Source organism: Lolium rigidum, chromosome 1, assembly GCF_022539505.1.
Source record: "Lolium rigidum isolate FL_2022 chromosome 1, APGP_CSIRO_Lrig_0.1, whole genome shotgun sequence".
NCBI lineage: Eukaryota > Viridiplantae > Streptophyta > Magnoliopsida > Poales > Poaceae > Lolium > Lolium rigidum.
Genome location: NC_061508.1, coordinates 332,720,610 through 332,792,698, shown reverse-complemented (window position 1 = coordinate 332,792,698; position 72,089 = coordinate 332,720,610). Strand labels below are relative to the sequence as shown.

The following is a 72,089-nucleotide window of genomic DNA, read 5'->3' as shown; positions in this document are numbered from 1 at the left end:
GATTGTAACAAACTATGCCCTATGACTCTGTATTTGTTTTATGAACTAGGATGCTTTCATTATGCTATGCTATTACCTATAACTTTCTATTTGTTTTATGTGCAAAAATGAAAATTTGGCCTAAAATTGCCCACCCGCGGACCAAACCGGGTCGCTGTTAGGTGCTGCCCACCCGCGAATGGGCATGGACCTCCGGCCATCCGCGAACCACCCGCAAACGAACCGAAACAAACAACTTTGGTGTTCAAAATGCGGGGCCTCAGACCGCGGGCCACTATAAACAGACCAAATGGTACATTTTTTGTGTCGAAAATGCGGGTTTTGGAAATACTCCAACTTTTGGTGAGTTATTTGAAAACCCCATGAGTTTTAAAGAAACATATGTAAAATGAGTTTTACCCTAGGATTGTCCATTCGCTCTAGCTTGGAGCCATCTTGGTTGCTTGGTGGGAGGAATTTTGTTGCTTCCGCTGAGGACAACCACATTGGCTAGCAAAGTACAGTGCAGTGCAGGAGTAGTAGTGGCTATGGTCACAGCTAAGTAGCTAGGGCACTCCGTAGCTGTTGAACTCTAGCTCCAACGAATTGACATGCATGAAGTAGCCAAGTCGAAGCTTATCACAGGCCCATCAGCCTTTCTCTTCGAAAAGGCTGTCGCCATGAGAGAGCTGCATGCATTGCCTGTCGTCACCCCCATCCCCAAGCATCATCCGGTTTGCCTGTTGCCACTCCCGCTCTCGTGTCGCTGTCCCTCCCATCTTCTCCCGGCATTTTCGTGTTTACTCCATTTCCATTTTTGCACAGTGCCCTTCTGCCTTTCTAAACTCTCTAACAGCACACGTCTCCGTCTGGCGACGGTTCAATCTGCTTGCAAGTCTGACACGATAGCATCCAAATCAATGGATGGATGCAAGGATATAATAGTTTATGCTTGTCAACTTGTCATGTGTAAGTAGAGAGGAGTAGCAATGACTCATCAGAGCTCAAGCCAACGTAAGCCATAAACTTAATATTTAAGTATCATTCAAGTGGAATGGTTCCACAATTTACTCGGGACCCTCTGATGTAACCGCATGTCATCTGAGATTTTCTTATGCCCAAGTAAATGGGAGTGATGTTTTGGCACATGGGAGCATATGCTCCCTTTATTTTGAAATACATGTTAGACACATTTTAAAATGTTAAAAAAATTGAAACAAAAATTTCGCACATACATCTTCATGTGTTATGCGCTCACAAAGTCGTTTCATGAAAAATCGACATGCCATGTGGCGTGTGTAAAAAAGACAAAATTCGGTGGTGAAACAAAGACTTGTTACAAGATAAATTTTCTCTTTTTCGCTTAGACTACAAAAAATATCATTTTTTCGTGAAACTTGACGAATACACATATATTATGGAGATGTACATGTAAATTTTTTTGTCAAAATTTTTTAACATTTGAAATATGTTTTTATGGTAGAGGGATCATACGCACCCGGGAGCCGAATTGAGTTTCTGCAAATTTAAGCCCGTCTAAAAACGGTTTGGGGGGTTTGGCTGATCTTCGCTAGTTCAATATTTTGCACTAGCTCTAGAGTTCGGATTAGATTTGTCAATGAGATTGAACCACGGCATCTCTGGCAGGTTTGAGCGGTCTGACACACCCTTACCCAATTCCGAAAACGCAACTTCATTTTAGTAAAAGAGCATGTCTAAGTCGATTTCACTTTCACTTTTCAGTTGAAGTATTCTATTTTTCACTAGATGGAAGTTGCACTTTCGACTGAGAAAGTCTCACCAAACTTATATGGACAGATACAAATACATACTCCGTAACAACTTTTGGGAAGGCTACACGTTGACATCACAACTTGTATATAGCACCCTCACTAATTAAGTAACCACAGAGTGAACTACCTTGTTCCACCAAGAGAATATTCATCCAATATACGGAGCCAACTCAGAAAATCTTCACCGACGTGCCCTTGGAATGGTTCTGCCATAACAAACTGTGTCCGATTTGGGGGCCGTTGGGGGCACTACGGGACAGCTGCAGTCTGCCGACGGCCGCCAGCCGTCGGCACAGGCTGTGCCGACGGTGACCGTCGGCATAGCGTTGTCGGTATAGTTTTGGTCGGAGACTGTTCAATCATCATCGGCATAAACTGGCCGTCGGCACAGATTGTTGTGCCGATGGTTTTACCGTCGGCATAGTATTTTAAAATTTTCATTTTTTTTTGAAAAAAATATTCAAATTATGTTTTTTGAAAAAAATTATTTTTCCCAATTTTCTTCTTATTCTTTTTTACTTGTTAATCTTTCACAATCACACTTAGTACACCTAATCTTAGGTCAAATTTCACTTGTAGTCAAACTTCCCAGCTTTCATGAAAGAAATGACACCTTGTTGTTAATACTACCATATCAATCATATTAACCCTTTGACCGTGATGCCACACCTCTATATTTTTGAATTTTAAATAATTACTTAAGTAAACAACAATGAATATATATAAATAATAATAATAGAATTTGAAAAACAATTAAATGATTTATTTTTTATCTTTTTATTTAATATGGAATAATTAATATTAGTAAATGTGAATTTGGCAAATAATATGTCTAAATTGATCAGAAAACTGAGAGGAATACAAATATGACATTCATATCATATTTTGAACCTACAAAGTTAATTTACCCAAAAATCACGAGCATTAGATCAAGTACCTCTCATTTAAATCTGACCGACTTTATCGGAAATGAGGTGGGAAACGGCCTCGGCATGGCATAGTTTGCCGAAATGAGGTCATATTTGGCACGTGTGTGGGCCCTAGGATGGGAAGCAAGACCCCGGACGCGGATTTCTAATTCGACCCACGGGCGACCGTCTTTTCATTTTTAGCGTGCCCAAACGGTATTTATTTGTGAAGCAGCTACATGGGGCGCATTTTAGTATGACGTGAAACCTCCGTGCGATGATAGTAGACCACCTACACACCACCTATCACATGACATGTGCACGCGTTAGCTTTTTGGGAACCCATGCGGCTTCCGGCGGCGTCCTGCCGAATCCGCCGGAAATTGACCGTATTTAAACTAGGGGTCAACTATCCATCGCTCCAGAAATTCCGGAAAAAATGTTTTTAGTTCTACGACGCATCATTATATGTGCTGTTTTTTGTCCGTTTAATTTGTTCGCGAATGGGTGCACCCGCACACCCGGTACGGCGATACCGCATGTCCCGGGGCTCGTTTTGACCGAATGGCAATTTGAACGAAGTCAAAAATTCCACGGAGCCACATGGCGTCATTTTATATGTCATAGTAACTATTCCGTTTGTCAATACTGGGATACGGCAATTATTTTGAAAAACCCTTCACGAAATGGGCTATACCGTCCGGAGTTCTATGGATTTTAGGAGAAATGAGGTGGGGAACGACCTCGGGATGGCATAGTTTGCCGAAACGAGGTCATATTTAGCACGTGTGTGGGCCCTAGGATGGGAAGCAAGACCCCGGGTGCGGATTTCTAATCCGACCCACGGGCGACCATCTTTTCATTTTTACTGTGCCCAAACGGTTTTTATTTATGAAGCAGCTACACGGGGCGTATTTTAGTATGACGGGAAACCTCCGTGCGATGATAGTAGACCACCTACGCACCACCTATCACATGACATGTGCACGCGTTAGTTTTTTGGAAACCCATGCGGCTTCCGGCGGTGTCCCGCCGAATCCGCTGGAAACTGACCGAATTTGAACTAGGCCTCAACTATCTGTCGCTCCAAAAATTTCGGAATTTTTTTTAGTTCTACGACGCATCATTATATGTGTTAATTTTTGTCCGTTTAGTTTGTTCGCGAATGGGTGCACCCGCACACCCGGTACGGCGATACCGCATGTCCCGGGGGCCTGTTTTGGTCATATGGCAATTTGAAAGAAGTAAAAGAATCTCACGGAGCCATGCGGCGTCATTTATATGTCATAGTAACTATTCCATTTGTCAAAACTGGGATACGATAATTATTTTGAAAAATCCTTCACAAAAAGGGCTATCACATCCGTAGTTCTATAGATTTTAGGGGAAATGAGGTGGGAAACGACCTCGGTATGGCATAGTTTGCCGAAACAATGTCATATTTAGCACGTGTTGAGCCCTAGGATGGTAAGCAAGACCCCGGGTGCGGAATTCTAATCTGACCCACATGCGACCATCTTTTCATTTTTAGCATGTCCAAACGGTTTTTATTTGTGAAGCAGCTACATTAGGCGCATTTTAGTATGACGTGAAACTTCTGTGCGACGATAGTAGACCACCTACACACCACCTATCACATGACATGTGCACGCGTTAGCTTTTTGGGAACCCATGCGGCTTCCGGCGGTGTCCCGCCGAATCCGCTAGAAACTGACTGGATTTGAACTAGGGCTCAACTATCTGACGCTCCATAAATTTCGGAAAAAATGTTTTTAGTTCTACGATAGATCATTATATCTGCTAATTTGTGTCCGTTTAGTTTGTTCGCGAATGGGTGCACCCGCACGCCCGGTACGGCGATACCGCATGTCCCGGGGGCTGTTTTGGCCAGATGGCTATTTGAACGAAGTTAAAAAATCCCACGGAGCCGCGTGGCGTCATTTTATATATCATAGTAACTATTCCGTTTGTCAAAACTGAAATATGACAATTATTTTGAAAAACCCTTCACGAAAAGGGCTATCACGTCCGGAGTTCTATGGATTTCAGAGGAAATGAGGTGGAAAACAGCCTCGACATGGCATAGTTTTCCTTTGGCACGTGTGTGAGCCCTTGGATGGTAAGCAATACACCCCGGACGCGGATTTCTAATCCGACCCACGAACGACCATTTTTTCATTTTTTGCGTGTGTGAAAGCCATGAAATCTTGAACATTATTGCTCATTTCTAAGAAGATTTGTTTATGTATTTGAAATATTCAAATTTTGATATTTTTCTACAATAGATCTTGTTTTTCTGCAAAATTTGATATATTATACTTATTTTTCTCAATTAGAATGATTTAGTTATGCTTTTCTGAAGACTGTCGTGGAGAAATAGAAAAAAGCTATGCCGACGGTATAACCGTCGGCACAAGTCTGTAGTAAAAAAAAATGTTGTGTCAACGGCCAGATTGGTCCTGTGCCGACGGTGGCCGTCGGCACCTCCAGCCTGTACCGACGGCCAATTTAATGCCGACAGTCATCCTTATCGCGGCGCTCCGGAGGCTCCTGTGCTGACGGTCCCGACATTTGGCCGTCGGCACATCGCCTGGCGGTTGGCGTACGGCAATTCTCCCGTAGTGGGGCGGCTGCCCACAGCGGGCACCCCAACCTGCTATTTCTATTCATTTTGGCCCCCTTTTGGCATTTTGACTAATTATTTTTATTGTGTTTTTTTTTGCTATTTACTATTCTTTAGCACATAAGATTCACAATAAAACATACAAAAATGTAGCAATAAAATCAAAGCATCAGACACCAAGTTTGGCAACAGAAATCTCAGCAACTCCGGCCATCATAAAACACGTCACATGTACATGGAAATCATTCTGGGATTCGTGCACGATCTTGATCAAACCAAGCCTTCGTCTTTAGGTCCATGTTGCTGGTGTTTTCATGATCTTCATTTCCTCGACCATTTGTGCACACCTTGCGATCTTTGCTTTCGTTTCCACTTTTTTTTTTGAGAAACACAGTACAAACGCAGACGCTCACATACACGCGTATACACTCACCCCTATGAACGCACACACGTACACCCTACCCCTATGAGCACCTCCGGAAGACTGAGCCGGCGGATTGGATCTTGAAATTGACGAAGTCACCACAGGCACCTCGCTGTCGACGGGAACGTCGCCTCCCACTGAATGAATATTCCGCCTTTTATGAGACACACAGATGTCAAACCTGGGGTTTGAACTCTGTGGGCTGGGGATACAACCATCCTCCTAACCACACCTTGCGATCTTTGCTTTCGTTTCCACTTTGATCCTCTCGTTTTAGTATTTCCCCCTTTAGATTTGTCCACCCTTCATCAATATTTTGCTCCATCAACTCAAATCTCTTCCGACATGAGGTTACCTCCTTCACCATTTCGGCCAACAATTTTTCCATTGAGCTAGATGATGTGCCATCTATGAGCCCGTCTTCGATTTCTTTATTCTGGTTGGTTGTTCTGAGGTCATCAAGGGCAGGTTGCCTTTTAAATCAATAGTCTCACGCTTCCTTGTTGGATTACGCCCTTCGCCAAGTCTTTTAGACGATTAAGATGTGCCGAAAGGGATGTCCACTTTTGGAAAATTTGGATCCTTTACAACAAAGCGTCTAGCTGAATTTTTTTTTCTTGAAGCTCTTGGTACATAATTGAAGCATCTTCCACCTAAGAAAGAAATGGTACATGTCAATGTATAAGAGTATGATCTTTGAGGTTACTCAAAGCTTACCGGGACAAATCAGGAGGCCTACCTGGGTGGGATATATCGTCTTGACTTATGCCCTCTGGTATACCAAAATTAAAGCAATCATTGACGGAAAATCTATTAAATATTTAGTTGTCACGTTTCAAAGTACTTACATTACAAAGTGAATCCACTTCCTACCCCTCAATTTTGCATTTGTGGCACATATTATCCAATTTAGTTTAAAAACTACTGGAATATCACATCAAAGAACATTTGAAAAGCTGGTTATACCCGATTTAAACATTTTCCATTCTATTGGATAGGGCCAATTGTTAGGTCGATGTGGCTCGACAATAATTTGTGAAGGTTTGGGTGCGCCGTCGATGATCATGTCTGGCCATCTCTTCTCCATCTGTTTCATCTATAAGCATCATCCTTATATTCTTGAATCTCGATCACCCAGCACACATTAAATAAAGATGGTGCTTACATAGAAGAATTTCCATTAAATGGGAAAATTCATGTCATAAATACAAAACTAGGGGGTACAAAGTGATTCACTCTTGTTTATGTCCATCCGAGGAGCGTAGGGGCGAGGAAAGAGTGAAGATGACAAACAATATCTCTACACTTTTTTTTTTGTCTTGCAATGGTTTAACATTAACAATATGTATGGAAAAACAGGGACATAAACCCAAAAATATACCTAATGTTTCCAGTCACATGTGGAATTATGCAAAATAAACAGAAACTATAAGGAAACGATACGTTGCAAAGCCAAAAGGGAAATGTTGCAATGCCATATTTCACCTAGTAATCAGTACCGCATGTCATAGGACATGCTACACAACAGTCAGCACCGCCGGTAGTTTATGCGTGCAAGCATACAGATGACGTGCAGGGCCTGTAGGCGCAGCTCTACGTACTAACCACAAGCTAGTCGACTGCATGTGCAGCATCATTTTGTACGCGAAATCTGAGGCTGGTACGTTCCTAGAGCATATCTGACCGATGATAGGACACCCAAAGTTGCGCCTTATAAAATTACACATCATCAAAGACTGGACTATAGGTTAATACAGTTTTGCTTTACAAGATGATGCAAAATAAAACACAGCTGCTGCAACCAAATTCACCACAACGAGCAAGCACTCTTGTCAGAGACGGCGTGCTCGCACCACCGCACAAACCTTAGTGAGAGTTCCTTAATTTGGTTCATAGGATAGTACAATTATAGAATTGGAATGTCATGCATATTAAATCTTATGGAAAGATGAAGTGTGTTTGATTGTAATAAAAGATTTTTTATGAGATATAATCTAATGTTTTTTTCTATAGAATTTGCACTACAAGATTCATGTAGGAATAGTTCTTATAGAATATGCTCCTATAAATCAAACAACTTATCTTGGAACCTTTCCTATACGATTCAAATCCTACACAGTTCATATAAAAATCCTATGAATCAAAGGGGCTCTGAAGAGGGCTTCGGCATAAGCAATGTTCCCCTCTACGAGGGCAGCCTCCGTCTTCTCCTGCAGCGCAAGCTCTTCAAGCCCTGCGTCCGCGTTGAACTCGGCATTTCTGAGGAGGCGCCCCAAAGCCATGCGTCTACGTTAAGTAGGGGCCGCGCTGGCGAGGATCTCCAGGAACCACACATCCATGACAAGCAGAGGCGACGCCGAGGAGGTGATCTAGGAGCCACACATCCTCATCGAGAAGGGGCGGCGCCGAGGGAGGTTCTCTAGGATCCACGCGTCCACGTCCAACAGGGGTGGCCGCAAGGAGGTGCTCCAGCAGCCATGTGTCCACATCGAGCAGGGGAGGTGCTCTAGAAGCCACACGTCTACATCGAGCAGGGGTGGCGCTACGGAGGTGCCCATGTGGGTGAACACGGCGGTGCTGTGCTGGGGAGTGCGGCTGGTGGCATTTGCAGTGGCCGGCGATCTCGATTTCGGCCTATTATAGTCATCATCGACGGTCGAGGCGGCCATCTGAAGCCGGTGGAAAGGAAAGCAAAGCGATTTCAGCCTGATTTGTCACTAAATGTTGAAATATTTTCCCATATGAGTGGCTCATATTAGATTTTAGATTTTGCTATAAATCTCAAAGCCCACATATGTGATAGCCCATATATGCCCAAGTTGGTGGCAACTCACAAGGAACTTGCAAGAGGTGGGAAGTTTAGTCCCACATCGTCTCGACTTGACACGTCACATCACGACACGCCGCGATCGTCGTGAGTGGATTGCGCCTCGAGCCGAGACTTTCCTTTCTTTTGCAGTTTGGGAAAACGAATAGAGTCCTAGACGGACGCGTTGCAGTTAGTCGGTTCGGGTTGCTCCCGGATCATGGGCTATCTGTAACCGACTCGAAACATGCGACGTGGGCATGGCCCATGTTGCCTAGAGTTTCCTGAGCCTATATAATCTCTTGCCTGGCTAGCGCAGAAACACATCTGATACACGAGTTAGGATTTTACCACACCGTCATCGTAGCTTACTCCATCCCACCCACCAGCGTGCACCAGCGAACAGGAGAGCAGGTCTCCGGAACCGCCTGCCTTTGCGATCCTGTACGGGAGAGGGTGAATTATGTTTTTGGGAAGCGCTCTGTCCGACTGCTCAAGCTCTTCATCACGGGTTGTCTTCCGTCCAAGTCGGGCGGTGCTGCCACCGTCGCCTTTAACACCGTCTACTTTGTCCCATCATCAACAACGTTGTCATCAACAATGTTACCGCTACAACAGCGACTGCTATACCTCCACCACCTCCACCAGAGCTGTACGTACGACATATCTCGATCTGTTTAGCGATAGATATTGTACTGTTTACTCTGCTACTATTCATATTGATTAATACATCTAGTATGTTCGACTTTCACATGTTAGTAGTTGTTGTCGCGTTCGGCGAAGAGGATAGGGGCAGCAACGGGCATGTGGCTAAAGGTTAACGTGGCGGTTGGGTTGCACATGTTGTGGGATATTTTGTACATCACCTAATGCAAAATAAATTACATCACCATATAACTATATAAGTCATCTGTTAGAGCAGTTTTTTTTTTCTTTTGCTAAAGTGAAGAAAAAGTTTACTTGTACATCATCAATATAAGTTCATCACTTGGGCCAATTTTACATGGGCCTCACGTGATGCAAAATAAATTACATTGCCACATAACTATATAAGAGCATCTCCAGTCGCGTCCCCCAAACCGTCTCTCAAAGTGATTTGGGGTGCGCCGGACAAAAAAAGTTCTCAGTCGCGTCCCCCAAAGCCGTTTTTTGTTCGGCGCGGTCCGATACAGTGTCTGGCGCCCCGAGCCCATCCCCGCCCCACAAGGGACGCTCTGGGCACGCCGGACACAACGAAAAGCGAGGCGAGGCGTGACGGGACCGACGCTCGGAAGCCTAAAACCCCGTCGCCTACCTTTGGTCAAGCGACGTTAATGGTGTCCCAGTTTTCCCAGGCGACGCAGGGACACGTCTCGTCGTGCATGCCCACGTGGCCGTCCGAGTCGGCGTTATTGCGTGCAACCACCCGCTGCCGCTGTACATTAAGAGGTCATGCGGTTCATCCTAATCTCTCGCCGCTCCCAAATCTTCTCCTTGCCGCCCCCAGATCTTGTCCCCGCCATTCCAAGAAATGTCGTCATCCTCCCGCAAGATCACCGCACCGAACGGCTTCGGCCCCGGCAGCCTCACCGTAAAGGAGGCGTGGGCGCTGTACCACGCGGGATATCCCGTCCCGCCGGACATGCGCCTGCCAAGCAGCGGCGGATGGAAGATGGCCGTGAACGGCATAGGCGTCGCACCGCCGACGACACCGGGCACGGAGCGCTGGAAGGACGCCATCAGGGTCCGGCGGGCTGCACTCGACGCCGAGGAGCGGGCCGATCTGACCTGGGCGGCCAAAAACAACGACGCCTGGTGGGGCACCTACTTCCAGGCGGAGTACGACATGGAGATGCGCAGCACCACCGGCCTCGTCGGCGGGCCAAACAGCTGGAACAGGGACGGGCGTGCCCTGTTCTGGGGCGTTCCGGGGTGCACCCTGCAAAACGTCATCGACGGCATCCACAACGGCGCTCCAAGGTTGGAGGCGCCGTCCTCACCACCACAGTCTCCCGCAGCGCAATGGCGGACGAGGAGGGCGTACGCGTCCTCCTCCAACTCTTCCTCCTTAGGATCGGCCCGATCGACGCCATCGTCGTCATACTGCTCCGCGCCCTACATCGTCCCCAATCGCGTGGTGAAGGAGGAGCCGGCGACGCCCGTCAATCCGAAACGCGGCGGCAGCGGCAGCCGACGGCAGCAAGAGAGGCGCGGCGGTGCCTGATACGTCTCCAACGTATCTATAATTTCCGATGTTCCATGCTTGTTTTATGACAATACCAACATGTTTTGTTCACACTTTATATCATTTTTATGCGTTTTCCGGAACTAACCTATTGACGAGATGCCGAAAGGCCAGTTGCTGTTTTCTCGCTGTTTTTGGTTTCGTAAATCCTAGTAAGGAAATATTTTCGGAATCGGACGAAATCAATTCCGGGGATCTTATAATTTCGCGAAGCTTCCGCAGCACCGGAGAAGGGCCGGAGAGGTGCCGGGGGGCCCACACCACACCCCGGTGCGGCCAGGGGGGGGCGCGCCCCCCTATGGTTTGGGCAGCCCGTGGCCCCTCCGACTCCGATTCTTCGCCTATATAAGCCGTCGTGACCTAAAAACATCGACAAAAAGAACCACGAGACGAAACCCATCCGAGCCGCCGCCATCGCGAAAGTCAAATTCGGGGACGAGAACTCTCTGTTCCGGCACCCTGCCGGGACGGGGAATTGCCCCCGGAGCCATCTCCTCCGCCGTCTTCACCGCCATCTTCACCGCCACCGCTGCCTCCATGATGAGGAGGGAGTAATCCATCCCCGAGGCTGAGGGCTTCGCTGTAGCTATGTGGTTCATCTCTCTCCCATGTACCTCAATACAATAATCTCATGAGCTGCTTTACATGATTGAGATTCATATGAGTTTGTATCACTACTATCTATGTGCTACTCTAGTGATGTTATTAAAGTAGTTCTATTCCTCCCGCACGTGTGTAAAGGCGACAAGTGTGTGCACCGTGTTAGTACTTGGTTTATGCTATGATCATGATCTCTTGTAGATTGCGAAGTTAACTATTGCTATGATAATATTGATGTGATCTATTCCTCCTACATATGCATGAAGGTTACGGTGTGCATGCTATGCTAGTACTTGATTTAGTCTGTTGATCTATCTTACACTAAAGGTTACTAAAACATGAGCATTATTGTGGAGCTTGTTAACTCCGGCATTGAGGGTTCGTGTAATCCTACGCAATGTGTTCATCATCCAACAAAAGTGTAGAGTATGCATTTATCTATTCTCGTTATGTGATCAATGTTGAGAGTGTCCACTAGTGAAAGTGTAATCCCTAGGCCTTGTTCCTAAATACTGCTGAGTTACTACTCGCTTGTTTACTCGTTTTTCATTGCGTTACTACTGCTGCAATACTACCACCATCAACTACACGCCGGCAAGCTATTTTCCGGCACCATTGCTACTACTTATTCATACCACCCGTATTTCACTATCTCTTCGCCGAACTAGTGCACCTATTAGGTGTGTTGGGGACACAAGAGACTTCTTGCTTTGTGGTTGCAGGGGTTGCATGAGAGGGATATCTTTGACCTCTTCCTCCCCGAGTTCGATAAACCTTGGGTGATCCACTTAAGGGAAAACTTGCTGCTGTTCTACAAACCTCTTGCTCTTGGGGGCCCAACACTGTCTACAGGAAAGGAGGGGGAACGTAGACATCAAGCTATTTTCTGGCGCCGTTGCCGGGGAGGAAAGGTAAAAGGCACTCATACTCCGGTTCCAGGTAACAATACTTTTCTGGCGCCATTGTGTTTGTGCTCGAAGCTATTTCCTTTAGATCCTGCAATTGCATCTTTTTGTTTCTTGTTTACACTAGTTAGGCATAATGGAAAACAACAAAAAATTTAGTGAGCTTTTTAATCTTTTTCCTGATTTAGAATTGTTTGGTGCAAACATTAAAAAACCAATGGAACCTCATTTGCATGCTAGTAGCGATGTTATTAGTATGAATGCAATTATCGCTAATGCTATGGAGAAGTCTAAGCTTGGGGAAGCTGGTTTTCATGATCTTTTTAGCTTCCCATTTTTAGGGGAGAAAATTTGCTCGATAATACTTTATCTCCCATATGCGATAACTCTAATGATGCTTGTGATATTTTAAATGCACCTACTGAAAGTACTCCATATAAAATACCTATGAAAATTATTGAACGTGTTATGGATAACCGCTATGAAGGGGATGGAACTGTGCATCCTGGAGATCATTTACTGTTTTTGCATGAATTATGCGGGTTATTCAAGTGTGCAGGTATCTCTATGGATGAAGTGAAGAAGAAATTATTCTCTATATCGTTGTCTGGTAAAGCGGCGCATTGGCATAAACTGCTAAAAGAGGAGCATTCTCTTGATTGGAAGGATATTGTGCCTCTATTTTATTCTAAATTCTATCCTCCAAGTGAAATTCACAAAGACCGAAACCGAATATATAATTTCTGGCCTCATAATGGAGAGAGTATTGCCCAAGCATGGGAGAGATTGAAGTCTTTAGTGCTCAAATGCCCCAATCATGAGCTTCCAGGTAATATCATCATTGATAATTTCTATGCAAGACTTTCTTTTCAAGATAAGACCTTGTCGGATGCTACTTGTTCCGGATCATTCACGCGCAACAAAGAAGAGTTTAAAAGGGACCTTCTTGATCGGATTAAGGAGAACGCTGAAGATTGGGAGAACGACAAAGGTAAAGAGCCAGGTATAAATTATGATTATGAATGCATTGAAACTTTTATGGATACCGATAAATTTCGAAATATTAGTGCTACTTATGGTCTTGACTCTCAAGTTGCTGCAAATCTTTATAAAGCCTTTGCTTCTCATTTTAAATTGCCTAAAAAGAATTTTGATAAGTATCATGAACCTTTTAAAGAGGCTTGCATGAAGAATGAAATTGTTGTTAATTATTGTAATGAGCATGCTCAAACTCCTAAGAATGTTATTTCCTATAAGCATGTTAATTTTTGTGGAATACATAGACCTTGTGGAGTTAATCAAATCAAAGATGAATATTGTATCCATCATGCTAATGAAAAAACTAGAAAGTGGTTTAGGGCTCTAGATGATCTTGGTAAAAAAGTTTGTGCCCTCTATCCTTTTATTTGTGAAGTTTGCCATGAAGTGGGTCATTTTAATTTTCAATGCTCCTCCAATGATAATTTGAACCCAATGAGTGCTGCAAATTTGTATTGTGATGATGAAATTACTCCTAATCAAGCATGATGAACTTACTTTATTTTTGGGGTGTGAAGAACTGTCGAGAAAAATCTCTTTGTTACATATGAGTGATCTTGATATTGATGATGTCCCGCATGGGTGTTTTTCTTATTGCATTGATAATAGCCATACAAATACTTACATACAAAATATTTTAGAAGATGACACCTTGCCAAAATATGATAGGACCGCTGTGTGTTTTCAACTAATTAATGAAAAGGAGGGATCCTCCCAAGTTTCTTCTATTGTTTCTGAAAGTAAATCAGGTTATGCGGACAAGCCACCCTTCGAGCCTCTTCCTCCTGAAGAAGGGAACGAGGAAAAGGAGAAGAAGAAGAAGAAGAAGGGAACGAAGAAGAAGAAGAAGAAGAAGAATAAGGGGAATAAAAAGAAAGAGGTAACAGCATATCCCCGCGTATATGAGATAACGATAGGTAACCGTAAGTATGTTGCTCCTGATGATTATTGTGATAATGAATCTAAATACGATGATCTTCCTATGCACTTTACATACATTAGCAATCATGATTTGAATGAGCACACTACTTTTGATATTACAAATCTCTGGGAAACTAATTCTGAAAATGATGATAATAATTTCCATAGTGTCAGTACTATCCATGCTTCCTCCCATAATGATATAGAAAGCTCTAAGCTTGGGGAAGAGGTGTTTGAAAATCCTTTAGCTACTGGTAATTATGTTCTTGATACATCTCCTTCTAATAACAATAATGGTGTGGACACAGATAAACCGATTGTGAAAGATAACTATTCTATTTCTTATGATGACATTGTGCCTCCGATCTCTGATGATCATTACAAAGAATGCTATGATATAGGTTCTAACTATCCTTATGAAACTTGTCATAGTCATGATTGGGTTACCAAAAACAATTCCCTTAATATGCAACTTGTTTACCATGTTCAAATTCTTGATAATAATCCTGCTCCAATTACTATTAATGAGAATAACTCTTCTTATGCCAAATTTAATGATACTTCTATGCATATGAACCATGATAAGAATGTTTTAAGTGATGGGTATATTGTGGATTTCATCAATGATGCTACTGAAAGTTATTATGAGAGAGGGAAATATGGTTATATGCATTTCAATAATATTAAGTTTCCCTCTTTATGTTGAGAATCTTGAAGTTACTCGTGTTTTATCCTCTTATGCTTGTCACTTTGTTCTTCATGAATTCATTTGTGTACAAGATTCCTCTTCATAGGAAGCATGTTAGACTTAAATGTGTTTTGAATTTGCCTCTTGAAGCTCTCTTTTGCTTCAAATACTATCTCTTGCAAATGCATCATTAAAACCGCTGAGCCCATCTTAATGGCTATAAAGAAAGAACTTCTTGGGAGATAACCCATGTGTTTATTTTGCTACAGTACTTTGTTTTATATTTGTGTCTTGGAAGTTGTTTACTACTGTAGCAACCTCTCCTTATCATGTTTTTGTGCCAAGTAAAGTCTCTATGGTAAAGTTGATGCTAGATTTGGATTGCTGCGCAGAAACAGCATTGCTGTTTGTCACGAATCTGGGTCTAATTCTCTGTAGGTAACTCAGAAAATTATGCCAATTTACGTGAGTGATCCTCAGATATGTACGCAACTTTCATTAGTTTTGAGTCTTTCCATTTGAGCAAGTCTGGTGCCATTTTAAAATTCGTCTTCACGGACTGTTCTGTTTTTGACAGATTCTGCCTTTTATTTCGCATTGCTTCTTTCGCTGTGTTGGGTGGATTTCTTTGTTCCATTACCTTCCAGTAGCTTTGAGCAATGACCAGAAGTGTTAAGAATGATTGTGTCACCTCCGAACATGTGAGTTTTTGATTATGCACTAACCCTCTAATGAGTTTGCTTAAAGTTTGGTGTGGAGGAAGTTTTCAAGGGTCAAGAGAGGAGGATGATATACTATGATCAAGAAGAGTGAAAACTCTAAGCTTGGGGATGCCCCGGTGGTTCACCCCTGCATATTTCAATAAGACTCAAGCGTCTAAGCTTGGGGATGCCCAAGGCATCCCCTTCTTCATCGACAAATTATCATGTTCCTTCTCTTGAAACTATATTTTTATTCGGCCACATCTTATGTACTTTACTTGGAGCGTCTGTGTGCTTTTGTTTTTGTTTTTGTTTTTGTTTGAATAAATGCTTGTGTGGGAGAGAGACACGCTCCGCTGGTTCATATGAACACATGTGTTCTTAGCTTTATCTTTTAGTGTTCATGGCGAAGGTTAAAACTCGCTTCGTTCATTTTTATATGGTTGGAATTGGAAAATGCTACGTGTAGTAATTGGTATGATGTCTTGAATAACTTGATACTTGGCAATTGTTGTGCTCTTATTTAAGCTCTTGCATCATATACCTTGCACCTATTAGTGAAGAAATACATAGAGCTTGTTAAAATTTGGTTTGCATGAGTGGTTTCTCTAGAGTCTAGATATTTTCTAGTAAGATGTTTGAACAACAAGGAAGACAATGTATAGTTTTATGATGCTTGTAATATGTCTTTTATGTGAGTTTTGCTGTACTAGTTCGTGCTTGTGTTTGCTTCAAACAACCTTGCTGGCCTAAACCTTGTATCGAGAGGGAATACTTCTCATGCATCCAAATCTTGAGCCAATCACTATGCCATTTGCGTCCACCATACCTACCTACTACATGGTATTTATCCGCCATTCCAAAGTAAATTGCTTGAGTGCTACCTTTAAAATTCCATCATTCACCTTTGCAATATATAGCTCATGGGACAAATAGCTTAAAAACTATTGTGGTATTGAATATGTACTTATGCACTTTATCTCTTATTAAGTTGCTTGTTGAGCGATAACCATGTTTCGGGGACGCCATCAACTATTCTTTGTTGGATATCATGTGAGTTGCTATGCATGTCCGTCTTGTCCGAAGTAAGAGAGATCTACCACCTTTATGGTTGGAGCATGCATATTGTTAGAGAAGAACTTTGGGCCGCTAACTAAAGCCATGATTCATGGTGGAAGTTTCAGCTTTGGACACATATCCTCAATCTCATATGAGAATAATAATTGTTGCCACATGCTTATGCATTAAAGAGGAGTCCATTATCTGTTGTCCATGTTGTCCCGGTATGGATGTCTAAGTTGAGAATAATCAAAAGCGAGAAATCCAAAATGCGAGCTTTCTCCTTAGACCTTTGTACAGGCGGCATGGAGGTACCCCATTGTGACACTTGGTTAAAACATGTGCCACTAGTAGGAAAACCCTTATAGGCGAAGCTTAGTTCTGTGGCGCACCGTTTTTGGTGCGCCACAGAAACTTATTTTGTGGCGCACGAAGCTCGGTGCGCCACAGAAATAGCTTAATTTTGTGGCGCACCGCTAAACCGTGCGCCACAAAAACTTGGTGGGCCCCACACCCTGTCACCCCCAATCATTGGTTTTACAATTTCTATGGCGCACAAACCTAGGTGCGCCACGGAAATTACTTCTTACGTGGCGCACGGCGACGGTGCGCCACAAAACTAAGGTATTCGTGGCGCACCGTATTCCGTGCGCCACGTAAATAGTTATTCCGTGGCGCACTCGCGGTCGGTGCGCCACGTAAATAAGCTATTCCGTGGCGCACCGTGGTTGGTGCGCCACAGAATTAGCGAACCAGATCTACAAAAGTGAGCAACCTCCCACCTACCACACTACACAAGCCATTCTTCTTCCTCCATCTAGCTCGTCCCCCCTTCTCTCTCATACCATTTTGACTCCACTTTTCACTTGCTTGGGTATTTATTACACTTACTTTGGTTGATACTTAATTGGAGTTGAGGAGAAGGCTCTCCATACTCTCTCCTCCTCTCGAAGTCATCGATCGCGGTCTCGTCTCGGTATCGAATCTAGAAGGTGAGTAGTTGGAGGAGACATACATATGCTTGGAGGAGACATGCATATGCTTGTAGATCTTGTGTGGCCGTCGTGTGTATGGATGCTTGTTGCGGGTGAAGCGCTTGTGTGTGTGCCGGTGTGGTGCATGGATGTTTGCCGAAATGTTGATTCATTTCCGTTTCGGCAAGTTTTGCACTACCCATATGTCCTACTTTGAGGAGAGGTCATGCCGAATTTTTCCACTCCATGTAATACCTTGAGGAGAGGTACGGCCCATGCATGTGTGTGCATTTGGTGCGGTTCTAATTTCCTGTTCTATGTATACCATTTGCGAGGCAAGCATGGTTCTCTCGATGAGTTCCGCTCGAATCTCTAGATACAAGATAGACGCGAAGGAGGACATGATTCGGAACAATAGGCGCCAGATAAGATGTCCGTGTCGATCATGCAAACTCGAGCGCTGGATCAACCCCGATTCCGGACAACCGGAGGAGCACTCGCCGAGGCGCGGTTTCATGCAAGACAACCAGGCGCGGCCGGCCCCATCAAATGGTGCGCATGAAGACCATGTCGAGCGAGACGACTATCATCATGAAGAAGACTATCATCATGCCGACGGGGACTATCATCATGAAGAAGAAGTCGACGGAGAAGATCATCATGAAGAAGAAGATGCCGGCGGAGAACATCATCATGATGAAGAAGAAGATTCCGGCGCGACCACGCTAATTTCGGCCTTGCGGGACTCTCATGTTCAAGATCTCGCTCCTCCAGGAGACGAGCAACGATAGAGTTGCGGCTAGAGAGAGAGCCAAGTCTGTCGCAAATGGAGAAAGACGGGATGACTCCGATCTTTCCCGGGTGTCGTCCGCAGGATACGCGCTTGCATGTAACGCTTGATTACCCGCAGATGAAGACGCGGAACAAGTGGACCGATTCCAGCTTCAACGAAGAGCTTAAAATTCTGGCACGATCGTCTCCCGGAGGGGAACACATTGCCAAGTAGTACCGAGGAGGCCAAGAAAGTCGTGTGTCCCCTTGACCTACCGCACGAAAAATACCACGCCTGCATTAATGATTGTGTGATTTATAGGTGCGAGTACAAGGACAGAACCACATGTCCGGTGTGTGGCCACGGACGGTACAAGGTTGGGAACAAGAAGGTACCTCGAAAGGTGGTATGGTACTTTCCTATCACTCCCCGTCTGCAGTGGTATTTCGTGGACCCTAAGGAAGCAAAGCTCATGCAATGGCACGAGGAAAGGCAGAAGCCCGAAGAAGATCCGGAGATGGGCTATATGCTGACACACCCTTCGGACGCCGGACGCTGGCAAACATTGGACATCGCCTTCCCTAGGTTCGGGGCGACGCAAGGAACATCAGGCTGGGTATGAGCACCGATGGACTCAATCCGTTCGGCAACTGCAGTAGCACGCATAGCACCCGGCCTGTGTTTGTATGGCCTTACAACCTACCCCCGTGGCTGTGCACCAAGCAAAGGTACATACACCTGAGTATTCTCATTCGGGGGCCGAAACAACCAGGTGTCGACATGCATTTGTATCTCGGGCTGCCGAAAGAGGAGTTAGACACGTTGTGGAAGACGCCACCCCGTACGTGGGACGCCTACACTAGAACTTATTTCGATATGAGAGCCGCGTTGATCACGACGGTCACGGACTATCCCGGTTACGCATATGTATCCGCCTGTGTGGGCCACGGATTCAACGGCCGTGTGAAGTGCATGGACGATACCCCGCATCTACAACTACCAAGGGATCCCGGGTCCTCGAAAACCGTCTACCCAGGTGCTCGAAGGTGGCTTTCGCTTGGATCACCCGTGGAGAAAACGCGGTGATCCGTTCAATGGTAAAGATGAGCCCGATGGACCCCCACGCCCGAGGAGCGGCGCAGAAATCGATGATCTTCCGAAAAATTGGAAGGAGTGCCCAGCGCGGGAAAGAAGCGACCGAAGCCGAGCCGCTGCTCGGTGTATGGAAAGCGAGGTCCTGTTTTCCACGACTTGGAGTACCGGAAGGTCCTCCACACGCCCCACAGCCTCGATGTCATGCACATTACGAAGAACGTTACCGAGAGTCCGCTTGGCACTCTTTGCAACTCGGAGAAGTCCAAGGATGGACCGAAAGCAAGATACGATCTTAAACATTTTGGCATCGGAAAGATCTTCAAGCCCCGATACCGACGATGATGATGATGATGATGATGATGATCGGACGGAAGGGACTCAACGTCTCCGTAAAAGGGCTAAGAAGAACGCGGTGCACGCTTCCGCTGCTCGCTTCACAACGAGTCCGGAGGAGCTCGAGCAGATTTTCGAGTGCCTCCTAGGAGTGAAAGTTCCTCACGGTTACTCGGGGAATATAAGCGAGATATCCGGACGTAGCGAAGAAGAGGTTCACCGGGATGAAGTCTCACGATTGCCACGTGCTAATGACGCAGATACTTCCGTTGCGATCCGAGGCATAATGGACGAGCACGTCCGTGATACGCTGTTTGGCCTATGCAACTTTTTTGACGTTATCACCAGGGAAGTCGATCGGCGTGAGGCAGCTCAAGATGCTACAGGATGAGATCGTGGTGATACTATGTGAGCTCGAGATTTACTTCCCGCCTGCATTCCGTGATATATGCGTCCATCTCCTTCTCCATGTCGTTGAAGACATCAAGCAGCTCGGCCCAACGTTCCTCCACAACATGATGCCTTTCGAAAGGCGAACGGTGTCATGAAAGGATACGTTCGCAATAGGGCCCGTCCGGACGCAAGCATGGCCAAGGGGTTTCTAACCTACGAGTGCATCTCCTTCCGCCGAATTATCTAAGCACCGAGGACGACGAGGATCATGTTGGTCTACCACCCGGGACGCACCTCGGGAGGCTCGCCGGAGTCGGTCACCGCGAGGGCTACCGCTCGGTCCATGTCGGCATTGAAAATCGACGCGACGACTTTGACGGGGCTCACCGGGTCGCGCTACAACACTTAAAACTGACCGAACCTTTCGTGCAAGAGCACAAAAGCATGGTCGAGCAGAATTACATCGATATGGGCCGGCCGAGGAAGATGGGAGACGTAACCAAAAAGCACAACTCCAGCTTCACGCGTTGGTTCAAGCAAACTCAACCTGGTTGAAGCACGGAGAAATACGCCTTCTACCGAAGATGAAAAACTCATATACACCTTATCACGGGGACCCGCGCATAACGTAAGGACCTATCGGGGGTACGACATCAACGGTTACGGATTCTACACCGAGGAAAAGGACAGAAATAGTGAAAATCAAAACTCGGGAGTAACTATGCTTGTCATACGCCGATGACGAGACTAATGTCAAGGAAAGATTTTTTGGAAGGATCGAGGAGATATGGGAGCTCAATTACTGTGGAGAGACGGTGCCAATGTTTCGTGTGAGATGGGCCAAGAAGGTCGAAAAGAAGGCCGATATTTCACAACCATGGTTATACCCGATGCAAAATCGAAGAACGCATCCGCGAAAAATGAGCCATGGGTACTCGGTAGCCAAGTTGACCAATGCTTCTTCATCACCGATCCGTCGAGGCCTAGCCGTGTTGTCGTGAGGAGGGGCAAGAGGAGCATCATAGGAATGCAAGGAGACGCCAACGAGGAAGACTTGGACAAGAACGGTGACCCGAAGATGGAGGAGGAATTCGACGAGCACTTCGACATGCCTACTACTAGTAAAGTAAGAAGGAAGACCTCCCTACCCTCTAAAGGTTGTCCATTCACGCGAAGAAATCTCAAGGTGGCCGGTATAAAGTATTCAACCGCCAACAACCGAAAGGGCAAGAAGATTGCGAAGAGACGGCGCTAGAGCTCGGAGCCGGGACGAAGAAGATCTTTTTTGGTGTATGTGTGTGTGACAAGTACATGCATGTGTGTGTGAGAGAGACAAGAACATGTGTGTGTGAGACAAGTAATTTGTAATTGAAAATCTCTAGTAATTATTATTAAATGTTGTGTTGTTTCTTGAAAATGTAACAAAAACATTTTTAAAAAGGAAAAAAGTAGGGGCAACCGAGGTTCGAACCCGGGTTACCCAAGCCTACCGATGGGCTTAACCATCGGGCTAATGCTCGTGTTTCACGATGAACACAGCATTAGCTCGGCTTGTTTACCAAGTCAGTAAATTCTGTGGCGCACCTAGTGGCGCATGCGCCATAGAATTCCTTAATTCCGTGGCGCATGTCCCGCTTGGTGCGCCACGGAGTTAGGAATTCTATGGCGCATGCACAACTAGGTGCGCCACGTAACTTACCGACTTGGTGAAATGAGCGGTTCGCTCTTCCCCCATCTCTCTCTTCCCCACTCCCCACACTAGCGGTTTCTTCCCCGACAACGAGCCAACCCTAGCGCAACCACCGCCGCCACCAAGCGCCGCCGCCGCCGAGGAGGAGGAGGAAGGGGACCGCCACGCCGCCGCCGAGCAGGGACGCCCAACCCCGAGCCGCCGCCGCAGATCAAGGAGGAGGAGGACCGCCACGCGCCGCCGCCGAGGACGTACCCCGAGCCGCCGCCGCACGTCGAGGAGGAGGAGGCCGCTGCACCTCGAGGAGGAAGAGGAGAGGCCACCGTCGTCGCTACCGTCACCATCGGTGAGCTTCCCTCTCTCCTTCCCTCCACCTTCCCCCTCCCCTCTTCCCTCCCCTCTCCCCTTCCCTCCACCTTCCCCCCTCCCGGCTAGGGTTCCTGCTAGTTAGGGTTCATTGGAGTTCATAGTCTCTGTTTGCAAATTGAAATGCTTTAGGGTTCCTGCTAGTTAGGGCGAATTCTCATGCTCATGCTCATGCTCACTAGAGATTTTAAAATGCTACTGGTTGCAAATAAAGATTTTGAAATAAAGATTCTGCAATATTGTGGTCAAATGGAACGAAACAAGGGACAAAGCAACATGATTGATCCATCTATCAAATGCCTAATGCAAATGCAAATGAAAATGCCTAATGCTACTTGCAAATGAAGTAGGTACTTGGTTGATATAGCAATAAGTAGTATTTTTTAAATGAACAACCATATTGCAATTATCAAGTGCATGATTATGCCAATACTATTTAGTGTGTTACGAGTAATTAAACCAGGTGCATGCTTGCCATAAACTGCTACTGCTTATTGGTGCTGCTGTGGGCATGCTGATGCTCATAACAATAATGAAATGAAAAAATGCTTGCTCATGCTCATGCTTGCCATAAATTGCTACTGGTTCAAATTGCTTGTGATAGCAGCTTTTGTTTTCTTTATTCATTGCTTGCTGTTTGATTTTTGGGTGAGTCTGGATGCTTGCTTTATGAGTGACTAGTAATAAGTAAATGACTTATGTTGCTCATGTTGCTCTCTGGTTAATAAAATGAAATTGCATCATGCCGCTCTCTGGTTTGAAACTAATTTTTTGGTTGAAAATGAATGCAGATAGGAAATGCAAAATGAAATGGTAAGCAATTTATATAGTTGGTTTAGTTGGTTTAGATGAAATGCAAAATGCGTAGCTAGCTAGGTTCATTTAGTTGATTTATGTTGGTTTAGATGAAATGGAAAATGCAGTAGCTTGGTTCATATATAGTTGCTGCTATATTAACTTTACTTCGCTTCCTTTTGGTCAAATGCATGCTACTTGATCCAGGGTACATAAAAAATTGGAATGCTATTTAATTATATCCGGAATAATAGCATTTTCATTTGAAGTCACATGTTGGCGGTAGCTACTTGGTTGGCTTGCTCTATAAGCTTGTATGCTTGTTTATGCTCTATAATGCTACTAGTACATGAAATGCTACTACTATTTGAATTCATTTAATGTACTCTGGTTTTTGTAGTGCTCCAGGTTGTGTAGTGCTCTAGATTTGTAGTGCTCCAGGTGGTAGTGCTCCAGGTGGTAGTGCTCCAGGTGGTAGTGCTCCGGTGGTAGTCATTGTTGTTGTACTTGCTCCAGCAGGTTTATGTTGGCTTTTGTTTGATGTATTGTAGATGGGCAAGTTTGTATGGTCGATATATGGTGGATATTTTTGCAGGGATTTCATTGAGTTGCCCATTTCTCCCGAAGCGTTGATTAACTTCCGTTTCGGTTGAGAAATGGGCACTCCTACGTAGAAAAAATAGCAAAAGTCATGCCGAATTTTCTGGTTGACTTTTGTACTAACTTGTTGCCTCTTTTTAATGAAGTGCAAATAAACATGTCGGGCAACACTTCTAAGCCCGGGAGCCGAACGATGAAGCGAGAGAGGCCAACAAGGACTTCGGGAGGGCTACGAGCAGCCCCGGAAGGCCGCCGCCGAGTCGCCCGACGATGAGGAAGAGGGCCGGGACGCCGCCTCCGAGGGAGAGGGCCGGGACACTGCCTCCGAGGGAGAGGGCCGGGGGGCCGCCGCCGACACCGGCGACGATGACGATACCCGGGACGACGCCGCCCAGACCGGTGAAGAGACGGCCGGTGAAGAGAACGCGGCCAACCGCACGGAAGGTGATAGCGGCGGCAACCCTCAGGAGGGTAAGAAGAAGAGGACGGCGAGGAGGGCAAGGAGGGATCGGAGGCCGCAAGTGCTCGCCAACGTCACCGATCATTTCACGGTAGTCTCCGAAAGTGGCCTACCCTTGGAGCCTTCGTGGGTTGCCAAAGGGTACGGCATGCAACTAGGGTGCATCGTCCGGTGAAACCGTGCCGATCCTAACTCAGGACCTCGAAGCAAGGAGAACGAGGCTATCGTCCAATCCCTCCTCCGAAGCTTCTACCAACGATACACGTTCCCGGAGCCGTTAAATAAGAAGGTGGACTCTTTAGCTCTCACGAAGATGAGCACCGCCTTGAGCAGCCTGGAAGAACCGGCTGAAGGGAAAGATCGAGGCCGGTGAAAGCTGGGAGAGGATAAGTAGCAAAGACCCGTCGCTCTCCTTAGAAGACTTTAATGCATTCAAGTCTTACTTACAGAGTGACGTTGTTAAAAATGGACCGCTCGGGGGAAGAAAATGCGGGATTTGAACTTAGGGACCCACCATTGCGGAAGCGGCGGTTACCGAGGAAAACAGCCCACTTGGGACAAGGAGGATGCCGAGATGGTACGTACGGGGAAAGAAAACCCCGGCACAAAATCCGGGATGAACAGGCTAGGAACTTTGTCCGGTCCCGCTACTACTTAGACTGGAAGACGGGGGAATTTATTACGGATCACGAAGACGTGAAGGGTTTCGAGAAGTACTGGGTAAGGATAGTTCTATATTATTTCGCTCATCTTATTAGGCAATGAAGCCAAATGGGCTAACCTTAAGTTCCTTTGTCTAAAGGATGAAGAGTTGACGAAGGCTGGCCCGTCGTCCCAGGGGTCGACGGAACAAGTACAAGGAGAGGGAGCCAGACAAGCCACCGACGTCGGCTGGCCGTGTGTCCGGCTTTGGCACAAGTATGAAGCTATCCGAGTACTACGGATCGGATGCCAAGACGAGAAAGTTGGAGAGGAGGTCATCGGCTAAGGATAAATCCGAGGTTCAGGAGCTGAAGAAGAAGGTGGAGTCACTAGAGAAGCTGGTGGCCGAAAAGCCTGTGGAGAACACGGAGATGATGAACAAGTTATTGGACGAGAAGATCCGGCGAGATCATCCCCCCTGGGTTGATTGAGGGGTTAGCTGCTTGGAATGCGGGAGGTCAAGTGGGGCCGATACATGTGCCCAGCCTTAGCGGCAGCAACTCAAGCTTCCACGTGTCGCCGACGGTGCCGCTCCACCCGACGCCGGCGTCGGGGCTCCACCAGACGCCGCCGCAGCTCCAACCGCCGCCGCAGCTCCAACCGCCGCCGCAGCTCCAAGCTGGTCGCATCGACGCCCCCAACCGCCGCCCTTGTATCGACGGTAGCCGAGATCGACGCCATCAAGGAGGTAAACTCATTAGTTACTCCTTCGCGTCATCTTCTTTAACTATATATGCCTTTCGTGACTGCCATCTCACGATGCCCAACATGGCGCCCACGACTCAGGATGAACAATGCATATTTCTGCAAACGGTGGAGCCCGGCGGCAAGTTGGTGGAAGTTGCTAGCGGCTTTGTCATGGCTTCCCGCGTTATGCACGGCGCTACATTGACGGAAGACGTGGCGAAGGTCAAGTTGGTAATGGTAGTGCCGGAGTACCGCTACGCCATCCCCCCTTTCAACCTCCGGGCGCGAGAAGAAGGCGAGGTTTTGTCCCTTGGGGATTGCACCTCATGGCTTATGAAATGGCCGAAGAACCAGATTCGTGCCGGGGGGTCTTCCGAGTTGTAAGAGAAGCACCGGCGCCACCTCCCCTATCATCCGGCCCAAGATCGCCAACGCCGACGACACCCTTAAGGAAACGGCGGTCGCCGCCCCCACTACCCCGAAGGAACCGACGGTCGCCGCCGCCACCCGGAAGGAACCGACGATCGCCGTCACCACCAGACGCCACAAACAGTTGTTGGGAGCGCTACCGCAACGACCGCCTACTAGACGCACGGTACACCAAGCGGCGGCATCGCAACCGCCACCACCTAAGGTCCAGGACATGGCGCCACTTGATGGCAATGATGTAGATGATGATGATGACATCGATGCCTACATCAACACTGGCGCCTGCAGCCAAGATATGTACATGCCTCCTATGGATGAACAAGCCTTCCGCACACACGGCGATCAACTTAGTCGTCCCCCTACCGTCACGAAGCAGCGCCTGGTCTTCACGGGTCTTTCTCAAGACACTCCTCCGGAGGCTGGCAATCCAGCTCAAGTCAAGCCTCGCTACCGTTTTCAGCCCTAACACGCTGCGTAAGACGATCATCGGGGATCCACCCAAATCAACCCCAGCAACCTCGGAAGCACCACCAGGCACCCGAAGCACCACCATCAGCACCACAAGCACCCCCGATGAGGTCAAGTGAAGAAGGGAAGGAAGAGAGGAGCCAAGAAGGGCGCATCTTCGAGCCAGCTCTGCTCCTAAGAGGATCCGGGCCGACGACATGGTACCACCTACACCGGATGGCTTGCCCCGGTGTCATGAAGCTGGTAAACCTATACCGCCTCCGGACATGGAACACCTCGCAAGTGGACAAATGCTCCCTTTGCAGCACTCTATTCATTATCAAGAGAGCGTCCTTCTTAAAGAAAAGGATCCAAATTACCCGGTGTTCTCGGTCAAGGTGCCGTCCAACCAGAACTTCGTCAATGAAGACCCTGCGGATATCTTCTTCATAGCGTTCGAGGACGTCTTCAATCTATTTCACTCGAAACGGCTCGACTATAACTTGGTCCGCCTATACGCGATTAATCTTCGAGATGAAGATCAACGAGAGAGACCCCGCCACATCGCGGTAGCGGATCCCTACTACATGCGCGATAGCCAGCTCCGGGACGGCTCAAGGACACGGACCAAGGCGGTGCGGTACCTCCGTAACTTCATGCTCATGCACAAAGAGAGCAACACCATTCTTCCGCCTGTCTTTCCCGAGTAAGTACACATCCGCTCACGGCCGTCGTAACTTATGCTTTCTTATATATTTCTTCCATTGCCGATCATTTCCAACATTCCATTTCAATTGCATGTGTTGAGCAGGGACAAATACGCACACTCATCATCCTAGATCCAAAGTGGTCACTAGCCCAGTATTTCGACTCGTCGAGTACGACGACGAAGAAAGACTACACGAGAATAAGGGGTGTTCTCGATGAGGCTATCCTTGGCTACTCCAAAAGTGGAGGCACCTTCGACAAGAATGGGCAACATATCAGGCCGGACACTAAAAAGATCGGGTTCAAGCACGTGATCAACTTCCCTTGTATCAAGCAGCCAGCTGGCAGCATTAAGGAGGCCTTCTATGTCCTCCATCACCTTAAAGGGTTTGTCGAGGATGCGGAGATGATGTCTCCGCCACCTAGTAAGCGAGACCCCATTAAAATGTCGGGGAAATCGGTGATGATGATCTTAGAGAAGACTTCCATCGCATCCAAGTAAAGCTCTCGGAAATTATCTTACAAGATGTATCCAACGGATCGGGGCTCTTACACGTAGCCAGAGCGTTGCCTAAGAGGGATATCGAAGAACGCCTACATAAGCAGGGTGATGGAAGGACGTGGACGACGAAGGACTTGTACAAGCCGTTCCCGGAGCCGCTCAAGAAGACGTCTCGTTGACCGAGGCCGAGTGTGCCTAGCATTACTTTGAATCGATAGACAATTTGCACCGTGTTGTAAACTAAACTTGCTTAATTTGCTCGAAACGGTGGTCGTCGTTGTTGGACTTCAGTTACTATTGTAGTCGTTATCGTTGAACCATATTACTTATGTGATACCGATGCTATATTTCTTTTAGGTTTATTATTATTTCCTTGCTTTAATTCTTGTGAATATGTATGCATGTGAACCCTCTAACTCTTTCCATTGCGTTATATACTAATATGCCTTGTGTCCATAGAGATGACGTACTACGTCGTGTTCGAGGGGAGGGTTCCAGGAGTGTACGAGGAGTGGGAGGAGTGCAAGAAACAGGTGCACAAGTTCAGCGGCAAGCTGCTACAAAGGGTACCCGACTAGACACGAGGCGGTTGCCAAGTGGAGGGCGCACCAAGCTAACAAGAGCAAGATGAAGACCTTCCTTGTGCTCTCGCTCTTGCTCACCATCGTCGCGGCGGTACTCTATTTCATCCTAGTGTAGGCGGCGGCCGGTGTCACTTCGTTTGTATCTAGAGATGATGAGAACTTTCTTAATTTGCATGGATTATGAGTTGTATGGAGCTATATGTATAACTCGATCGGGCTCTAAGTAATGTGATGATGATGTGATGATTATATATGTCCATATTATATCTGTCTATATTATATCAGTATATAACTCTGTATACGGTGTATAAAACCAGTATAAAACCTGTATAATACACCAGGGAGCACAAAATCGAGTATACTCGTACATAGTTACGTGGCGCACCAAAAAATAATTCCGTGGCGCACCTGTTTCGTGGCGCACCTACACCACATGCGCCACGGAACTACTTATTTCGTGGCGCACCTGGCCCGGTGCGCCACGAGACCTTATTTCGTGGCGCACGACCAGGTGCGCCACAGAAAGCTTATTTTTGTGGCGACGTTTCTGTGGCGCACCTCCCATGCGCCACAGAAGCCATTTTTGGTGCGCCACTGATGAGGCTTTTCCTACTAGTGTGCATTGCAAAGATCCGGTAGTCCAAGCTAATTAGGACAAGGTGCGGGCACTATTAGTATACTATGCATGAGGCTTGCAACTTGTAAGATATAATTTACATGATGCATATGCTTTATTACTACCGTTGACAAAATTGTTTCATGTTTTCAAAATAAAAGCTCTAGCACAAATATAGCAATCGATGCTTTCCTCTTTGAAGGACCATTCTTTTACTTTTATTGTTGAGTCAGTTCACCTATTTCTCTTTGCCTCAAGAAGCAAACGCTTGTGTTAACTACGCATTGATTCTTACATACTTGCTTATTGCATTTGTTATATTGCTTTGCATTGACAACTATCCATGAGATATACATGTTACAAGTTGAAAGCAACCGCTGAAACTTAATCTTCTATAGTGTTGCTTCAATGTCTCTACTAAGAATTTATTGCTTCATGAGTAACTCTTATGCAAGACTTACTGATGCTTGTCTTGAAAGTACTATTCATGAAGAGTCTTTGCTATATGATTCAATTGTTTACTCATTGCATTTACATTGTTTCGAATCGCTGCATTCATCTCATAAGCTTTACAATGGGATGATTAAGATTATGTTGGTAGCATGTCACCTCAGAAATTATCTTTTATCGTTTACCTACTCGAGGACGAGTAGGAACTAAGCTTGGGGATGCTGATACGTCTCCAACGTATCTATAATTTCCGATGTTCCATGCTTGTTTTATAACAATACCAACATGTTTTGTTCACACTTTATATCATTTTTATGCGTTTTCCGGAACTAACCTATTGACGAGATGCCGAAAGGCCGATTGCTTGTTTTCTCGCTGTTTTTGGTTTCAGAAATCCTAGTAAGGAAATATTTTCGGAATCGGACGAAATCAATTCCGGGGATCTTATAATTTCGCGAAGCTTCCGGAGCACCGGAGAAGGGCCAGAGAGGTGCCAGGGGGGGCCCACACCACACCCCGGCGCGGCCAGGGGGGGCGCGCCCCCCTATGGTTTGGGCAGCCCGTGGCCCCTCCGACTCCGATTCTTCGCCTATATAAGCCGTCGTGACCTAAAAACATCGACAAAAAGAACCACGAGACGGAAACCCATCCAGAGCCGCCGCCATCGCGAAAGTCAAATTCGGGGGACATAACTCTCTGTTCCGGCACCCTGCCGGGACGGGGAATTGCCCCCGGAGCCATCTCCTCCGCCGTCTTCACCGCCATCTTCACCGCCACCGCTGCCTCCATGATGAGGAGGGAGTAATCCATCCCCGAGGCTGAGGGCTTCGCTGTAGCTATGTGGTTCATCTCTCTCCCATGTACCTCAATACAATAATCTCATGAGCTGCTTTACATGATTGAGATTCATATGAGTTTGTATCACTACTATCTATGTGCTACTCTAGTGATGTTATTAAAGTAGTTCTATTCCTCCCTGCACGTGTGTAAAGGCGACGAGTGTGTGCACCGTGTTAGTACTTGGTTTATGCTATGATCATGATCTCTTGTAGATTGCGAAGTTAACTATTGCTATGATAATATTGATGTGATCTATTCCTCCTACATATGCATGAAGGTTACGGTGTGCATGCTATGCTAGTACTTGGTTTAGTCTGTTGATCTATCTTACACTAAAGGTTACTAAAACATGAGCATTATTGTGGAACTTGTTAACTCCGGCATTGAGGGTTCGTGTAATCCTACGCAATGTGTTCATCATCCAACAAAAGTGTAGAGTATGCATTTATCTATTCTGTTATGTGATCAATGTTGAGAGTGTCCACTAGTGAAAGTGTAATCCCTAGGCCTTGTTCCTAAATACTGCTGAGTTACTACTGCTTGTTTCATTGTTTTCTTGCGTTACTACTGCTGCAATACTACCACCATCAACTACACGCCGACAAGCTATTTTCCGGCACCGTTGCTACTACTTATTCATACCACCTGTATTTCACTATCTCTTCGCCGAACTAGTGCACCTATTAGGTGTGTTGGGGACACAAGAGACTTCTTGCTTTGTGGTTGCGGGGTTGCATGAGAGGGATATCTTTGACCTCTTCCTCCCTGAGTTCGATAAACCTTGGGTGATCCACTTAAGGGAAAACTTGCTGCTGTTCTACAAACCTCTGCTCTTGGGGGCCCAACACTGTCTACAGGAAAGGAGGGGGAACGTAGACATCAGTGCCCTCCTCATCCCGAAGCCGGAGGTGAAGGAGGAGCAGGACAACGAGGACACGTCCAAGGCGGCGCTGCTGGCGGAGTACGAGCGGTAGCAGCGGCTCATCGCCAGCAGCGACGAACCCGAGGATTGCCCAGGGCTGCGAGCGGCGTACTTGGCGTCGCTGAACGACAAGGATGCCTGGAGGGGCGACCTCGAGACGGCGATCGCCATGTCGATCCGCGACACCGACAAGCTGCTTGTGGACCTCACCGACGACGGCGAGGCAGGACCAAGCGGCCTGGTGAAGGACGAACCCGTCGATGAGCCCGACGAGCGTGTCAAGCAGAAGGTCATCACCGACGACATGTACAACTTCCACCAGTACTACAACGTCTCCGGCCGCCGCAAATAATTCTAGATTATGTTTAGTTTAAATTTAGTCGAATCTCGTTCGAATCTATGTAATATATGCCAAGTTTGGATGAATTTAATCGAATCTCGCTCAAGTTTTAAATTTCCGAAATTTCGTTTAGGGGGACGCGACTGGGAAGCTACCTCCGCCAAACGCGGTACGAACAAAACACGTCCCCAAACGCTCAATCCGGTGCCGTTTGGGGAACGGTTTGGGGACGCCGAGTGGAGATGCTCTAAGTCAGCTGGTAGAGCAGGTTTTTTTTTTCTCAAGTGATGCAAAAGTTAATTTTTACATCATCGACCTCTATTACACATCATCTCTTAGAGATGTTATTATTGCCCTACTTGCAGTGCGTACAGGTCTCGCGCGTGACTTTGTAGCGAGCGAGAGTGTGATATGGATGCTTGGCTGCTTGCGCGTACGTACAGGTATCGTACATGTACCTTTTCCAGATGGACGCCAAAGCCATGATATCTTTTGCTTTGGTTCCCTTCCGTCCAGGCAAATATTTAATTTCCCGTTGCTATGCAGGGAGGGAGACAAGAAGGAGCGAACCTTTTCCTTTGGTTTACATGCAAAAGAGGGAGAATCCTGGCAAGGCTTTTTTTGGGTCACAAACACCTATAATTTGGAGCTGTACGCGAAAGCCTGCATGGCGTGTGCCATCCTGCATGCGTCCCTTGACTATGCTTTCCCTAGCTAGCTATGCGACTAGCTTCCCAGCTGTGGGATCGATCGGTCGATCAGATGGAGGATCCATAACACTATCAAGGTTCCCCTTAACAAAAGGTATCAGGATATCTCCAGTGGCTCAATTCATTTCTGACATCAAATATAATTGGTTTGTTCTGTTTACGTTGGGCCACCGGCAGGAATGTGGCTGTGTCTTCCCCCTTGTTCACTGGTGTTGAGCCATCGATCTGTTGGTAAGCATTGCGAGAGCGCAAGGTCTTGGCCAGTGTTCGAGTTCTCGAACTCTCGGTGTCACTCACGGAGTTTCTTCTATAAAAAATAACAAGGAGTGCAAATGTCTGGGTTGATCTCGTTTTCGGGTTGAGGGCAAACCCAACGGCTAGATCAATTTATTTCGTGCCAGCCTTTGACCTTTCTTTCTCTTATTTTACCCAGTTGACAAATATATGAACGAAAGAGGCCACAAAAAGTAAAAAATGTGTGCTAATACATCACCACCAATTATAAAATCACATAGTTCACACGCAATAGTACCAAATCAAAGTGCAAAAGGACCCAAGTTTCATAGGGACAAGACAAGTTAAAGATAGAGATATGTGACCGTGCATCGTATTCGTGGATATCATTTGCTTCTTCTCAAACCAAGCATGGTTTACCGCGTCCATGAGGTATAAGTCGGCGAACATGACCTGGTTCTCCTCGGCGACTGATTTTTCCTCGGCCTCAATGGTTTGGATTTTAGGAGCTCTCTCTGTAAGATCAATGAAGCAAGGACATGTGGCCACTTTCTCCCGACATCGACTCACATGCGTCTTGGCATTTGTATCATCCTTCTCGATCGCTAGCCCTTCAAAGTCTCACACTATTAATGCACTTGCGGAAGAAGCATGCTTGAGATCGGTCTTGGTGGTCTTGTGGCCCCTTGGCCGAGACGCAATGCCACCATTGGTGTTGCTTGGGCTACCCGTTTCGAGATCAATGATAAATTGCCCCCGCCATTGTCGAGACCCTTCATGTATGCCGTATAGCCTAGTTTCCACTTGCAGCAGTGTTTCATCTCCCTCCAACAATGGCACAACGTGAAGGACTTGTTTTCATGGGCTTTCCTGAAGAACTCCAAAGCTAGGGGAACCTACACATATGTAAACCGGTATATACATTTGGGTAACCCAATTACCATGCATGTGTCAGTTTCAAATGGATTAGGTCTTACCGTGTCTACAATGCCCGGGACTCTCATGGTGTGCCCAACCACATTCTCGATTGCACCGCAAGATTTATGAATTCAAGTTGGATGAACCCCCATATCTTTGAATTGACACTTGGTCGCAATTACCATGAAATTTGAAGGGAGCGAACTTTCTACGCTCATGGAAATCTTGGGTAACCTTCCTCTAATTTAAATTTAATTTTTCTGTGGTGCTGCAAATTATATTTTGGCTAATTGCCATCCAAGACCGACAAAGGCGTCGGTCCTCCTTGACAGTGTACTATGGTCCTCATTGATCGACCAAGCGATTTTTATGGCAGGCACCTCAATAGCCATCGGGCCGATTTTAGTGGCGAATTATCTATTTTCCTTTTTGAAAAAAGGGATTTCCCTAATTTGCAGTAAAAGAACCATAGGTGCCTTACAAGATACTACCTCCGTTTCAAGATATAAGGCGCACGCGTATTCCAAGATGAACTTTGATCATAAAAATTAAACAACAAAATCTTGATTATATTATACTACTCTGTTCTATTCTATAGTGTCTATAGTTTTTTGGCACGAAAATTAGCGCAATAGTATTTTTACACAAGACCCCCTAGCTAAACGATTTGAGATCAACGTAAAATTTGGGAAATCCATATCTTCCTAACTTACCATAACAAATCCCACAAATCTCTCTTGTTGATTCTCCATATATGTGCAACCAAGTTCAATTAAGGAAAGTAAAACATTGCTGTCTAATTTTAAGGAATCGTTGGGCCTTGCATTAGGAATCTCAATTAATTATTTTTAATTTTATATGGATTTTTTCTCACGCATATTGTGTGGGAGCTGAACGGGGAGGGGGTAATTGAAAAAAAAAAGGCAAGCTACAATCTTATATTCTGAAACAAATGCTAAAAATCTATAGGCACTATAGAAAGGAACGAAGAGAGTATGTAATTAGTATCGTTGGATTCGTATTGAAAAGCACTTTTTAATTATACTAATTTCATACAAATAATCCTTAACTATTTAAAGTAATTCTTGGTCAAACAAAAAGCTCGTAAAACGAGGGCGCCATATTCCTTTAAACGGATGTAGTATACAAAAGGAAGATAGAAAATAAACATCCAAGTCCGGATCCATTAGGCGCTTTGCACAATTTTCACACACGCAAAAAATAGTTCACACGATCAGGCTGCACGTTGAAGCTCTGCCTCTGCGGCTTTAACAGATGGAGCGTGTGCGAGTGGAAAATATAGCGGCAGAGTGGATGGAGAACCAGTGCTGATGTAGACCGGCGAATGATACACTGATACTACAGCCGGCTGAATCAACAGGGCAATCCCCCGCCTGCCTGCGGCACGCCATCTTCCTTCCGTATCTCCGCGCGGCGCCCCGGAGAGGAGAGGCGACGGCCACGCCCTGCTTCTCCGCGCAGTGACGCGCGTGCGCCCCATGGATCTCTCCGCGTGCCTGCCCCCCCTCCCTCCATCGAGATCGAGAGGCCGTGGTGGGAATCAAAGAAGCAGGCAATGCTAAACTTTTATTTCGAGAATCCGTCGTTTTTTTATTAAGTTTCACGGACTTGTTAGAAATTAGACGCCTGATTTTGATTTTCATATGTCTCAATAGTTTTTCTTAGCCATTGAATTTGGCTTATGATTCCAGCTCAGTTGCATGTATGTAGGTTGTAATTGAGATTTCGATTTTCCTGCTTGCAAGTAGGTTGCAACTGAGATTTCTTTAATTACAAGAGGGTTGATTTTCCTAATTTCAAGCAGGTTTGAATTTAAATTTTCCTAGTTACAACTTACAAGTGGGTTGTAACTGAAAAGAAACTACACCGTTGAGCTTGCTTCAAGATTGGTGTTGGCCTATGAGTACGTTGTAAGCTGAGGCTTAGTTAAGTTTAAGTCGCATGAGATCAAGACGTGCCCTAAGTTTAAACAAGAAAAACCCCTATCTAGTTTGTGAGGTAAATCGGACACAAAACCCTCATACATAAAGCCCTACCGGGCACCGCACCCGACAAACAAACACGCGACAAGCACACACGCGTTGTCTAAGCACCGGCCACTGAGGCTTGGTGCTAGGACACAAAGCATCAAGACCGTGTCACAACTGAAATGTAACGCCTTAAAGAAAACCTAGAAACCACGAAGGCACCCGTCGACGTACGGCCAACCCATATCGCCTAGAGAGTTGGCGAGTAGACATCGGGACATGGCGGGACCTTAGCAAACGTCTTCAAAGGGATGTAGCATCAGTGTACATTATACCCTTGCTAGACACCCAAATAACGCCTCCAATGAGGGGAAGATGTCGTAGCACCCCCACTCCTTGAACCAGAATACTGGATTTAGGGTTCTCTCGTTGCTCAGGAGGTGGCATGATTAAAGGGCCTGAAGGACTCTCTTGCGTGCCCCTTCTGCTCTCAAGACGAGGACGTGGACCATATGATCCTCGCCTGTCCATGGGCCCGTGAAGTCTGGAGGTTCTTCCACCTCGGCATTGCCAACCCTACAGCCTCCCCCTCCCCAGCTTCAACGACTTCCTCCTCCCGCGCTGTCGCAGCTAAGAAGAGACTACCGTCCTCACGGCCATTACCTAGAGCATTTGGAAGAGGATAAATGCCATGGTCTTCGGCAACGTTGATCAGCCTATGATGGCTGTCTCTAGACACTGCATCGAGGATATTTGCCTCTGGGCTTTTCGCTGTACCACTTCTACTTCTTCTTCCCTACTCACTAATTGGTGTGGACATTATGATCCCCCTTGAATCATGTTTTAGCTAGCTCCTCCTTCCTCTAAAATTTGTAACAAAACATGTTGTTCTGATCTCTCTTGGTTATAAAATATCCAGGCAGGCGTAAGCCTGCCGTCGTCCCGATCAAAAAAAGGGGGCATGAAGGATGCTTTCAAGAAGTTGACGACGCCCCGTCGTCGTTCTGCAATTGGCCAACTGATTAATTTTTTTTAGCAGATCCAATTGATTGTTTTTTTTTTGAGACTCAGATCCAATTGATTGATGAAATGTCTCAGCGAAGAGACCCGTTTATTTCCGGCCCAATGGCACAGCACCAGTCCATTCCATATGTACAGCCCGAGGCGCCGACGACGAATCAGCCCACCGATGAAGAATCAGCACTCCTCCGTCACTCACTCATAGCTCGGCCACCACGGTCTGGTCCACGAACCGGAGCAGCGCCAGCCCGGCCGCCCACACGTCGTCCTCCGCCACGTGCTCCTCCGGCGAGTGGCTCACGCCGCCGCGGCACCGCACGAACACCATCCCCACCTTGGTCAGCCGCGCCATCGCCATCGCGTCGTGCCCCGCGCCGCTCATCAGCACCGGCGTCGGCTCTGCCCTGCGCTGGCCGCCGCCGATGCTGGGCGGCGTCATCGCCGACACCGCCGATCGCGTCGCAAGCTCCAGCTGGGTCGTCAGCTCCGCGTCGCACGGCGTGGCCGGGGCCGAGTGCTGCAAATAGACATACACATAAACCAGCGCAGCACGGTTAACAACTTGGCTGCCACATAGACGGACAAGAAAGTGGTGGCCAGACGACCGTTAAAACGCTTCAGCTCGCGCACCTTGTGCTCGACGGCGCAGTCCACCAGCCTGTCGTCGCACCTCTGCATCACGATCCGCGAGAAGCTCGCCACGATCGTCTCCCGCACCACGTCGTCCATCGCGCGGATGTCCACCGTGAAATTCACCTGTCCCACACCACGCCATGCTTAAGCTATTCAGGCGATCACAACAACAGGTGGCCAAGGTGGCTCGATCATCAGTGCTACACAACGACAGGTTTAGCTTTACCTGGCCTGGTATGACGTTGCTCGCGCTGGGCCACGTCAGCAGCTCGCCGACGGTGCACACCAGCCCGGCCAGGGACTCCTCCGTGAAGCAACCGCACTCCTCGTCGTACGTCAGGAACCTGCTGGGCTCCTTGCACAGGCTCTCCAGGGTCACCACCAGCTCTGCAGCCGCAACCATCGGATCACGCCGCAGTTTCATCGGAACCGTGCCAGCATGCCCTTGAGAACCGTCTACTATCACCTAAAACAATCACCGATAAATTCTAAGCATTGCTGTAGGAACTGAGACTGGACACCTTTAGCTTATACTTTTTAGCAGAGAGGCACTGGACATACTAAAATCACACTCAAAGCAGTACGTAGGCCTGAATAATTCAGTGCTAAACAGAGCAACTTTGGTAATGCCCATACTAGTTCACTAGACTGATTCTTAATCTTGTTAAATATAGCACACGTCCTAGTGAACCAGCAAGGGCTTTATTAGTTAAATGCTTCATGTTGCCTTCTCAAGTTCTTTGCTCAAACAAGGACTGCTGACCCCAGTTGCTACTTGCTAGTTCGAATGTTTATTCAATTATTCGTTAATAGCTGGATAATTTTCATGATCTTGTGTAGTTGGTACTAGAGTACTAGTAAACTTACATCCTGATGTAGGAACTGAGACTGGACACCCTTTAGCTTATATACTTTTTAGCACAGAGGCACTGGTCATACTCAAATGCAAAATCACACTGAAAGCAGTAGGCCTCAATATTCAGTGTTAAACAGAGCAACTTTGGTCCCCGCAGAAAAAAATAGAACTACTTTGGTGATGCCCATACTCTAGTCTCCTGGATGGTTTAATAGGAATGATTCTTAATCTGATTAAACATTGTGCACGTTGACCATCGTAGCGAACTATCAAAGGCTCTACTAATTAAATACTTCACGTTGACTGCTCACATTGTTTGCTCAAAGAAGGACCATCGACCCAGTTGCTTCTTTGATTTTTTTTTCGTTAACAATCGGATAGTTTTGATGGTTTTGAAATAACTGGATTATTAAACTAGTACCCTCATTGTTTTGCAAAAGCTGGTCTTAAGATAGTGTGCAAGGCTACTTGGTCATATTTTACTTTTAGTCTAGTGTAGATGTTTACTTTTCAGGAAGCACAAATAGCAGAAAATTTGAATACACCTTCAATCGCATCTTTCCTGCAATTCCTTTTACGACACATAGGGGATAGCGGAGGGCTTGTAGGACAGGTCATCATACTAAAATCAGACTGAAAGCAATGTGTCTGAATAATTCGAATTGATGTTAAAAGGGCAACTCTGATCAGGTGATGGTCATACTCGTATCTCCTGAATGTTTCACTGGGAGTGATTCTTGATTTGATTAAACATTGCACGCGTCGTTGTGAACTAGCCAAGGATCTACTAATAAAATGCTTCATGTTGACTGCTCCTGTTCTTTTCTCAAAGAAGGACCGCTGACCCAGTTGCTTATTTGATTGTCTATAATTCAACAGTCGGTCTTGCCTGATGGTTCTCAAGTAGTCTGCATTAAAATAGCATCCTGGTAGTTTTCATGTTTTGCAAAATCTGGTCTTAAGATAGTGTGTAATGCTGGCTGGTCATATTTTAATTTTGGTCTAGTGTCAGTGTTCAGCTTAACAAAAATATAGTAGAACACTACAATGCACCTTCAATCGTGTCTGCCCTGCAATTCCTTTTACGACACCGAGGGGATAACGAAGGGCTTCAAGGACAGGCCCTTGTTCCAAGTGAACCTGCCATAGATCAACAGAAACTGTAAGCACTAACTTATTTATCTGTGCAACTACACAAAAATGGTATACAAACAGTCCTTTATACCTCCACATAACTCCCCACCGACTCCGGGCTGTACTTGACTTGACCGAGAGCAGCGGCAGTAGCCTTGAAGGAGTTCAACTTAAGAACATCCTCAACTGTAGTGCCACTGAAGAAGTTGAATGCAACATGCATCAGCAAACCAGTTACAAAAGTAGCATCGTTGGTTTATGCAAAAAGGTCAACCTCTTGTCAGATACTTGTAAAATTGATTCAGGTAGAATACCAGCTACAGCGGCGCTTCCCAGAAATGTTGTCTGAAATTTAACACCCTCCTCATCGCTGAATGCAATCACCTGAGGTAAACCAGGCAGAAAATTGAGTATGATGCCCTGTCATGGTGATACTTTCAGATGTTGATAATGCTAACAGGATTATACTCTATCCTTGACTAGAATACTCCTTGAGCTAGATTAGCTTAATTGAATCTAAGCCAGTGATAAGCCAGTGATATTAGATGAATTGGCACAAACACATGGTATGGCTCTAGTACCCTGGGAATCTTGAATATCAGGAGAGCTAGAAGCCAAGAATAAAGAAGGCTATTTCCATGTACACGTACACGATCACCTTTTAGATTAGCATGGAAAGAGACAACCGAATGGAGAAACATTATAAAACTAGATTCCTCCTGGCCTACGTATTTCTTTGCAGCATGTATGACTATCTTATTACAAGATTATGCTGACTGGAAGGCACTAGAGAACACTTTTAAGCACTGTGAGATGGTACAATATACAAGGCAACGACAAGTTATGTGCAGATAGGTGTCGTATATATTGGATGCCTGTGACTCATCATGCATTTGTGAGTTAGTGACTAGCGTAGCCAGATGACAAACTGCAGTGAGACAAACATGGTACGGGGATAACGTAGTAGCAGCACTATTAAACTGGAAACACTAGAAAATTCTCTAACCTCCACTGGTCTCGTTAGCCTCTCAAGTTTCCCAGTAACTTTCAAAACCTTCAGAGCAGAGATTGCACAAACGATGCCCAAAGCTCCATCGTACATGCCAGCATCAATTACAGTGTCCTGTTTTGTTTTTGAAACATAATATATCGTCTCATCAGTGATGGCTCTTTGATTACTGAAAGAATAACAGCATGAAACACGCAGGTTCTTACCATGTGAGATCCAATCAATAAGGCATTATCTGTCGAGTTGGACCGTTCATATCGACCATGAATGTTACCCATTTGATCAATCCACCTTCACAATGAACAAAATAATTTCGTCAACAAATAATAAACAAAAATTGGTCAGTTGAGGCAAAAGTGTGGGAAAATGATTGCAGGCAAAAACAGGCGTACGTCGTAAGTCCAGCATCTTTCATCCAGCTGATAATGACATGAGTGGCTCTGATGGAAGCAGGACTCAAAAACGTCCTTTCGAGGAAGCCTTCGCCATCAGATATCTGGTTCATGCAACCAACGCCGTGTTAGAGTTGAGTGCCTGCCTAGCTAAACTCTGCTATGGTGCCAAATAGTAAAACAGAGGATGCAGAACGCAGAACACATCTTGGAGATCAGGAACCGCTCAGGCTGGATATTTAGTAATCCAGCTACTACAAAGGTTGAAACTTGAGCAACCTTCACAGGTTATCTCCCCCTAAAAAGAAGGCATGGATATACGGAATGACTAGGAAGCCCAATCCAACAGAAAGAGTGAAGCATGAAAAACAAAGGGGTTTGCTTCTTTAACACCTAAGCTGATTACTTGTGGGAAAAAAGAAGTAGACTGGCAACGTGTTTGCACTGCATGGATTGTCTTGGGTAGCTTTGTTGTACGAGAATGGCTCTACTACACCGCTAAGAGAATGAAGTGTGCACTATTCATGCTCTCTTGATGAAGCAGAATGGAGTACCAGTTCATCCGTGTTGTGTAGGCCGGTAGTACACGATCTCCAAATTCAGAAAAGGGCAAAAAATATTGTTTTTTTGTTTTGTTTTGCATCTAGGATCTTAGGACGAGATATGAGTACACAGGGCATTGGCATCATGAACGAGCAGTGGACAGGTACCAACAGTCCGGGGACCCGGGGAGTTGAAACGAGATTCCCGTATCCGGAGCTGGTAAAGCGGATCGAGAACTCTGAATATGCCAAGAACCCCGTAGCTGAATAATAATTTGATGGAGAGCATCGAGCAAGACTGACCTTGCCGAGCTCCCTGAGCCTGGACACCGTCTCGTCCCTCAGAATCTCCCTGTACAGCCCGTCGTCTCCTCCCAGCTCCAGTCCATGTCCATCTGGTCAATTCGTCAAAATGAACCAACGTATCGGTGAGAATCAATCCAAGACGCGAAGCGCCTGGACTGGAATGATGCATGTCTGCGGCGAAATGGATGGAGAAACGAACCCAGGATTGGAATCGAGGAGAGGAGGAGTGAGGCGACGACGAGGAGGACGGAGGAGGGAGCCATGACCATGAGCCGGCCGCCGCTTGTGGTGCGCGCGCGCGTGGGCGTGGTCTCGGTGGGTGGGGCTGGGGGTGACGGCTCGTCCCTTCCTTGTTCCTTCTTCCTTCCCACAGAAGAAGGTTGTGGCTGTGGCGCGAGGTTGCCGCTTTTGTAGCCCCGCCGCTGCTCTGCTCCACCGGTCACTCGAACGGAAAGGGGGTTTTCATGGTGCTGCCTGCAGAAAAGCGAGTGAAATCCACGGACGGACGATCCACTTCCCGTATCGGAACGCAACTCCGGCGGATCACGGGTTCCCTCCCGACCGTGCGATCCTCCCGGATTCCCCGCCGGCGCGTCGGATCGGACACGTGCACGGTAGGTTGCTCTTCCTTCCTGGATCCCTCACCGGATTCAGGCATCGCAGGTGCATGCTGCATGCGCAGACAAGACGACGAGAGCGACGGCCACTGGGGTCTGGGGCTCGCTCGGCTGACGCCGATGATGAGCCAAATAAAGGCAGGCCCCCCGCCGAGATAAAGTTGTGGTCCGGAGAATCTCCGGGTTTAAATACCGCTCACGCCTCTGCTTTGTGGGCGGAATCTGGAATCCAGCAGGTCCTCAACTAGGGAACCCGGCACGAGCACGACGGGGGGGCGGCCGGCGTTGTCGACTCATATTACCTTGAAATCGTGTGACGCTATCTAGTTACCATCTTACTCTTTTTTTTTCAATTATTGTCATGTCATGTCAACAAAATATTTTAAAATGTGTGATGTTACCATCTATGTTATCTTCACTATGAGCAGTCTTAAAACGCCTCCGAGGCGGTTCAAGGAGATCGAACGTTTCTAGCGAGATAGGCCAGACCGAACGCAACAGTCAGTTTCTCTCTCCTCCCCAAAATTTGTTCATATAGGGTTCAGTTCTGACCATCGAGTTTCGCGAACTGTATCTTCCCGATTACGTGGTCAAACTTGGAGCTTTTTTGGACAAATTTCTTCAGATTTGTCACGCACAATCTACCGTTCAAAATTTCCTTTCAACAGTAGCTTGATCAGTTGATCTTGCTATTTCCCGCAACTTTGGTGTTGCAAATTTCTCGATTTAGTGGAGGTTGGGGAATACATCGCCGTCGTCCTGTCATTGGAGTGCACCCGAGCGAGCTCAGTGGCACGACCGAGGTTTCTCGTGAAGACAAGGTGGCCTGCCACCGGCTTTCTTGGCCGAGGATGGCGACCACATATTCTTGGTGGCTGTGGGCGCGCTCGGCAGGATCGTCGCTGTGTCATTTGTGTGCATCCGGGCGAGAAGTTCTCGTGGAGACGAGGTGGCCCGCCGTCAGCTCGTGGTGAAGGACAACGCCCACATATTCTTGCCAACCGTGGGCACGCTCAGCGGCGTCGTCGGCTTCTCGGTGATGTGCATCCGGTGAGCAGGACGGTGCGGCGCGGCCTCGGTTTTGGTGGAGACGCTGATGAAGAGCACATTCGCTCGGTGTGGTGGTCACCACCGACGAGCCAAACTAGTGGCTTATGTGTCTGTTAATGCCAGTTTATGTGCCTCTAATAACGGGCGACAAAATCGAGTGCAGGCAACCAAACAACTTGCATATGTGCTTCTATACTCGTACAAATAGTGGCATGCATATTGTGTGAGGTGGTATATACTAATCTCTCACGTGATGATGAACTTGTGGTGCTACGGGTGGAAGTATTACACCCTCTTTTGAAGTAGCGGTGGGATGAGACCATAGTAGCTACTGTGATCGTTACTAAGATCACACTAGCTGGTAGGATGAACAATTCAGATGCTTTTTTCCTATATGATCATTCATGCTTATGTTACTTGCATTATGTTCTAAAATATATTTCCCATTATCTCTTGGTTATATCGTCATATGTGCTTAATTTAGTTCATATGTTTTACTCCCTCCGTTCCTTTCTATAGTGCCTATAGATTTTTGGCATGGAAATTAGCGCAAGAGTATTTTTTTACATAAGACCTCCTGGCTGAACGATTTGAGATCAGACTGAAATTAGGAAAATCGATAACTTCCTAACTTAGTGTAACAAATCCCACAAATATGTCTGGTTGACTCTCCATATATGTGCAGCCAGGTTTAATTAAGGAAAGAAAAACATTGCTTCCTAAATCTAAGCAATCATTGGGGCCATGCATTAGGAATCTCAATTAATTGTTTCCTATTTTGTATGGATTTATTTCCATGCATGTCGTGTGAGAGTTGACCGGTGGAGGGGGTAATTGAAAAAAAACCAAGCTACAGCCTTATATTATGAAACAAATGCCAAAAATCTATAGGCACTATAGAAAGGAACAGATGGAGTATCTTCGTAGAAATACAACTAGTACATGGTGTTTTAGGGGAAAGTGCTTAAAATCTACACAAGTTGGTATGATGTTATCCTACAAGTGACTGGCTACATGGGAAACCGCCACAAAGGATTCAAAACATGAGAGGAGACAGAAGAATCTTACTCCTATTTCTTAGCAGAACACCCAATCTACTATGAACCACCCAAAAACGTAGGACATTCTATTCCCAAGATCAAAGAACATGGAGCGCCAAAGATCGCAGGTCTCATGGCGAAGCAAGTAGGCTCAAGGACTTCATTATCGTCGGACTGGTGATCAGGATCATGTATTTCATCTTCTCGTAAGCATCTGTGGTCGCATTTACTAAGCGTGGAAGACCCTAAACTCTAAACTGGTAGATGGTAATTAAGCTCGCCAAGTAGAGGTGTGCGATCACCATAATGAGCCATATGCAACGTCCCAAACAAGTGTTGCAATCAGCACAACCCAAAATCTTGTTATGTTGCCAGCCAATCAAAGTAGGCTCAAATGACACCTTCATGTAGGCTGAAACGTTGTTAGCCATCAATCGTACTCGAAAAACAGACCCAGACTTGGTTTTTGCTCGTGCATCAATTGGCGGGCCATAACCTGGAAACGGAGAAAACCATGCGAGCGACCAAATAGACCCCTGGACTCCATATACGCCGACTTCTGGATGTACGGAATAATTGTGACATCAATTCATCGACCGTTCTGATCTAGTTAATTATTTGCTAAACGCGTTAGAATTCCGGACTCACGTGTCCCCTAAATCGCCCTCCAAAGACTTCCGGGACGTGTCAGACACAAAACCGCGACTAGTCGCGTGTTCCAAATGCCCTTTTCGTACGACACCTAAAATTCTTTAGGCGTACCAGACGGCGCCTAGTCGCGTGTCCCAAAGGTAGTTTTTGTCTGGCATGGCTTAATACCGTGTCCCGCACCCCGAGGCGAATCCCTATCCACAATAGATATGTTGGTCACGCCAGACGAAAGTCGTGCCCCCACCGCGTAGGAAAAAGGTATCCGGGTACCACCTACTAGCATCCCAGCCCATTCACCCCCTCTTCAACCATGCTCTGCACCAACTACTTTGTCGACGATGCAACATACAATGGAGAGGATTTTTCAAGGTGCTATAGGACGAACAAGGAATTGTTCATGGCAACTCTTTGTCAACACCCGGATTTTTTAAGTCAGATGCCTATTATGCCATACATCGTAATCCCAGGAAGATTTTTTTTGCGAGACATAACAGTTGAATATCATAGAGTCATCATTTATTACAACACATAATCGTCTTACAACAATAGATCACATGATCCAATATTACAAAAATAGTTGATCTAATGATCAACAACACAATACGTAGCGGAAGCGAAGTAGTAGTGGACTATCTATTCCACATGCAACGCTTGACGTTAGAAGATGCTCCTAGTTATCGTAGACGTCTTGTTGTCCGTCGTCTTGATACTGTTGCTCCTCTTCATAGTCTGGCATTTGAATAGCCAGGGACACAACCATGAGTACTTTAAAGTACTCGCAAACTAATACTAATGTAATTACTTATCAATTGTAATAAGGGGTGCTAAGCTCTAGGTTTATTTGCATAAAGCCAAGTTTAGTTCATAAACATTTAGTAAAGACTCCTCATTTGCTAGACTAACTCAAGTGGGAACATTAGTGTCATTCCCACAACTCAATTGTGATTTAAGTCAAATCACCTTTCAATTCAACATTCCTTTTTAAGACAAAAGTTCCGACAACGGAACAGTATGGCATTTCCAATCGTCCGTAACCGTGGACACGGTTATTCGAATAGGTTTAACACTCTGCAGTGGTTGTACTCTTGTGCCACAACTTTTGATTACATCCGTCGAGGATAACCCCGAATTATCGTAACTCAGTACGCGGATTATCAACCATAACCTTTCACTTATATACCCTAGTATAGGCACCTCTTCCCATGAGCTTGGCCTCCCGGTGAAGACAAACCGTCAACCCGGGAACTGCACAGGGCTTGGGTCTGACATTCACCTCATATTCACATCATTTCACTTTTAACGGAGGCAGCCTCGGCATAACCCCTATGATGCTTGTTTAGAGGGAACCCATACTAAGATACACAAACTTCTAGTTAAGCCCTACCCATAATCAGGTATTGTGGGGGTACTTGTATAAGTGGAAGGGTATCGCATCCGAACCCAATCATCAGTTTTCATAAAAATTCATCAAGTCAAACATGTCACATTCACCTTCAAAACCTTTCAAAGTCATTACATTTTACATGTTCTCATCTAGAGTAGTCAATTTTATTTAGTTAGCACTAGCAACTAGTCATGAGGGGTGCTATCTAACTTTGATTGCTCTAGGCTAAATTTGATGCTCTTGTTCTACTCTAGACCAAGTGAATCATAAATCAAAAGTAAACTTTGAAATACAATAAGCAAAAGAATTGCAAGGTAAAAACATGTGATAGGTTGATTAGACATAAAGTAAAAAGTGATGGTGCCTTGCTCTTGTAGAGCTTTGCATTAGGGTGGTTTGCAAGAATATTAGCTTGCCTTGAGTGGGGTAGTGATCAAAGTTCTCTTCCTCCTCCTGAGAGTAGACTTCCTCCTCCTGGTACTCCTCGGTACTAGCGTCTATACACGAACACGAGGGATACAATCACCAAACAAAACTTGAGTGCTAGACTAAACACACCAAAGGTTCACACAAGTTATTCTAACATCACATTCTTATTCACATGGTGGTTGACTTGGTTTTCTTATTTAAGAGAAAAATAAGTTCCTCTCATTATATCTTGTTAAGACTTAATCTCCTCAAATAACAAAGTATGAATACATGTTGACCAAGGTCAACACTTCATAATGGTCATTTGGGAAAATGATTTAAATGGGATACTAGATCTCATGTGATTTAAAACCTATATGGAACAGTTTAATATCATTAAGTAATCACACATGAGGTGCTATAAACTAAGATCATTACCTCATGTTGGATTACTTAAGACAATGATTTAAATGAGAGAGTAGCTCTCATACTATTTAAACAAATTAAAGGAGCTGATTTAAAGGGACTAGAAATGGCTCCATAGCCATTATTTTGCTCTAGTCCATGATCATACAAACAACTATGCTATATTTTTGCAAAAACAATTAGAGTATGTCAAATGTGATTTATGAGAGTTGGAATCAACTCAAAATCGCTTATGGTTGGATTTTAAATAAAGTTTGAAGTTTGAAAAGGCCATGCCTTATTATTTTTACTATTTGAATTCTACAATGAATCTGAGGGTGAGACCAGTGGGGTTGTTTAGATAATTTCATAGGCTTTCCAAATATATAAAATTCACAAAATTTGGTTCAGCCGATTTTAAACTATTTAAGTTTTAGCAAAGCATCTGCAAGCAATTCAAACAATTCCGAAATTCGAATTTGAATCGCTGGGCTTTGGCGGGAAAGGAAAATGGGCCGCAGAGAGGAAAATTAAACGGGCCAGCCCAGCAGCGTGGCTCTCACACGTGGGCTGCTGACATGGTGGGCTCCACCTGTCGGCGGCTATTCACACGCGAAACGGTATGGCGAATCTGGGGCGTAGGATTAGAATGTGATCGTGCGGCCGTGGATCATCGTCGTCTCCGACGAGATTCCGACGCACTGGCGGCGAGCCTAGGGGGTGGGAGAGCATACCGGTGCTCCGGCGGTCGACAGCGAGGTGCGCGACGACGTTGGCGAGGACGGGGAGTCTCCTGGTACTGGCGGCGTGGCGTGGGGAAGCTCCAATCGACGGCGAGGATCTCCGGGTACTGGCGGGCTCCGGATCCAAATTGGGGCTGCTCCGGCGAGATGGTGACTAATTTACTGGTCGAGGAGAGGCAGAGATGGGAGGAGAAGCGGTGAGTGTGAAGAGTTGGGGTGCGGGAGTGCTCAATTTATAGAGGGGAGGAGGTGCTGCGGGTGCCCGTGGAGGTCAAGCATGGCGCGGCGGTTCTGGTGCTCGAAGGGCCAAGGAGAGGACGGCGTGGTGTAGGCGGCATCATGGCGATGCTCAACGGCTAGCTGGCGCAAAGAAAAGGTGAGGTGATCGCTCGAGATCATGTCGCGTCTGTCTCGCATACTGGCGGCAAAGATTTGAGGAGGACGACGGCGATGGCGCACGCGCAGGTGCTTGAGCATGTCTACGCGCTAGCTGGAGAGGTGGCGATGCGCTAGGCTGCGGCGGAGAGCTAGGGGAGGACGGAGGCGATGGGTCGAGCCCATGCTCTGGCGCGTCCAGTGCGCGCTCACCGCGCAGCTGGCATGGTTCTGGGTGTTCTGGGCGCGTGCTGGCCTGGCCAATGCCAGCCTCGCGCGAGCCAGGGCCGTGCATGGTGCTCATCAGTGATGCCAGGGGAGTGTACTGGACATGGTTAAAGTGAGAGAGGAGGAGCAGAGGGAGGGGTGGCATGCTGGCCGGCATGGTGCACGACATGGTGATGAAAGTGATCTCTCCAGGCTTTAATCAACATGAACAAGTACTGGCAGTGATGCAGGAGGTGTAGAGGAGCAATGATCAACAAAGATTGAAAGTGGTTTAGTCAAAAATCTGGTGGATAATAGAGTGTGTGTCAAATCTGAATTTATGCCTACCAGGTGTTCGACAGTATGGCCGCATGAAGAAAATGTTTGAATTTTGAAATTCTTTTTGGTGAAGTTGATTTGAATAATTAAAGGGGTAGAATGGTGGTGGTGGTGTGCAAATTGGTGCTGGTTTGCAAAGTTTCAAATAACAGTTGAATATCATAACAGTTGAATATCATAGAGTCATCATTTATTACAACACATAATCGTCTTACAACAATAGATCATATGATCCAATATGACACAAATAGTTGATCTAATGATCAACAACACAATACGTAGCGGAAGCGAAGTAGTAGTGGACTATCTATTCCACAGGCAACGCTTGACGTTAGAAGATGCTCCTAGTTATCGTAGACGTCCTGTTGTCCGTCGTCTTGATACTGTTGCTCCTCTTCATAGTCTGGCATTTGAATAGCCAGGGACACAGCCATGAGTACTTTAAAGTACTCGCAAACTAATACTAATGTAATTACTTATCAATTGTAATAAGGGCCGAGACTGAGTGCCATTCTTACGTGGAAGCAGCACGTGATCGAGCGAGCAGGTTCTTAATTGAATCAAATCAAGCATACAGAATCTTCCAAGAAGTAGCACAGGTCATCAATTAGCAAAATTCTACGTAACTTGAATTGAAGCAGTGGTAGCTCTTTTTTTTTAGCAAATGAAGAAGTGGTAGCTCGGTCATCTTCCATGTACTATAACAGGTAAACAGCCCAACGTTTGAAAGATACGATCTAGGTAGCCCATTTACTGACGAACCGAGGACCCATTTACTATGGCAAATGCGCAAATCCCAGGCCCAATTACTTATCAATTGTAATAAGGAATGTTCGTACCTTATCGCTCGTTCGGCCCCTACAAATACAAGCCGAATGGGGGTTTCAGTCTCGGCCCGAAAACTTTTTTTCAGTTCTGACTACTTTACGGTCGCTGATCGGCGCCGATTTGCGAACCAAACCCGTAAACCAATGGTTAATTTTTGGTTTTGTTCTTTTTACGGGCTCTGCTATACAGGCTCTGCTAGAGATGCTCTTAGAGCCACCCATCAACCTAGATGGGTTGTCGTTGCCGCTTGGGAGATGGCCATCACCGTTTGGGGGACTTGAAAGTTGAGGGGCTCTATGTGTCTATGTGCCTAGCAATGACCTTGTTGGAGGCATTGTTTTAAGAGCGGGGACTATCTTCAGGGTGAAAATCTAAGATCTCTGATCGGACGACGACGGTGTTTTGAGCACTGTTCTCTTCTTGGAGACGTCGTTTTTTGGAGAGTCTGTATTTCAGGTGTTGTCTTGAAGGTGGATGTATTGCTGTTGTTAGGCCCGAGATGCTATAGCGGGACTTTTATTTCTTAGTTTTCTTTTCTTTTTTTGGCTGTGTGCGTCCGTAGTGCTATTAGGGTGGTGCGTTATTGCAGAAGCTGAATGTAATTGGTATCTTTTTGATATTATTATATTCCCTTTATCGAAAAAAATGTGGCTATGTGCCGCTGATTTACAAATCAAGAAAGGCTCCCTAGAAGCACCAGCTAAGCTGGTCCAGCTTAACTCCGCAAAGACCAAGCTTATTCAACCGTTAGGTTAGACTGACATGGCGACCTGGAGGGAGCGTACAAGTATCAACGAATGTAGAGGTTTAAGTTCCCAATGTTTTGCACAGGCACAGCTGCAGTTGTAGGCAGCACACAGCACACTCGTCTGAGCTCCACACTCTTCAGAATAAGCTGTTTTGGTTGAACATGAAGCAAGGTGGGTGGGTTTCAGTGTGACAGCATGAACGAAAACTGGTAGCAAATGGCAGCATATGTTCAGAATGTTCAATGCCTTCCACTGTATTTTTTTTCCTTTGAGAAAAACAAAAAACTTGGCGCATACATGCATTGACAGAGAAAAGAAAAAAAAAGTTTATGTAAAAGCATAGAGATAGGCGACCCACCCACGTACCAATACGTCCTCCGCTTTGATTCAAGAGCCTTTCGAAATCATCTTTCTGTTCTTGCTTCTTTGGCCAACTAGATTATCTCCTACCCAGGCCTGCAATTTAGAGCATTCCACCGGCGCACCCCATATAAGCACCGGTAGGGACGTCGGCACTGTCGTATGGAGGGGCCGGCATAATATCCTCTATTTCACTATTTGGGGATGTTGTTCTCACACCGACGATCCCATACAGCGACCGGCTAGCATGTTTTGACCAAAAATTTGGTGCCGGCACTCCCAATCGAAGCCCTTAACATAGGGATTCTTTCGGGAGTGTTGGCGCTTCTATGGGGCTCCAAAACATGCCGGCGCTTTTTGAGAAGCGCCAGTACGGATGCTTTCTCTCGCTAGAATTCCAATAGAACTATTAGGAGCTGTATTAGGAGGGCCGGTGGAGATGCTCTTACAAGAGTTTCTGCAGCCCTGCCATCTCAATTAGTTTATGACTACTTCACCTCCTCGGCTGCAAAAAAAACATTTCACAGCTACACATTTATGATGGAAGAAATGCACTGTGAACATATGCAATAGCAGCAGTTGCAGGAGGAGACACTGAACAGGTGATAGGCTCTCTTCAGATAGTTGCACAAAAAGGCTAAATTTTTCATTTTTTTAGGTGCGCAAATGCGGACATGACCGCACACTCAAATATATAGCTCGCGAACTTCTAGAATTGCAGAGACCAGTGGTAAATACACGACTACAGATACAGTGTTTAAAATCACGTCTAAGAAACAAGCAGTCACACTTAAAAGAAAAGTAAAAGGCTATTCTCTTTGATGAGAATGGCTAGTCCATCGTAGTCTCGATGATGATATCCACGACCCAACATTTTCAAACTTCCTGGAAATATCTCTCCTTGACTAGTTCTCCAACTACGCCTGAAGCTTCAAGTGGGAAAAGGACCACATGGTGTATGTGGTGAGCAACCTAAACAAACAAATATCAAAAAAATTAAAAAAGTTGGAAAAGGACCGCCAAATAAATTGCTTGACTGACTCTGCTCCTCCACAGAGTCCTGCTGTGCGTTGTCCAAGGCAACTCGTCCACTTCTTTTCTTCCATATCGGAACCCAGTTCCATAGTTCGTTACAGCAATGGATTCCCTTCCTATACACATAATCATCTCTCTTGTCTGTTGGTCATTTTGTTTATTGCCATTCTCTGCATCATCCGACAGCCGCCTTCTTCCCGGCAAGCCGCTTTCTGCTGCCACCACCATCATCTCCGACGACGGCACTTTTTTCCTGGGATTCTTCTCCCCATCCAGCTCCAGCTCCAGCACAAAACATTACTACGTCGGCATATGGTACAAGAACACACACAGGGACAACGTTGTGTGGGTTGCCAACCGTGCCATACCAATCGCCGATCCTTCTTCTGCAACACTCACCTTGACCAACAGATCCAATCTCGCCTTGTCAGACACCAACGGCCATCTTCTCTGGATGACAAACGTCAGCACCACGAGCAGTTCATCGCCAGAGGCAACTGGTGGAGAAGCCACTCTTGAAAACAGCGGGAATTTAATCATTCGGTCATCACAGGGCAACATCTTATGGCAAAGCTTTGATTACCCGACCGACACACTCCTTCCACACATGAATCTCAGAATCAACCACAAGACGCATGCACTACAACAGCTCATCTCTTGGAGAAACCCCCAAGACCCATCACCGGGCAACTTCTCGTACGGTGCAGACCCTGGTGAGTTTCTGCAGCGTTTTATATGGAATGGGTCAAGGCCATACCGGCGCAGTCCAGTATGGAATAACTATTTGGTAGTCGGGCCATACCTCGAGAGTATCAAGTCCACACTTTACTTTACACTGCAACATATAGATGATGAGGTCTACATTTCCTTTGGGCTACCAGTGCCAAGTGTGTCCTCATCGGTGCTAGTGTTAGTGAAGATGGACTACTCAGGCAAGGTAAGGATAATAATCTGGAATAGCAACATGTCCAAATGGACTGACCTGCAGTCAGAACCTAACCAGGAATGCAACAAATTTGGATATTGTGGTCCATTTGGTTACTGCGATAACACACAGCCTATTGTGACGTGCAAGTGTCTTGATGGCTTTGAGCCAAACAACAAACAGGATTGGACCGCAAGTAGGTTTTCGCAGGGATGCCGCCGGATGGAAGCACTAGTATGTGATCAAGGAGATGGCTTCTTAAATTTGTCAACCATGAAGGTTCCCGACAAGTTCTTATATGTCAAGAATAGAAGCTTCAATGAATGCAGAGCAGAATGTACCAGCAACTGCTCCTGTATGGCGTATGCTTACGCCAATATGAGCGCCAAGGCTATCAATGGGGATGAAACAAGGTGCCTATTATGGATGGGAGATTTGGTTGACACAGAGAAGCTCAGTGGACAAGGGGAAAACCTCTATATTCGGGTTAACAGATTGAGTGGTATAGTCTACTATTTGTGTTTCTCTGCTTCCCTTTGTAGATATATTCATTCATTTTGCAGGTCCAGTGGAGTTCACATCTATCCCCCTTAGTCATATCTACAATGTCAGAGTACAAACAGGGTTTAGAAAATTAGTGCTAGGCAAATATTAGAGGGTAATTAAATACTTGGTAATAATGCCGTTATGATGGATCAGTTTGGCGCACAAGCATATATGCCGCCTGTGGATACAATCCGGTTTATACGCAAAGACAATAGCTTATCCAATTGGAAGGTGCAGATTAGCAGCCACTAGATGCAGACTAGGATAATGAGCATGCAGGGGTTGGCAATAATCCAGATCAAGCGTTACCTTTTCATAAAGTTAGTATGCAAAGCACTTCAATCTGAATCATCATTCATAAAGGAACAAATTCTAATATATTTCAGACACCTGATGTGTTTGGAAACAAACGGTCAGCACAGTTCTTCCAATGATAATATATCCAATCCAAGTCAATATGCACGAAGCGAGAGCATCCTAATCTTAACACTTAAAAATTTGAGTCCTATTTATTTTCTGTTTCTAGATGTTCCTTCATAAATTCCAAGTCAATATACAAAATTTCAGACATGTAGAAGGAAACCTTCACGTTCAGGCTTAAGTTGTCCAGACCATGTGTTTATATAGTATAAACAACTTGGGCATGTCAACCATCCCATCCAGACCATAAAAACTTGTTCTGCAGGATTTTAAGTTTAAGTATGAAGCGATGTTTTGTGTATCAGAAATGCTACCATACTCGTGATTCAATTGTTTATGTGAGAAATAAATTGCCTGCCTGTTCAGACAATGTGTGTGTAACTCACCTTGTAATAAATTTGGCTTGTAAATTTAATTATAAGAAACACGATTGCTTTACATAGTGAATTTTGGCAGATAAAAACTGGAGTGGCAATGTACTGAAGATTGCATTGCCGGTTGTGTCAAGTTTACTCATAATCATATGTGCGTGCCTTGTTTGGATCTGCAAGAGCGGAGGTAAAAAATGGTTCCCTACTTTTCTCAGTGTATTCTCCTTAGGCATGCTTCTGTATGCCAATGCTATTCCATATTTTCATGTGCTGTGTTCCTTTAATCCGTTTAAGAAATTTAATAATGTTCCTGATAGGCAAACGAAGAAACAAGGAAATTTGGAAGAAGATGATGTCAGGTACTTCAATTACTGCAGCTGAACTTCGTGATGGAAACTTAAAGTATCCTTTTATTAGCTTCAGAGAGATTGTACTCGCAACAAACAATTTCTCTAACTCTAACATGCTTGGACATGGAGGTTTTGGAAGTGTTTACAAGGTAACGTGAATTCTTTTCTTATAGAACATAGTTATATTTCTATCTTGTTGATCTAAAGTATGTAGTTGTCCAGGGGATATTAGGAGATGAAGAAATTGCTGTGAAAAGGCTTAGTAAGGGCTCTGGCCAGGGGGCACTGGAGTTCAGAAATGAAGTAATACTCATTGCGAAGTTGCAGCACCAAAACTTGGTTAGACTTCTCGGGTTCTGCATCCATGGAGATGAGAAACTATTGATATATGAATACTTAACTAACAAGAGTCTGGATGCCTTCCTTTTCGGTATGTACTACTTACGCCTTGCCAAATTTTTGTAAGTAAAGAAATCAACCAGGATGACTGATGTTATCTCCCAGTTGATGCTATTGTTAGCAGATGCTACAAGAAAATCAATATTTGGTTGGCCAATAAGATTCGAAATAATCAAAGGGGTAGCTAGGGGGCTTCTTTATCTTCATCAAGATTCAAGGTTGAAGATAATTCATAGGGATCTCAAAGCAAGTAACATACTGCTAGATGCTGAAATGAGCCCTAAGATATCTGATTTTGGTATGGCGAGGATATTTGATGGCAATCAGCAACAAGGAAACACCAACCGCGTTGTTGGCACATAGTAAGTGATATAATGCATTACTGAACTATATATATTATTCTTGTGCTTGAACAAAAAAATAAGTTCTGTGTCCATTAACTGGGAAGTGTTTGAAACAGCGGTTACATGTCGCCAGAATATGCTTTGGAAGGTGTGTTTTCTAGCAAGTCTGATGTATATAGCTTTGGAGTTTTACTTCTAGAGATTGTGAGTGGCTCAAAGATCAGCTCTATGCACCTAAAAGCGGACTTCCCCAACATTATAGCCTATGTAAGTATTATGACATAACCTATTTTCTCTAAAGTATAATAAGTATATGTACCTTGAGACGGATAGATATGATGGATGCAGGCATGGAGCTTATGGAAGGATGGGAGCACAAAGGATTTTGTTGACTCATCAATTGTGGAGAGCTATTCACTTAATGAAACTTCACGATGCATCCATATCGGACTCTTGTGTGTTCAGAACAGCCCAAATGCGCGGCCACTCATGTCATCAATCGTGTCCTTCCTGGAGAATGGAGATATATCACTTCCACATCCAACACAGCCAATATATTTTGCAGGAAACAACTATGAAACTGATGGAGCAGCACAGGATACCGTAAATTCTGCAGATAACATGAGCATTACAGTGCTAGAGGGGCGCTAGTACCTAGCAATCTATTTTCAGCATATGCCCATTTGTAGTTTTGACTAACCATATGAAGCAAAAGATACCGGTATTTGATTTGGAGAACATGTAGCCCTATTATAATGTACATAATGTATTTCAACTCCAGTAACTCCTGTAGCAAATGGGAGAATCTACGTTTCTTATCAAGGACCCTTATTAGTGGCTGAGCTTCATGTGAACAGCAGGAGAGGTTGGCCTCAAAGAGGTTTCAGATCAAGCATAAAAGCGGATGCATAATTAGTAGATCTCGCTGTATTTTCTTGTGTTTAGCAACACATGGGAGGGCAGGCCTCTACAGCACTTTAAAAATAATAATAACCCGAGATTGAGTCCATATGAAAACTTGAACCTGGGTGGCTGGGTTGTACATCCACTCCCATAACCAAATGAAGTATATGCAATTTCAAATTAAACCAGCATCATTAGTCTAGAATAATAAATTTCAGACTGTTCACCGATAAAACAACAAATATGCAATTTTTACCTACAAAAAATGCATCTTGACACATTGTTTCAGATTGCTAAAGCATACAACACCCAAGTGTATTTAGTCGAAAACAGTAAATTTCCTCTAAGATAACAAGAGAAGAAGGATACCAATAACATGCAAAGTATTTGCCCAAAGTAACTAGATTGACAACTGGCTGGGTTACCTGCTGCTTATTTAATTATTATATGGTTAAGGTGTTTGCCATCCCTCTTGTCCCATGCCTTGGTAGGCAACACACACTTCTTAACGGAAAGTAGAAACTTCTGTAGAAGAATATGAACTTTTCGGTGGTCCTTCAGTGTTTCAGAAAGAAAGTGGAGACCAGAGAGCAACAAATTTAAACCAGAGAGCAACAAATTTAAACCAGCCACTAGCCAGTTTCTTTCAGACATTTTGACAAACACCTTGTACACGCACTCGAACTTGTACCTGTCCTCCCTCTTCCGCGCATCGTCAAAGGCACTTTGACTCAAGATTTCGTTAACAATGCTCGTGGTTTCCCTATCCGTTCGCGCCGCGTAAGAATGGCTCCATTCACATTTAAAGCACACATGCTGGAGAAAATAGAGCACGCACCTTTGAAGCTCAAGGTTTATCCATCCCCTCGTAAGGTACATCCATCGCCGCGGCCGCCTGGACTGCTTCGACGGCCCCGAGACCATGCCCTCCTCCCGTCAACCGAACAACCTCCCTGCCGCTGTTCCTGGACGACACTCGGAAGTGGGAAGAGATGGCCTGCAGCCTGCAGGACGGAGACGATGAGTTGTTCCATCTCCACCTTGTCCACATCGGCCAGACGCATACCTTGGATGCCTCCAGAGCTGGAGCGCCTTGTGCTGGATCTACAATAAGAAGCAAGAATACCACCGGATTCAAGTGCACATCTTTGATTATTTCGAACTCCTTTACCTGAACAAACACCACAAACAAACAAGATGCCTACGAGTAATTTTGTGCTCGAACAGAAAAAACTTGTCTGCCAAAAGATGAACACAATGTCACAAACACAGCTTTGCGATTTTATATTTTGCGGAAAACAGATTTCCTATTGTGACGATATATCATTAGTGACACTGTATTCACCCAAATTCCATCAGCAAGCGGGCGCATGATTCTCACATATTATATCGTTACAACACACAAGTGAACATTTCACTAAACCTCTGTTGATAAGATGCCTATACTTCCCCCAACTGCAAATAGAACATACAAGGCTTAATATGCATGATAAGCACTGATCACGTCTTTTACAAAATGATCATAGAACCTTTGTTCAAACACTACACAGAGCTAACCGATCACATGGAGGTAGCAGGGTCTAGAACCACTGGTACACACAACATAAAGTTCAGTTATAATTTGCATACCTAATCTCATATAAATCAGCCAAGCAGCCTCCATGATGAACCACTATAGCTCAAAACTTAGAAGGATGTATACATCAGCTAGAAAAAAGCGAGAACCAGAATTCTAGCATACATACCAAGCCTGTTGCTCCATAGCACGAACAATTTACTGCTATAGAGGCAGGGGCTGTCTCATATTGATGTCACATGAGCAATGATTGTAAATCTGCGTACAACGGCACATATGGCAGATATGGTGGATTGCCATCTTTGAGATTGCGGATCACTTTCACTTTTTGATTATCCATATTATAACGCATGAATGAGGTATCCCAACCTCCAGTGAAGAAGATCGAGTTACACTGCGGATGAAACCCAACCCACTTAAAATCCCAATCAAGGGTAACATCTATCCCTCCAAATACATATGAAGTTCCAACGGTGTGCTTCAGTATCCATTCTTTGCTTTCATCGTTCCCGAGAACATATACTTGTAGCCGAACTATAGCATTGTAATCATCTCTATAGAAATTGGCATAGTGCAAGCAGCCCTGTGACCCCTGAATAAAACCCTCAATCAGACCACCACCAGGGACACCGAAGTTGGTCCATGTTTCCCCCTCCGTGTCCACTGCAGCTAGACATTTGGACAACCCACTGCCAATGGCGTGAAAATACAGACGGTTGTGAAGAAAGACAGTGTCTGCTGAGGTACGATCATAATAAGGGAGCATGATATGTTGGTTCCATCTCTCTTTCTTATGGATCCATCCTCCGGTTTCAGACGAATACACTGCCACTCCAGCCAGGCCAGGGGAAGGGCCCCAGCTATCATGATCCTCCAACAACTCAAACACATGAAAATGCGACGATTGGGTCGGATCGAAGCCCAAACGTGCGATGAGCACATTGTCGGTGGCCTGGCCGGAGGTCGGCAACACGACCCACTTCTCTGTGGCTGGATTGCAAACAATGTAGCTGAATTCTCCAATCTTGGTGGAGACGCCATACCAGCGGCAGAGGAAGAGGCCATTGCAGCAGTCCAAGACATCAACACTCCTGTACTTGGGCAGGAACGCGACAGAGGTTGAGGTCAGAGGGCAGGGGCTCCCCGAGACACTGGTGAGGAGGATAGACGGCACCAAAAAGGACTCCGGGCTGCTGCTGGTGAAACCTTTGTTGTACAAGAACCCGGCGAGCGTTTGCGGGAGCTTCTTGCGGTGGTCGGGGTGGTCGATGAGGCCGAGCCAGTGCTTGGAGACGCACCTGAAGCGGCAGAGCGATTTCGCGGGCACGCGCGGGAGGATCTCCAGGAGGAGGTCGTCGGTGAGCCTCTCGGCTGCCGTCCCGCTGGAGGACGCAGAGCAGTATCTGCACAGACACAGATGGAGGGGAGGTCAGGCAATCCGTAAAAAGAGGAAGCTGGCTATGATGGATGGTGATTTCTGCTCTGCGTACCGGGCACGGGTTGAAGCGCGGCCTTCCACCGGCGGAAGCGACCGATCCGCCGGGATCGACATGGCGGCGGCGGCGGAAGAAGGAGGTGGTGCGGCGGCACCGTCGAACCAAGAGGAAAGGTAGTGAACGTGGGCTACAGGGCTTGGTGACTTTTGCATTTGCAGTGTTGGGCCGTCAGTGCGTCACTAAATGGGCTAACTTCAGGCGTTGGCCACGGCTGCCACCTACGGCTAAGGCTTCATGGCCCTTGCATTTCCAGTGTTGGGCCGACAAATGAGTAGGAATGTCGTCCAACCTCAGAAACGAGACCAACTGAAGCACATCCCATCTGTAGGCTGCTGCTTCTCTGCTGAACCAAAAATCAGATCGGTGGAGCATGGAGCGCCCTTTTCACCGCAACGACTCAGCACTCAGCAGGGCAATCAGGGCTTACGTGGGGCTGCCTCCAGCCTGGCGCGCACAGGGCATGTTCCGTGGCGTGGGCGAGCCGGGAGCGTGAGGCAGCCTGGCGTCACGCACGCACGCACGAACCACTCTCCCGCAGGCCCGTCGCTGCATCCAGGCGAGCGTGACCGACCGACTCGGCTCTCGCGCAGCTTCTTTCCCTCGCTGCCTCCACGCGCGCACAGGCCGGGCTCTGCTCTCGTGACGCGGTCTCTCCCGCCGCGCTGACCCATCGAATCGCGACTTCCTAATCACGCTCACGCCATGGATTGACAAAAGTAAAAGAAACTCACGGATTGACAAAAGTACAAGGGAGTGCCTGCAGGTGGGTTATCCTCCGCGCAGCCGGCATGACGGACGGAGATCGGATCGACAAAGCACGTACAGGCCGCGGCGAGATGGAGCCGGCGGCAGAGTAAGGCTCCGCTCCTCTCCTCTCCTCTCCTCGACGAGTAAAGAGTCAAAGTCTAAGTCATAGTCACACGCGCTAACCGCACGCGGACTACGGCGACACCCTTGTACTTATAGACGCAAGATGAGGCTGTGTGTTTGGAGCTAGGTTCGAATTTTCAGAGAGGGAGGACCGGAGGAGTACGCGGAGCGGCGGGAAGGAGATGAGGCTCGGCCGAAATTTCGCTGCTCGGTTTTGATGCCTCTAGCGATGCCTAGATGGACCGCTGCGATTAACCTATGCGCCCAGCAGGATCGATGACATGGAGGGTAGGCCGACCTGTTCTACCAATCAAATCAAGTACCTATTATTTCTTCCTTCTCTACCAATCGGTAATCACGCCCAGTATTAATGGAGACAGATTGACGGTTGGTTCCAATGTTAGCGGAAGCCCACGCGCCAAAGCTAATTAATTCCTCTTCTAGACTTTGGCATCACAGGTAATCCATCAGCGACAACTCCTACTCTCGCAAAAATTCGCAGTCTCCCTCATTCTTGTCCTTGCCTTCACGGCAGCAGCCGTCGTCGGGTGCGTGGTGCTGTACGACGGGCAGGGTAAGCTGGACGCCCCTGTCGCGCTCGTCGCCAGAACCACCTACGCCGCCTCGCCACAGCCCAGCACAAGCGCTCACAACATCTCCAACCTCGACCTCTTCGCTCACAGAGGATTCGCTCCAGCCGAGCCATCGCCAACTCCTCTGGTAGCCAACTCCTCTCGTAACATAATCCCTTCACTTGTTGAACCAAACACGTCCTAGCTAAATATGGCCATGCAGATGGATGGTTGGTTGCAGGCAGGCCGATCAGCGCGCAGTAAGCTAATCAGCCGTGCCATGCGGCCAGCAGTACGTGCATAAAGGTGCTCGGTTTGCTAGCTGACCGATCGGCAGATAGCTGATCAAGTCCTAGATTTGAATTTTTTTTGAAATCATGTAACATCTGTAAAAATGATGAATAAAAAAGTCATATTATTTTTAAAAATCGCAGTAAATTAGATTTGACACGGATGCACTCTGTGCATGATAAAATTTTCAGCAATCGAAATTAGACTTGCGAGTCGAGCCCGATGGGTTGAACCTAGCTAGTATTGGCTATACAATATCCCCGGCTCGATCAACTTCCCAAGAGAGCAAATAACATGTACCTTGGCTGATCGGGATGGAGCCGTAAGGCACACCATGCTGTCCCAGCTCGAAAATGGGTTCAAATTTCCCAGTCGTCTCCAGCAGCTGAACATAGTGTGCCTGGGCACGTACCAGGAGGTGGCACAACTCGGTGTTTATTTAGATTACTTTTCAAATCTCACATACTAAACTATGTAGCTAGTTAGGATATAAAACTTCAAATTTTGCCATGACCTGTACTATAATCGGGCATTCCAAGCACACCACAAAAATAAAGGAACAACATAAAGTGCATCACTGTCAAACATATCATGACATCAAAACTAACAGCAAACACACAAATCGCCACATAGATATAGCCAGCCCAGGTTCTCAAGTAACAAATGGCAACAAAAGAGTGCAGCATGGAGCTACGTGTCACCGACAAAAAGGAGACAACTCACAGCTAGTTCCCCTGTCAACAGACTCCTCACACATGGAGCTAGCTCATGCTCTCAACTTTCAACAACTACAAAACAGTGCAGCATGCAGCTACACATCACAACAGAGAAAACATGTATCAAGTCAGTGACTTTCCCTGTCAAAAAACTAAGTCAACAATTTGTTGCCGCCGCAAGACCACCAGCTACACCGCCGACGGCGGCAGCCAACTGCCAAGTGCATAATTGCCCCATCGAGGAGGTCGGTGAATCTGAGCAAACCAGTCAGCTTATCTACATGCCTAAACACCGGACATCCTTGCTTATCGACGACGCCGCGTGCCGTCTGCTGTTGGATTCCTGGACCAGGGTCATATCGATGACCAACACCATGCCAAGCAAGCTTGGCGTTCTCTAGCAGCTACACACATTAAGGAAATCCATACACGATTAGGCATTTGACTTAAAACAAGGAATAGATTGTATACATATAATAAACATAAAGAGTCAACAAATATGTTATTGCATCAACCACATGGTGCAGCACAAGTTCATACTCTAGCAAAAGAAGTAGCGGTATAGCAAAGCATTATCAACAAATATACTACTCATTATCTTCAGGTTTAGTTCAAATCTATGGTCCCACACAGATAAACAACTAGCCACAACAGCTAAATAGAACAATAAACCAACCAGGCAGAAGTAGAAGTAGGAAATGATACTATGTGCAAAATCGAAAACCAGCACCAACAAGCCACAACACAAGGGCTCTACTAACCAAACTCACTAATTCAACGGACCAGCACGCATTTATGGCGGAGTAAGAACCAAAAACTTACGGAGACCAGTCCATGATCATGAGCTTAGAGCAGAGTAGAAAAACTCAAGCTAGTGAGTTACCCGAGATGGATTGTAGCCGATGCTAATCGGGGGTTGCCGGGAGGGGCACCGTCCAATACCACCTGCTAGTGTATGGGTGCGCCGAGACCGGTGGTGGGCTCCAGTGGCACATCATTTTACCCGCAAACGCACACAAGCATCTTTTTTTTTCAAAACAAGGCTTTGTACCATCATATAAAGATGCTCGTTGGAACTAGAAGAAAAGAAACTCCCAGACAACTAAACCATTGACCACATATGAATGGTTACAAACTGCAGCAAGCACAACACAACTTTATATTGACTGAAACGAATATCCACCCAAAGCTTTTGATACAACAATCACAACAGAACTTTATATTGACTCGAAATGAATATCCACCCAAAGTTTTTGATACATGGCAACCAATAGGCAAATATATTTAAGACCACAAGTTAAAGACAGTGTTGCATACAACCATGGCCGAACTAAAAATCTGCAGCTCCCAGATTTCAAGTCTACCAGCACCAACAAGTGCAACCCAAAAAATACTATGAAGCTCCCAGATTTCAAGTAAATGGTACGCTTTTAATCCAAAAAGTTGCAAATCCCCATCTTAACCCCAGGAAGCATAAACAAAAAAAAAACTTAAAAGGACTCCCAGCAGCCTAGCCACAAAAGAAAGAAAATAGAAACAGTTCCTCTCCACTGCAGAAGAGCAAAAGGAAACGAGAATAGAAAGACTGAAGCTCTATTTCTTGTCCATAACAAATACCAAAATAATCCAGCTGAAGAACACTCTCTTGGCGTGACAATCAGCACTTCATATTAGAAGATAGTTCCGCTCTACTAAATGCAATTCCATAGGCAAAGCTAAGGAAAAAAACAATAAAACTGAACCTAAACCAAGCATCTTATTACATCCACATTGTGTTGAATAAAAAAAGAGCATAAAGCTCCAGATTTTGTTCGGTTGTGTGTCTCCAACTCTCCATCTGTCTTAGAGGCGACAATAACCATGTAAAGTTCATCAAGATATAGTATGACTTACATCAGCTGTGTTTTGGTAGATTTCGTTCAAGCAAATCCTCTTGCATGGGATCAATGTCTTCTTGCGGCAACTCATCAACCCTAGGGCTCCTAGTGTGGCTCCATCCGCAAGAGAACAATGAGCAATGCTATAATTAGAATGTTTGAAATGCGGACTGAACACCGTAAGCAAATAAATAAGTGCTTGGTTCACTCGGCGATTTATGCAATCGTGTAGGATATCCTCCTCGGGCAATCCTCTCCTTCGGTTATAAAATGCATCTCCGAGGCAAGGAAGGGAACTGTCGGTGACAAATACATAGGTACGAGGAAGAAAAAATTCGATTGACGCAACGAAGTAACAAACGAATTGTAACATACACAACTAGTCGTCAAGACATGCTAGACTAAAAATCTACCGAAACTTGTGAAATCGCACAAGGACACAACTTAGTAGGGGTTACTTCAAAAAATATGGGTAGACTACTACTTAGCTAGAAAGTAATGCCCGAGGTGAAGATAAAATCAAATGGAGCATACCGAAGCAAACAAAAGAGAATGCAGGACGCCGATGGCAGCGATAGGCTGCCGGAGCGGACGGAGGGCACCACGAGCAGGTGCTCTCGCAAACTCGTAATATTTGAGCGTCCATTGTTACGTACTTGGCTGCCGTAATGCCCGCCTCACCCCGCCTCTCCATGCCTCTCCGGGTCGGTCAACCATATCCATTATTGAACCAGCGGCGCTCCTCACTTCTCCCAGCTCTAGGTAGAGGTTCCTTGCCACCACAAGAACAACGATGCTTACTACATAGTTCCAAGCAGTTTCTAGGAAAACCAATTAAAAGTCTATAATACGGCCCAAAAAAGCTATTGTAAATTACCAACTTCTTTAGAGCACATTCTTCTGGCAAATGCAAACATACATATGGTCAAGATACTCTTAGTGAATGCGACTGAATGTTTATGATGGCAGGTAAATCAACAATCATACAGGGACTAATCCAAAGCGTGAATTTGTATTCTTAAAAGTACTAGATTCCCTCAACAAGCACACATTCGGAATAAATGAACCGCAACTACGCAAATCCTTAAAATCACATTCTTGTTACTCAAACATATATGTGCATTCTACTCCCCGCATCGAGTATAGAATGAATACTTATCATGGCCATGGATTCTCGCAATCATGTTGGATCCGGTCTAAAGCACAAATCCGTAAGATCATAAGATATTCTCAATGCAACAACCCAATTCACCAAAAGAGAAAGAAGATCACACATCAGGCAACCAAAACAAAACACCGAACCGAACGCCGGGCATGTAGTTCGAGGCACACATGTTGTACAAACTATGAACTTGCACATTTCAGCCAACTACTCAACTCCAATGTACTTGCAACACACACGATGAGACAATACCAAACCAAAGGTTGACAATACGTCGATGAAGTAAAAAAGTTGTCGAGCTAGTACCACTCATGAGCATTGACAGAGCCTTGGACAAAGGTATTGTCAGGTGAGAATAGGGACATATAGTAGTGCCCAAAAATAGAAAGTGCAATGCAGTAGTTGTTATTACGTATGTAGCCATCTAGACAGGTAAGAAAATGAGATGACATAATATAACCATTAAACTCCGAGTAGCTATCCAAAGACAAGTGCTATAGCCAAAGAAAGGCAATATCTAAGTGCCACATGTTCGTGATCCAACAATGAATAATGAAGCAACGTTGATAGTCCAAAGTTCACATCTAGCATATAATCGTGGCAACCTACAAAGTTCGAATCTCGGTAGACCCAAATGGATGAATCTTAAATTTCTCCGCCGATTACTTGTTTTATCTAATAGCCGTTTCCATCCATCGTTCGAATCTCACTCGTGGTTGTTCGCAATGGTAACTAAATGTGCGGATTTCCTGCCAAATGCTACTTCCAAAGAGGTGAATTAAATGCGAAGTGCTACTTCCAAAGAGGTGAATTAAACTTATTAACGAGAGGATTTTTTGCACGAGATACATTGTTTTCATCAAGCACGGGAACTAATGGTTTTTACCGACAAAAAATATGCATTATCGTATTATACACACTCTTTCATATTATATGTACCATTGGGGAGCGGTCTCAGCTAGTATGGATATAAATCGCTAGTACAACAACTAGAGAGCTACCTCAAAATTTAGAGAACTTGGTGATGTTTTCTGCATTGTGTCCACATTAACGAGGAAAAGGAAACAACTTTTTGCAAGAATACAAGCAACAGATTAGATATTACTGTGCAACTCAAGTGAGCATATTGTGATGGAAAAGAACTCCATAACAAAACACAAGAAAAATAACTAACTGCAAATTACATGTAGCTTGAATCTAATGGCTCCTGGTCAGCATCATTGTATTTTATTTGAAAAAACTAGCACGACACAATAGGATAGCTACACTTTTCAACATAAACGGTGATATCGGCAAGTCTAAGGGACTAGCATTATTCTAGCTCAATAGGGAAGCAATGCTAGATGCATTCCTGTTCCACCACCCAACACCTACATGCAAAAAACGCATATATCTATTTACCACAAATTTACCATCTCAATTTCCAAGATACATAACACAAGCATAATTATGACTAAAATATCACAAGTATGGGGGAAATTATCCCGTACCTTGGCGAGTGCTCTTGCAAACTCTTGTAGTATTTGAGCGGTCATGTGTACTTGGTCGTTGCAATGCCCAACTCACCCTCGCCTCTCCGGTTCACACTCAACCATTTCAATTCTGGAACTGGCGGCAATGCTCCCTTCTCCCAGCTCCAGCCGCTCTATGTTGCCGACAGGTAGAGATTCCCTGCCACCGCAAGAACAATGATGATTAATACTTAGTTCAAAGAGGTTTCTAGGAAACCCAATTAAAGTCTTTCATATGGCCAAAATAAAGGTATGGTAATTGACCAATTTCTCAGAGCACATTCTTCTCGCCAACTACAAACATATATATGGTCAAGATACTCTTAGTGACTCGCAGATTGGATTTTTATGATGGTAATTAAATCTCCAATCATACAAGACTAGTCCAAAGCACAGATTTGTATTCTTAATAGTACAATAATTCCCTCAACAAGCACACATCAAGAATAAAGCAACTGCAACTACGCAAATTCTATAAAGGCACATTCTGGTTACTCAAACATATATGTGCATTCTACTCCCTACATCATTATAGAATGAATATTTCTCATGGCCATGGATTATACAGTCATGTTGGATCTAGTCTAAACCACGAATCTATAAGATCACAAGATATCCTGAACGCAACACCCCAATTTACCAAAAGAGAAAGAAAACTCAAACATCGAGGTACCAAAACCAAACACTCGACTGCAGTTGAAAAATGACGAGTTCGAGGCACACATGCTCTATAAAACTACGAACTTGCACATTTCGGTCAACTACTCACCTCCATGTTTTCGACCGGTAGACAATATCGAATGAAAGGAGGTGGAGTTCCTGCAGCCGGTGTTCATCCTAACCCTTCCCCGACTCGACTTGGGAACATCGAGCGTTGGCCCCTAGCCATAGCCCAACAGGTGATCTTCCAATTAGGGCCCGAAGACCGCAAGTCGTGCGTACTGGACTCGACGATGAGCTGCGTGAAAATTCCAACCGATCAATAAGATCAGATTTCCTCATCGTCATCAATGAACAGCTTGCACAAAATCAATCATTGACAGTGGTAACGGAAAATAGGTATTGGTCGGCATGTACTACCTTTGTTCATCCTTGATGGTTTATCATGGAAACCCTCCGCCAAGGGCTCTTCCTTGGGCCAACCGTAGACGATGCTTGCCGATGATGAGAACACTAGTCAGCAGAGATCAAATGATAAGAGTTTAGCATCCCGACTAGATAATGATACAGCTTTTCTTGTGTCAAAAATTCACAAACTTACAAACATCAACCCTTATCATAAAGAGAGATAAGTGAGAAGAATATTATATGCTTTTTCAACATGATGGTACTCTTACAAAGGAAGTAAAGACAACAGCTTGAAGTTGTGAAAACCAAAGAAACATACTGTAACATAGCAGTGTGTCTTCATATGATCCAGCCAAAAGCTACAAACAGATCTAGATTTACCAAGAATATCTTTGCCCAGCTCTCACGCATGATTTTCCAAGGGGATACCGCTTTGAGCTCTTCTCGGATGATGACAGGTGACCATGCCACTCCCCACGGACATCGCAGGCACCCCACCGAGCCTCGCCGTACTACCGTGGCTGCCTACATAATTTCGATCAAAGTAAGATCAAAATGTAGAACGATATGTGAGACAAAGAAAAGGTAAAAAAAAAAAAACAGAGCATTCATACTTAATCAAGCAACTTGTGCTGCCATCACCATCCCATCGTAGGGATGGCATTCATGTACCACAATATGTTGTTAATACCGAGCCATTTTTGTATGCAACCAAAGTAACAATATAATGATTTACAAATAGTACCTCGAGAGGCTCAAATGCTTGTAGAAATAGAAGCTATATCGATGTGCATGCATACGGCAGAATATAACAAGGTCGGTACAGCATAGTAATACATAGATATGATGTGCAGAAACTGGACATGTTGTTAATGCTCTTGCTATATACCTCACCTGGCAAATCAAGAAATACAATACTAACTATCTAGTCTCGAGTTGCGTGCTAGCATCACACCACAATCAGAATTCAACATTCAAGCATTATAATTTAAAAAGAAGTTTGTTTCTTCTCTTTGATAAAAGAATTTAAATTCAGGAGCCGCAGTCACCTGGTCAACATCTTCGTAACACCATCCGACCGGCCATCCTACTTGCCTAGGCAAGCAAACAAAACAATCAATCTGATTTTTAACTAATGCGTGTGTTTGACACAAATTGTTATCATGAAAAGAGAGAATAATAAATTTAACCAAGAGGGAAAGACCGGTATACATTTTTCCGTTTCTTCTTGGATTAAGGCTGTGACCTGAGTACCTCGCTATCGGCAAGCTGCTACACACGGATAAAGGAGGACGTCTGCCTCCGCATCCATGCTACCCTCTGGACCCTGCTCGAAATTGACGGCCACCTGGCCGCCTTGATGCATGCCATGCAGATTGTGCAGCAAACATGGACCTGCATATCCAAACAAGAGGCTTTGCTTTAGTGAAATGAATTTTCATCTACCAATACATGCACACTTTCTCTACTGCCTATGCAAAAGGAAACATTTTTCGCAAGATTTCTTGTGCATTTCATAGACGGTTCAGAGTTTGGTCTAATAAATAATAGTTGAACTTTGTACTCCGTAGCCCAACATTGTTAGTTGCAATATATAGAAAGAGACCAGGAATACATGGATCAGCAACCAACATAATTTTAGTCCGGTCAATCATTTAATACGTCAAAGAAAACACAGCCAGAGAATGTTACAAATGTTATCATACTAATTTTTCATGATTTATTTATAGCAGAGTGAACCAACTAGTGTGTTCAAAAGTGTATGCACCAAAGTAACAATATAAAGGTCGACTACAGAATATAACAAGGCCGCTTTGACTTGGTACAACACACTAGTAATTAACATAGACATGACATGCAGATATTGGATTTTTGTTAATGCTACTGCTATATACACTTACCAGGCAAATCAAGAAATACAAGACTAACTCCAGGTTACAGCAAAACATAGTTAAAAGCACCATTCTACATACCAAACTAGGGTAAACAGGTAAACTATCCAGTATCGAGTTGCAGCACACCCTCAATCAGCATTCAACATTCAGAATTATAAATTAAAAAGAAGTTTGTTCTGTTCGAGAAAAGAATTCAGAATGAGGAGCCAACATCTGCCCGTCAACATCTTCAGAACGCCATCCGACCGGATGTCCTACTTGCTGGCAACCAAACACAACAATCAATCTGATTTTCAATTGGTTTGTGTGTGTGTTCCACTCAAATTGTGCTTACGGAAAGAGAGAAGAACGAATTTTTCCGTTTCTTCTTGGATGAAGGCTGCAACCTGAGCACCTTGCTACCATCCTGCTGCTAGGCACGGACAAAGGAGACTTCTGCTGCTCCGCATCGATGCTACCCACTCGACCATACTCAAAATTGCCAGCCACCTGGCCGCCTTGATGCATCCCATGCAGAATGTGCAGTAAACATGGACCTTCATATATGAATGAGAAGCTTTGATTTAGTGAAATGGATTTCCATCTACCAATAAATGCACAGTTTCTCTACTACCCATGCAAAGGAAACTTTTTTTGCAAGAATATGATAGAGGAGGAGGAAAGAGAGCTCACAGGAGTAGCTTGCTGGGGAGGTGGCCGTTGCCGTCAGCATGAGCCCGAGAACGTGGCCGTCGGCAACATCAGCTCCGGGAGAAACAGGATCTTGACAGCAACAACGTTGGCGGCGGTGGAGGTACGGGACCAGCTGGCGTACTGCTCTGAGAACTTGCACATTATCTCCACCGATTAGACCGACCGGTCCATTTTGCCCTGATGCTCAAAAAAGAATGCAGTAGAGTCAATACAAATATTCGGTTTAATGATTTCTTGTGCATTTCATAGACGGTTCAGAGTTTGGTCTGCTAAATAGTAGTTGAACTTTGTATTCCATACCCCAACAGAGCTAGGCGCAATATATACAAAGAAACTGAGAATACATGGATCAACAACCAACATAATTTTAGTTCGGTCATTCATTTATCATGTTAAAGAAAACGTAGCCAGAGAATGTTACCAATATTAGCATAATAACGTTTGATGATTTATTTATAATAGAGGGAACCAACTAGTGTGTTCAAAAGTTTCAGCTATTATTCCTCATTTGGATATTAGGAGTTGCTGCAAAGTGAACAGCTAGAGCTGCAATTATGCTCACATGAAACAAAACAACAAATAATTAAGGATCTGGCCGTACACCTGAATGTCAAGATGTAACCTTTTCAGCAGAGGAATCGATACAGGCAGTCCAATCAGTACCGATAATTCCATTGAGAGATAACTACTTAACAAGATCGTAAATATTTTCTATAAGATCAAATGCACAGAAGCAGATCCTAAATCTACATGAAGCATGGCTAGTAACACCAATCTTTGCTACAGTCTACAGGAGGCATGGCTAGTAGACATATAACAAGGTCAATATTTACTCAAATTATAGGCTATAGCTAGCACTAACCAATCTGAACTCCAAATATGTAAAACCAGTAGATAAAACAAGTAGTTGTTACATAAGCGGGTAATACAAAAACTAAGGGTCGTTAGAAACACATATTCAAATGCCAGTGACAACTAAAACAACAAAGGCCACTTGATTGACCTGCAGTCCATGTCTTGATTCATACATTAGATTATTTTTATATTTCCAATCATGCTCCTCTTGCATCCAAAAAAAGTTGGTGTGAGCCATAAATGATTATGTCAAAATAGAGATGGATTTTTTGAAATCCTAAAATTTCAAACAAATGAAGTACGTCTCGCCATTCAACTAGAAAGTGCACGTATACTGTAGGAAGAAGACTTTCAATAATAGCAAAGGTATACCTATAGATCCAACAAGTTGCACAGTACTGATGAAAAGGGGTAGGTACGTCTTGTTTTCAAAGATAACATCTCTTTCTCAAAAGATAATTCAAGGTAAGAATGGTGCAGCAAGATTAGACCTCAAATACTTCACTGATGTAAGAAAGTAAATTACGAGATACATGAGTGGCAAATTGTTCCAGAATAAGAAAACATATTCCAACCTAAAAATTTAATAATCAATTGACCATATGCTCAAGTATATTGGGATGAACACCAACTGAACAGATGTAAAAACTAAAACCTACAAATCAAAATGCACTGAACCCACAAAAATGATAACCTGTGCAACATACAAGGAGGTGTAGAAAATGCCGTCAAAGCTGATTGGACAAGACTACATCATGAAGGGAAACATAAAATAGAAAAACCGAGTACTGCTCTAAATCCATCCATACATGTTACCCTTGTAACTGAAGAAGATTTGATGCCACCCCGTACTTTTCCATGAGACAAAGCAATATCTGTTTGATCAAATTAAAGAAAACCGATACAAGCACAAATCCATATCTTATGATCTAAGATGTTTCGTGGAAAATATGCAAGTATGGACCTGCCGATGCACACATCACATTATATCTACTGAAAGGGATTTCCGTCTATTGCATAGGTGCACACCCAAGCTACTGCCTACACAATCAACCGAACAGGAAAATCCATTTTTTAGCAAGAAGAACATATGTGAGAGGGGAAGAGGAAGCTCACCATTAGTAGCTTGTTGGGGAGGTGAAGGGCAGCAGCTTGTCAGGGACGTCACCGATGGCAGGTGTTCTGGGATGGCCGGAAGTCACCGTCTTTTTCTCCATGGTTTCAGCACTGCAGGCTATGCATAACTGGAAGCAAACAATCAAAATAGTGAGCACATCTATTTCATATACATCTACTACTGTCTATGCACATGAGAAGTAATGAATGGTTGAAATGGATTTCCATCTTCCGTAGAAGCTTTCTCTACTCCCTACACCAGCCTGATTTGCTGGAACGTTTAGCTGAAGGCCATTACTCATGCTTGCTAGACTGAGCAATGTATGTTAGTTCCAAAAACCATATATATTATTAACCAACTCTGAGTAGCCAAGCAATCTGAATGTTCCATCAACAGAAGTAGCTAGCAGCCACGTACAGAACTAGCTTCAGGTTGCTGGTGCAATCAACCAATCGATTGAACTTTTTGATTTACTGAAGAAAGGGATTTTGATCTACTGTATATGTCCATGCTCAATTTAATGGCTGCACAATCAACCGAACAAGAAAAAAAACGATTTTATCAAGAAAACTAGATGCGGTAGGGGAAGAGGCAGCTCACGTAGCAGGACCTTGTTGAGATGACGACGGCAGCGGCAGGTCAGAATGGTGGCCCGCGGCAGGAGGTCGGATACGTCGCCGGCGGCAGTATCTCGGGGAGGTGGCCTGGGAAGTCGCCGGGAGGAGCTCCCCATGGACGCCGGCAGTAAAAACAAGGAGAGGGGACCACACCAGCAGGCCCCGCTCCTACCGCCGGCCACGGTCATCGCCTAGCTACACCGTCAGG

At 45.3% G+C, this 72,089-nt stretch overlaps 2 protein-coding genes and 1 long non-coding RNA gene across 5 annotated transcripts; 1 reads left to right on the top strand and 2 right to left on the bottom strand.

The window, feature by feature from the left end:
• Positions 1 to 36,305: 36,305 nt before the first annotated feature.
• Positions 36,306 to 41,200, bottom strand: LOC124699956 (probable allantoate deiminase). The gene is made up of 10 exons (XM_047232171.1): positions 41,114 to 41,200; positions 40,269 to 40,372; positions 40,083 to 40,167; positions 39,874 to 39,990; positions 39,142 to 39,251; positions 38,959 to 39,064; positions 38,787 to 38,873; positions 37,104 to 37,343; positions 36,875 to 37,000; positions 36,306 to 36,761 (listed from the first exon to the last, which is right to left on the bottom strand). The coding sequence occupies exons 2-10, from the start codon at positions 40,289 to 40,291 to the stop codon at positions 36,444 to 36,446; spliced, it is 1,212 nt and encodes a 403-aa protein (XP_047088127.1). The 5' UTR covers positions 40,292 to 40,372; positions 41,114 to 41,200; the 3' UTR covers positions 36,306 to 36,443.
• Positions 41,201 to 51,331: 10,131 nt separating this feature from the next.
• LOC124699932 (G-type lectin S-receptor-like serine/threonine-protein kinase B120) lies at positions 51,332 to 55,484 on the top strand. Of its 3 annotated transcripts, XM_047232163.1 has the most exons (8): positions 51,332 to 52,734; positions 53,655 to 53,756; positions 53,887 to 53,928; positions 54,049 to 54,068; positions 54,142 to 54,349; positions 54,440 to 54,680; positions 54,779 to 54,929; positions 55,011 to 55,484. In XM_047232163.1, the coding sequence occupies exons 1-8, from the start codon at positions 51,411 to 51,413 to the stop codon at positions 55,311 to 55,313; spliced, it is 2,391 nt and encodes a 796-aa protein (XP_047088119.1). In that variant the 5' UTR covers positions 51,332 to 51,410; the 3' UTR covers positions 55,314 to 55,484. The 3 variants fall into 3 exon arrangements, with proteins under 3 accessions (XP_047088119.1, XP_047088112.1, XP_047088108.1); XM_047232156.1 differs by having other exon boundaries at positions 53,887 to 54,068; positions 54,443 to 54,680; XM_047232152.1 differs by having other exon boundaries at positions 53,887 to 54,068.
• A 12,444-nt stretch (positions 55,485 to 67,928) lies between these two features.
• Positions 67,929 to 71,993, bottom strand: LOC124684399. Its single transcript, XR_006997005.1, has 4 exons — positions 71,875 to 71,993; positions 71,264 to 71,391; positions 69,272 to 69,469; positions 67,929 to 69,135 (listed from the first exon to the last, which is right to left on the bottom strand). It is a non-coding gene; the product is annotated as an uncharacterized LOC124684399 (long non-coding RNA).
• Positions 71,994 to 72,089: the final 96 nt, after the last annotated feature.

Bases quoted from the DNA above. Each gene is read 5' to 3' on its own strand.
- LOC124699932 (XM_047232152.1), top strand. From the start codon at position 51,411: ATGGATTCCCTTCCTATACACATAATCATCTCTCTTGTCTGTTGGTCA. The intron at 54,069-54,141 runs GTAACGTGAATT...GTAGTTGTCCAG, and splicing joins GTTTTGGAAGTGTTTACAAG to GGGATATTAGGAGATGAAGA. The intron at 54,930-55,010 runs GTAAGTATTATG...TGATGGATGCAG, and splicing joins TCCCCAACATTATAGCCTAT to GCATGGAGCTTATGGAAGGA.
- LOC124699956 (XM_047232171.1), bottom strand. From the start codon at position 40,291: ATGAAAGATGCTGGACTTACGAC. The intron at 39,991-40,082 runs GTAAGAACCTGC...AAAACAAAACAG, and splicing joins TATTGATTGGATCTCACATG to GACACTGTAATTGATGCTGG. The intron at 38,874-38,958 runs GTATAAAGGACT...GATCTATGGCAG, and splicing joins CGGTGGGGAGTTATGTGGAG to GTTCACTTGGAACAAGGGCC.